Here is a 72,089-nt window from a genome sequence, read left to right as displayed (position 1 = left end):
AAGAGAGAAGAGACCTGAGCTCTGGAACCCCATGTATGTCACACTGCCTCTTATCAATAGAGTGGGTGTCAAAAACATAGGTTAGAGGGGGATGTTGGCCATAAAGAGAGTGTGAGTGATTTGATACTGTTCTTCTCAGGAAATAGCCTTGTGGTCGCTCTGATTGTTCCTTTAAGACACCAAAAACATGGCATCACACTTCACTCTCTTGACCCCATTCCCAAGGTGCTGAGGCCATCACTTTTCACAATCGGCTGCACATAGTTCTTTGAACAACACTTCTCTCACACAGCTTCATTCCCAGAGGCACCACTTCAAAGGTAATGCAAATTAGCCATGGTGAGGATAAGTTATTTCATAATCACCTTCTTTTCCAAAATTATAGTTCACCACCTCCAACATCTATTTCTCTCTTACCCTTCTTCCTTACCCATGCCAGTGGAGATTTACACGCCTGGTAACACTGATGAATGGTATCTCATTCCCATCAACCAGTGTTTCCTCACAACAACAAAAGTCAGGTGGTTAGTTAAATGGCATCTGAGCTCTTAACCTAGAGTGTAGCACCCAAACCCCTCTCTTTACAGGCAGTTACCCTAAAATTCACCTTATTGTTACATCCAGGCACAACCAGAAACAGACTCTTCCTTCACTCACTCTTCTGTCAATGTCAGGGTGCTGTGGCCATGAATTCACATTCCCTCTCCAAGCGCACATCACTCTTTCTACCACACCTCTCTCACACCTGCACTTCCACAGCCCCGCCCACATACTCATCTCCTGGCCTTTTACTTATTACTCAGCATGTGTGGTCCAGAGGATGGTTGCCAAATGGAATCAGGATCGAGCACTGCCCAGACTCTGACAGTCCACACTCATAGAGGCAGCCTTGAGTCCTGCTATGTAGGCCTCTCTCCAAGGCTGTTTTTTTTCCTTCAACCTCAACTATTAACAACAACAATCAGATCCCAGATATCCATAGGCCACCTCCTGTGGTACTGCACTTGATGTCCCTTCACCAGTCACAGCCAACATCTCTCAGTTAACCGTCACTCAAGTCCCAGCCCCGATGGCCCTCTGCACCATGCCCAGTGAGTCTCACAGATGACCACTTAAGCCTCTTAGCTAATCCACAAACTGACTGGAACTCCCCACAGCCAGGCCACACCCAGGGTCACAACAAAATCCTGGTGAGAGTTTAGAAAAGTTGATATGTACCAGCCCTAGCTCATCTTGTTTGAATTACTCTTCGGCCTCCAATTAATCTCAGGTCCACTCATCTTTTAAAGGCCTTTGTCACTGCAAATCCATTACCTCTTCCCCACACTATACATGACAACTTCTGTCCCTAAGCTGTGTTGTGACACCCACCTCCCACAAACAATGGCCTCAGCAAGAAAGCCAGTCCTCAGATCACACTGTCCCTTCTGACCTCCTACTAACATTACCAACCTGACCATGATTCCCTGTAGGTAAGTGATCTACAGTCCTGGCTGATGTGTCTCAGCTGGTTGAGCATAGACTCATGCACTGGTCAGGTCACATGCCTGGGTTGTGGGCTGGATCCACAGCAGGGTTTGTTCACCTGGTAACCAATCTTTGTTTCTTGCTCATCCCTGTTGCTCTGCCTCTTCCCCTCTCCCTTCCTTTCTACATCTAAAATCAATAAAAATATGTATGTATTTTAAAAAACAGACCTGCAGGTTCCTGACTCAGCTCACTCCTCACTCCAAGCCTTGGCACATTCTGGACCCTATGTCTGGAGGACCTCGCACTCATTACACTGGTGGCCAAAAACAAGGTCCATATCCTGAAGCCCTACTCCTGGCCTTAGGATCTGGGCTTAGTGTCTGTTCAAAGTGCCCAGGTCCAAGGGATACGAGCAACTGACAGTCCCAGGACTCTCCTATCTCAGAGGCCACAAGTGTGTGAGGCCCTGAAATAAGCTCCACAAACGCGTACACCTAACGGTTCTGCATTTGCAGGAATTTGTGGAAAGAAAAGGGTCTGTTGGGAGCCTGGCAGCCACCAGGCTCTATGGCTCAGGCTGCTCAGTACCTTGCCCAGCCCCGAGGCCAGGTGCCCTCCAGATCCTGTATGATCTCAGGGCTCAGTCCTCAGTGCTCACTCTTGCCAGTTCCCTTACCATTTACAGGACTTCCCCTTCCTGTCCACAGCTGCTGTCCTCTGTCTTCTAGTCTGTTCTTCCTCTGAGCAATGGTAGGAACAGTTAGACCCTTACCCCAGAGAATGTCCCTCTTTTTTTTCACAACCATCTATGGCCCCAGCGTTCTGAGAGTGAAAGTAAAACTCACACAAAACCACACCTCATCTTTGTTGTCTTTAGACCCAAACAGGCCCCGATTTCCGAATCCTCCCAGCTCAGTGTCACCATCACGTCCTCACAAGGTGGCACTGCAGCCTTTCACCCTCTTCCCCCATCACCCATGTGTCACCACGAGGGACTCACCATTCTGAACGCTAGGACCTGGGCGGCAGGACCTGAGAGGCGCGGGTCCCCAGGCTGGAGGGTGAAGTGGGGTCAGGCTGCGGGAACGCTGTGAGCAGAGAGGAGTCCGGGGGGCACGGAGACCCGATCTCGGTCTGTTGGGGCTCAAGGAGCCTCAGACACACCCCGCACCGCAGGCAGCTGCCCCCCAGGCCTCCTCCTGCTCCCCACCAGCGCCCTGAAGCCTGTGACTCTGTGAACAGACCTAAGAGGTTAAAATGTCCACCGCGAGGAGGAAGCAGGAAGTCCCGCCCTAACCGGATGCGCAGACACCAAAATGCCCTTTAGCTCCGCCCATGTGAGTGCAGTTCCTTCTGGGTAATGTAGTTTTCTCACCGCCCAGGACAGTACCAGCCTCCCAGTCCATGGGAATGAAGGTGTGTGGCAGAGAGTGAGGCCTGGGGCGGGACTAGATGGGACCAGAGGCCTGGCTAACAGGAGCCGATGAACAGATCTCTGAGGGGAAGGAGGTGGGAGGAATGCAAGAGATCCACCCAAGAATATATACAGAGGGGGACATGGGAGACATAGATAAAACTATCAACAATAAAAATTACATGTATTTTTGTAAATTTTAAAATAATGAGCCCACCTGGTGTAGCTCAGTCGTTGAGCCTTGACCTAAAAACCAGGAGGTCATGGTTCTTTTTATTTTATTCTTATTTTTAAATTATTTATTGTTCAAAGCATTACATATAATATTACATATAACACCTTTTTCCCCCATTGAGCTCTGACCAGCCACCCCCACACTTCAGCATATGCCCTTACCCCCCATTGTGTCTGTGTGCATTGGTTATGCTTATATGAGTGCATCTAAGTCCTTTGGTTGAACACTTGCCTCCACTCCCTCCCTTAAATTCCCTCTAAAGTTTGACAGTGTGTTCGATGCTTCTGTGTCTCTGAATCTACATTTGTTCATCAATTAATGCTGTTCATTATATTCCACAAATGATGAGGTCATGTGATACTGGTTCTTTTCCTGCTCAGGGCACATACATGGCATGCAGGCTCAATTTCTAGTGTGTGGGTGGAGTCATGCATGAGGCAATCAATCAGCAATTCTCTCTCATCATTGATTTTTGTTATCTCTCCCTCATCCTTCCACTCTCTAAAAACAACAAAAAATTTTTAAGCAAAGTATACACATATATGCATAGGCCTTGGACTAAGACAATGTAGTGAGGGACTAGAAGCAGTGGGGCAGGGTAGGGGGATGAAAGGGTGGAAATTGGGAACATTATAATAGAGTCACCAATAAAAAGTAATAGTGTGTACAACGGTGGGGCTCAGTGTTTGGGCGTGTACCCATCAACCAACATATCGCTGGTTCGATTCCAGATCAAGGCACATGCCCAGGTTGGGGGCTCCATCCCAGTGGGGGGAATGCTGGAAGCAGCTGGTCAATGATCATCTCCCATCATTGATGTTTCTTCCTCTCCCTTTTCCTCTAAAAAGTCATAAAGACATTTAGAAAATGAACAGTGTTAGGACTGATTTGACTCAACAACAACGAAGTGATTGTGGGCCATCACGTTTTCCTCCAAGTCTTGTAAACAGAGTCATGCCTTGTTCTGTCTTTACACAGGATGTCCCAGGCATAGCTCTAGGGAACAGGAGCGTGCCTGGAGCCGGTCTGCCTCAGCTTGGCCTATAGTGTTTGAGTTCTTGACTTCATGCAGAAAAGATTTCACAGCAGGAGTTCAGAGATTTTGAGGGAACATTTATTAAAGATGGGGATAATGAAAAACATCGAGGGCTTAGCATAGAACAAGGAACAGCAGAGAGACTGGGTGGGCCTCCTTGGGCTCTCTAGAAACACTACTGTGAGCTCACTGGAGAATCAGAGAAAAGGAGGCCTTGAGCTCAGGTTCAGGGGGTTAGCCCGGGATGAGCTGTCACTGCTCACTGCTGCCTCGGTTGCAGGTCGAGCGGGATCCCTTAAAAGCTTAGGAGAGCCTGACTGTTGTGGTTCAAAGGTTGAGCATTGACTTATGAACCTGGAGGTCACAGTTGCATTCCCAAACAGGACATGGTCAGGTGGTGGGCTGGATCCCCATTATGAGGCATGCAGGAGGCAGCCTATCAGTGATTCTCATCATTGATGTTTCTATCCCTCACTTCTCCCTTCCTCTCAGAAATCAATAAAAATACACACTGAGTGGCCAGATGATGATGATCTCTGAACGCATAATAATCTGGCCACTCAGTGTATAGCCTATATAATAAAAGGCTAATATGCAAATTGTCCCCTCAAACAGGAGTTCGACCAGCAGGCATGCTGGCCAACCGCCCATGTCCCCGCGCCCTGGCCAGGCTGGCTGGACACCACCCATACATGAACCAGGCCTCTAATACATACACACACACACACACACACACACACACACAGACACACACACACACACTCTGAGTGGCCAGATTATTATGCGTTCAGAGATCATAATAATCTGGCCACTCAGTGTATTTTTGAATGTATGTTCTAAATCAATTATACTTACATCTAAGTTTAAAAAATGATTAAAACTTGACACGTCCCAATTATTTTACTATTTTATTATGGAAGTTATTGAGCATGTTTGTACCTACTTATTAATAAGTTGGAAATAAAATATAATGGTGTTACTGCAATATCTTATCATGTCCATGTTAACCTGGCTGGTCAGCAGCACCTTATTCACACACTCAAAACGAAGAAGCCTCATGCCAATGAGTGGTGCTTGAGCTGAATTAACACAAACAGGTCAGATAAGGGTGCTCTGTACAGGGCTAATGCTGAGTGATTGTGCCCGCACATACATAGGGCATAAGAGGACTTACCATTGTAATACTGCTGTGTCCTTTCCTGTATGCATGGACATGGCAAGTTGGCCTTGAACCTCCAGCGTACTCTGCACAGGGCCCCTACAGCAGACTATCTATCCTATATAATAAAGAGGGAATATGCAAATTGACTCTGCCACAAAGATGGTGGCGCCCACAGCGGAGGCAGGGGTTTCTGTAACAAACATGGCTGCACCCACAACAGAGGCCAAGTTCCCGTAATGAGTCTTAATGAGCAATCAGCAGGGACCCGAGGCTGCCCCCCACTACACTCATGGGGCTTGACTGGGGACTTCACCTGTGCACCCCACCCAGCAGGGCTTTCCAGGGGACCTGAGGCCATGCCCCTAACACGGTACCAGGCCGGGGGACCTCAGGCTGCATCCCCCGCCTTGGTGCCAGCCTGGGGTACCTTAGGCCGTGCCCCCCATCCAGCAGGGCTTGACGGGGGACCTCAGACCACACGCCCTGCCCAATGGGGCTTCACGGGGGGCCTCAGGCTGGAACCCCCTGCCATGGCACTGGGCCAGGGGATCTGAGGCCATGCCTCCCACCTGGCGCGGCTTGACAGGGGACCTCAGGACATACCCCCCGCCCTGGTGCCAGGCCAGGGGACCTGAGGCTGTGCCCCCTGCCTGGCAGGGCTTGACAAGGTTGGGACCGGCCAGGTCTGGATCTAGCCCAAAGTGGGTGGGGGTGGCTGTGTCTGGGTCTCATGGGACTTTGAGGTGCACGTGGGTGGGTGGAGACTTGACTCTGGGTCCCATGGTGCGCCCCAGACTTTGACAGGAGAAAGATTTTCATACACATTTTACTAATTTTTTTCATATCTGACACATTTATTACAGAGGAAAGGCAAATAGTAGTATTAAAATATTTCCTCTAATTAATCCCCTTTTAATGGGCACAATTTTTGTGCACCAGGCCACTAATATATATATTCCTAAGGGACCAAACAACTGAATGACCTTTTGACCCTTTGCTATGATGTGCACTGACCACCAGTGGGGAGATGCTCAACACAGGAGCTGCCCCCTGGTGGTCAGTGCGTGCACACAGCAGGATCATCACTCAGCTGACTGACTGAGGAGCTCCAGATGCTGGGCTCACAGCTGGCGAGCCCAGCTGGAGCAGTGCCAGCCTCTCCCGCCTCCACAGCAGCATTCTACCTCGCAGCTGCAGATGCAGGCGCAGCGGGGCAGGGATGAGCAGGTGCGGTGCCCGGCCCGGGTACAGATTTATTTATAATACCCAAAACCTGGAAATAAGCAATTTTATAGAAGATCAATAGATAAAGTTGTTATCCATAGAATACACTACTACTCAGCAATAAAACAAATTCGATATTCACGTAAGCATTTGTATTGGATCTCAAAATATCTGTAGCATAAAGGAAACCAGTATTTGTTAAAAAGTACACACCTTATAGTGCCTATAAAATTATGAAATATATGAACTAACCTAATGTAAAGGATGAGAAATGAATGATTGCATGGAAGACTGGGAAAGTCAGAAAGAGAGATTATAAAAGGCCAGGAGGAAACTGTAGAGTGTAGGAAATGTAGGAGTACATTTGTTGGTATGAAAAATAATTAATACGTAAAAATATCAGAATAAACTCTGCTTTCACCCGTTACCTCAGCTGGGTGGGTGTCATCCAGGGCACTGAAATATCCTGGTTCAATTCCAGGTCAGTACACAGTTCCTCCTGGGTCACCAGTAAGTGTAGTGCAGAAGGGAGCTCATGTATGTATCTCTCTCTCTCTCTCTCTCTCTCTCTCTCCACCTTCCCTCCTCTTTCCCAATAAATAAATAAGTAAATAAATAAATATAATAAAGGCATTTTTAATAATATTTTTAAAGCATAAGCGGTGCGGTTTGTGTAGTCACAACTGAAAGTCTACTTTTGCCACTCCTTCAATACAGTGACAGATAAGATTTCACCTGTGGTGGTTTCACAGCTTTATCTCTAGGTCAAGGCTGACAAAATAACACACATTAGAAAAGTGCGCTTTCTTGCATGTCAGTGCTCCTTTCCTGAGAGGAACAGCTTTGCCTCAATGTCAAAAAATAGTGGCAAGCAGGGAAGACTACTGCCATGGAATCAACAGGAATGGTTACCGGTTACAAAAGACACATCCTAGGACTGATTACAGGATTATCCTTCCTCCAGCATTGAGCTCTTACATTTTGAGAAATGACCTTGCGGGGAACACCTTATAGAAACCAGGGGAATCCTCAAAACAATTAAATTATTTTCTCAGCCAATGACTTCAGCTACAGGAAAAGTTTTGGAGGTGCTGAGAATGTCTGTAAACAAAGGACACAACCCATAGGCCCAGGAATATTTTTGGATTTACGTTCAAAGCAGACATTTTCAATCTAATTTACTTCAGTTTTTCCCATCGCTCTGAATATAGTGTTTCTGTCTCAATAGTAGTTTAACCTCAGTCTTAAAACAAGTGTCACAAGACTATGAAATTTCATACTTCATGACACATGTCTCCTTTGCAGTCCGTGGGGAGGAGTTCCCCTAAACATTGCTGATACATATGTAACACATACTGTGAACAGAACATAATTCCTATTGTGAACAGAAGGACAGCAAAATCCTCCTCTTCTGGGTGACCACTGACCTCACCAATAACCAAGGTACTGGGGTGTAAATTAAAACTACAAAGTCATGCAGTCTTTCTTACAAGGCCTTGGGCAGCAATGCAAAATAAGCAGGTTGTGGACAAAGACTGATTTTCTGCCATCATTCTCTCCCTTCCGAAGCACTGAAGGTTTGACGTCCCCACAATATCTGTTCACATTTACATACTGACAGATCACAATAGTGCTTTCAAATCATGGCAGGCAGTGAATAGAACCAACACAATTAAAGGTACAACAGAAAAACCACCTTTACTGAAATATCATAAACCAGAGCCAGTGGGGTTCAGATTGGTGAACTAGAACATAAGCCAATCATCACAGCATAATGTGAGAACCACCTTAAGAGGGACTACTTCTTTGCTGTTGATGGGTAATCTGGACAAACCCTGAGTCAGGCCCATTCCCTAGTCAGAGAGGAAGGAATGAAGACACTGCCAAGAGTTCAGAGTATTTATTTATGTGTTTATTTATTTAGCAATCTGTAACTTTATTTAAATTTCGCCAGTGGTTCCTTTATAAAAAAAAATTTCATGAGAGGCAATCATTGATCAGCTACCTCCTGCATGCACCCCACTGGGGATCAAGCCTACAATCCCAGCATGTGCCCTTGACTGGAATCAAAACCAGGACCCTTCTGTCTGCAGACCAACACTTTATCCACTGTGCCAAATTTCCTAGGATGTGTTCAGAGTATTGAGAATTTATTCAAGCACAAAAGAGCATGCAGGTTTGTAATTGATTCACACTGTTCATGTGAGCCAGGTGGTAGAGGAGAAATCACTGCAGCCATAAACCTTCACAATGACATCAATCACATAGTAGACCTGGGCAGGATAGCCATTGTAGGCAGCTCAGTAAAGCCTCACTTGTACCAGAAACTTGAGGAATCTAGCAGAGTATATTTCCTGATAAAAAGGGATCATATTGAGATAAAAGTGCATCACAGATTCTCCTTCAGTATTGTTATTCTGGGTAAGAAAAAGGAAACATTACCTACACATTTAAGGCCTATCTCCACTGTGACGTCTCCGGTGTCTTATGAGGCTACAATTTTTGGTAAAAGAATTCCACAATCTGTACACTCAAGGCTTTTAACCAGTGTGAACTGACTGATATTTATTAACATTAGAGTTACTTCACAAGGACTTCCCACATTCACTACACTTATAAAGCTTTTCTCCAGTGTGAATTCTCTGATGTTGAATGAGTTTAGAATTCTCACTCAAGGTCTTCCCAACTGTACATTCATATGGCTTTTATGCAGTGTGAACTCGCTGGTGTGTGTTGAAATAATACTTATATCTGAAGGACTTCTCACATTCACTACACTTATAAGGCTTTTCCGCAGTGTGAATTCTCTGATGTCGAATGAGTTTAGAACTCTGACTGAAGGACTTGCCACAATCTGTACACTCACATGGCTTTTCTCCAGTGTGAACTCGTTGGTGTTTCTTGACATTAGACTTACATCTGAAGGACTTCCCACATTCACTACATTTATAAGGCTTTTCCGCACTGTGAATTCTCTGATGCTGAATGAGTTTATACCTCTCACTGAAGGACTTCCCACAATCTGTACACTCATATGGCTTTTCTCCAGTGTGAACTCGTTGGTGTTTATTGACATTAGACTTACATCTGAAGGACTTCCCACATTCACTACATTTATAAGGCTTTTCCAGTGTGAATTCTCTGATGTTGAATGACTAAACAACTATAACTGAAGGACTTCCCACAATCTGTACACTCAAATGGCTTTTCTCCAGTGTGAACTCGTTGGTGTTTCTTGATATTAGACTTATATCTGAAGGACTTCCCACAATCTGTACACTCAAATGGCTTTTCTCGAGCGTGAACTTGCTGGTGTCTATTGACATCAGACTTACGTCTGAAGGCCTTCCCACATTCACTACACTTATAAGGCTTTTCTCCAGTGTGAATACTCTGATGTTGAATGAGTTTAGAACTCTCACGGAAGGACTTCCCACAATCTGTATACTCATATGGCTTTTCTCCAGTGTGAACTCGCTGGTGTCTATTGACATCAGACTTACTGCTGAAGGACTTCTCACAATTACTACACTTATAAGGCTTTTCTCCAGTGTGAATTCTCTGATGTTTAATGAGGGTAGAAATCGCACGGAAAAACTTTCCACAAACTGTACACTCAAATGGCTTTTCTCCAGTGTGAATTCTCTGATGTTGAATGAGTTTAGAACTCTTACTGAAGTACTTCTGACTACCTGTACACTCATATGGCTTTTCTCCAGTGTGAACTCGCTGGTGTCTATTGAAATAAGACTTATATCTGAAGGACTTGCCACATTCACTACATTTATAAGGCTTTTCCGCAGTGTGAATTCTCTGATGTTGAATGACTTCACAACTCTGACTGAAGGACTTCCCACAATCTGTACACTCAAATGGCTTTTCTCCAGTGTGAACTCGTTGGTGTTTCTTGACATTAGACTTATGTCTGAAGGACTTCCCACAATCTGTACATTCATATGGCTTTTCTCCAGTGTGAACTCGCTGGTGTTTATCCAAAGAAGACTTATATCTGAAGGACTTCCCACATTCACTACATTTATAAGGCATTTCTCCAGTGTGAATTCTCTGATGTTGAATGAGTTTATACCTCTCACTGAAGGACTTCCCACAATCTGTACACTCATATGGCTTTTCTCCAGTGTGAATTCGTTGGTGTTTCTTGACATTAGACTTAAATCTGAAGGACTTCCCACAATCTGTACACTCATATGGCTTTTCTCCAGTGTGAACTCGCTGGTGTTTATCCAAAGAAGACTTATATCTGAAGGACTTCCCACATTCACTACACTTATAAGGCTTTTCCGCAGTGAGGATTCTATGATGTTGAATGAGTTTAGAACTCTGACAGAAGGACTTCCCACAATCTGTACACTCATATGGTTTTTCTCCACTTTGAACTCTCTTATGTTGAATGAGGTTAAAGATGCTTCTGAAAACATTCCTACATTTGTCACAATCATAAATCAGTTCTCCAGAACAGACACCATGACATTCAACAACTTTCTGTTTCTTGCTGGCAGCTTTTTCACATTCAGCCCATTGGTGATGACTTTTCCCACTGAGATATTCCTGTGAAACCTCACAGCCCCTGTGTGGCTCCTCAGTGTTCTGAGAGGCCGGTGCCTGGAGAAGCTCTGAGGGAGCTAGGACATCTTCCCTAACCTCCCTGTTGTTTGAAGGTACCTCTGATAAATAGAAGCTACACCTGGTAACAAATGAGGGTCTGTCCATAGTTTCTCTCCAGGAGGTCTCTTCACTGACATCCTTCTGTTGCTGGTAAGGGTTTGCACTGAAACAGAAGTCTCTCACACATGAGTCACTGAAGAAGCATTTGTGCTCAAAGTATTCTGCTTGTAACTCAGTCAGGTACAAAATATCTTTTAACACTGTGAAACACCGCTTACAGAAATGTGACTTCTGGATTGCTGGAGCTGTGTTAGAAGCCCTGACATGTGACTCTCCTTGTACAGATACACTCTGATCAGAACAGGCCTCCTCCTCATCCTTTTTATGCCAACCACCTGAAAACAGAAAAAAGGTGAGGAAATGATTGAGGACTGTGGGGACAGGAGGAATTTCCATTACAAAAGTGTGTTGCCAGTAATGACACCTGGGCTCCATGCAATTTTCAGAAAAGAAGAGATGTGATGGAAGCATTAATAAGAGGCTTCTGTGAAGTTCTGGGCCTCTGCAGATCCGAAAGGAAGGAAGACCACACCAGGAATATGACACAAAGATGGGAAGCACCACATGGAAGAGAGGTAAGACTTCCAGCCCTTCCTTAGCTTAACAGTGTTCAGCACGGCTTGTCTGCAGGTGACATAGAAAAACTGCAGAATTTTCCTTATCTCTTATTTGAAAAAAAATTCCATAAACGAGTAGCTGGTGTTTGAAACCTTCTTAAGCATGTAAGTGCACTTCATAACACATGTGTAAGTCAGTGTTAAAGAATACAGCAGAGGCAGCAATGCAGAGGAGCAGATGACGTAAAAATGCCATAAAGGTAAACATAGCCGAAAGCCAGGAAGTCACAGGTGAAATGACATGTCAGAAGGAGGAAAGTAGGTAAAAGATAAGGTAGAAATGTGGTGTAGCGAGTGGCACCTCCATCTGAACACTGATGGAAAAGAGCTGGTTCCTGCTTTGAAAGAGGGTCTTACAGGAACAGTACATGGTTCATGCAAGTAAAGACCATAACCTGGCACAGATAGTCACCCAGGAATTTAGCTATAGGAAAGGGGTAGAAATGGAAGCCATGGATCTGAATATAGTCACCCTCCCAGGAAGAAACAGCAGGTGGGATCAATTAAGCTGTCTGTAAGACCCCTTACTCCCAGAAACTTCCTGCACTTGCTGAGGCAAACGCTGTAAGAGAAGTTTGTGGAGTCTATTGCTCAGGGCTTTCCACAGTGCTCAGCACTGGCAGCCATAGTACATTTGAAAAGACAGTTAGGAATATTTGCAGAACCTATGGTCCGGCTGTGAGACAGAGAGTGCTATGCCTGGAGAATAAAGTAAGAGAGAACATCACCTCAGGACACTGAGATGTGAAGTTCTTACCTACAGATGCAACAAGTGCAAACACTTCCAGCATCACATCGCAGTACAGACGTCTCTGAGCCTCATCAAGGAGCACCCACTCCTCCTGAGAAAATGCAATGACCACGTCCTCAAAGTGCATATCCTGTCAAAATGGGGACAGTACAGCCATGATCAGATCTCTTCTAATATTCCAATTCTGTCATGTTGTTAACTCACCACATCCATCTGCTCCCTCTACTCCCCACATCAGAGAAGATACCAGGCCTCGGTCCCATAAAATCCAATCTATCCTTATATTCCTACTGATGCTGTGTCTTCCACAACAATAAAGGGAGTTGAGCAAATAGAAGATACCTGTGCTCTGGGGCTCAATGTGAGTCACACTGCCCCTTCTCAATAACAGTGGGTGTCAGAACCTTAGGGTTATGAGAGCTGTTGGACATAAAGGGAGTGTGAGTGATTTGGCACTGGTCTTGTCAGGTAATATGCTTGTTTTCTCTGAATTTTCCCTCCAAGACTCCAAAAAACATGGCATCACACTTCACCATTCTGACTCCAAACGCAGATTGTTGAGGCCATTACATTTCAGTACATCATGTTTCATCACATAATTCTTTGAACCACACTCCTCCCATGCAGCTTCATTCCAAGAGGAACAACCTCACTGGCAATACGAAAATGCTGTGACAAGGACAGGTTGTTACCTAGTTAGCTTCTTCTTTCAAAATTCTAATTTATCACCTCTATAATGTATTTCCCTCTTATCGTCTCCCTTGCTCATGTCAGTGGAGGTTTTCAAGCACAGGTGACACTGATGTATGCTATCTCATTCCTATTGATCACTGGGGCAGCCCTCAACAAAAAATGGCAGTTGAATGTGTGTGTGTGTGTGTGTGTGTGTGTGTGTGTGTGTATAGTAAGCTCTTCATCTGGCATGCAGAACTACAACAACTTCTCTTTTCAGGAATTACCCTAAAATTCCCCATGTCATACCATCCAGTCCCCACCAGAAATGGACTCACCCTTCTTTCATTATTATGTTAATGTCAGGGCCCTGCAGCCATAAATTTACATACCTTCTCCAAGTGCATGACATTTTTTCCTACCACACCTGTCCCACACCTGCACTCCCATATCCTAAGCACCCATACTCAACTCATTGGCCTCATACTCACTATTGAGCAGGTATGACCCAGAGAATGCCTAGAAAATTTAAACTGGGTGATGTACTACCCATAATCTCATAGTTCACAACCAGAGAGGAAGTGTTGTGTCCTGCTCTGAAGGTTTCCATCCCTGATTGTTTTTTTCCCTCCCACCTCACCTAATGTGAACCACATCGGATCTCAGATATTCAGAGCCCACCACCACTGGTGCTGCACTTGATGTCTCTTCACCAGTCTCAGCCTTTCGTCACTTAAATCCCATCACTTGTGGCCTCTACCCCATGCCCAGTGAACTCAGAGATGACCACTCATGCCCCTAAGCAATTCCGCTAAACTGACTGCAACAACCCAGCCACAGCGATGGTAATAAAAAAACAAAAAACAAAAAACAAAAAAACAAAAAACAAAACCTGGTAAGTGTTTAGAGAAGAAAATAAGCACCAACCACAGTCTCGTCTTGTTTGAAATACTCTTTGGCATCCAATTCTAAACACACACACACACACACACACACACACACACACACACACACAAAGGTGATCTACAACTCCTATGTGGTCTATACATTTTCCACTACATTTAAGGAAGTCTTCCTATTGAACTCTCATCAGAATTCTAGACGCTCTTGAACTGATCTCTGAAATACCCTAACAGGCCAGAAAATAAAAGTTTTTGTATCTCCTATGAACATAACACTTCCTACTATGAATTTCTCCGTCTAAGTTGATGGTGTTTCCATACATTCGGGTGCTAAATCCAAGCCTTAATTTCAATTGATACTATTACTTCTCTGTCTCTCTCAACCCCAACATTAGAAAATCCAGGTGGCCACACCTAAATCACCGATCCAGAATGCAACTGCTACTTCCATCTCCACAGCCACCATCGTGAGCCAGTTACCATCATCCCCAACCAATCTATCACAGCTGCTTCCTTCCTAGTCTTTCTGCCTCCTCCCTCACAGGCATATTGTTCATCATGCTGCAGCCACCAGGAGTCTAATGAGATCTGGTTCCGATCACGTGTCACCACTCCTGCAAATCTGCCATACTCCCATCACCTGCAGAACAGACTCTAAAATTGTCACAAAGCTCCTCTAGATCTGATTTTCTCCCATTTTTAATACGTCCCTCTTTTTATTTATTTTATTTTATTTTTAAAGACTTTTTTTTATATTTTATTGATTTTTTACCGAAAGGAAGGGAGAGGGATAGAGAGTTAGAAACATCGATGAGAGCAACATCGATCAACTGCCTCCTGCACAGTCCCTACTGGGGATGTGCCCGCAACCAAGGTACATGCCCTTGACCAGAATCGAACCTGGGACCCTTCAGTCCGCAGGCCGACGCTCTATCCACTGAGCCAACCCGGTAGGGCTACCTCCCTATTTTTAAAAAGAGGATGCCTGCAATTCTCTGAACAGGTTTGGTCTTTACTCCATGTGTTTACACATCCTGGGAGGACCTCCCACATCTCATTCCTCTAATTGCCAAAATGAGGGAGTACTTCATACAACTCTAGACCTGAACTTAGGATCTGGGCTTAGTGTTTGTTCGAGCTTCCCAGGCCCAAAGGCTGGAAGAGTGGCAGGAGAGTCCCAGGACTCCACTATCTCAGAGGCCACAAGAGTGTGAGGCCCTGAAATAAGCTCCACAAACCAGTACCCCTAAGCGATGTTGCATTTGCAGGAATTTGTGGAAAGCAAAGGTCTGTTGAGAGCCTTGCAGACACTGCCAGGATCCATGGGCTCTGGCCACTCAGTACCTTTCCCTAGGCCCAGGGCCAGATGACCTGGAGATGACCACATTACATCAGGGCCTCAGTCCTAAAGGCACACTCTTGCCTAGTTTGCTATCTTTCAAAGGATTTCTCATTCCTGCCCCCTGCTGGTATCCTCTCCCTTCTAGGTTCTTCTTCCTCTGAGCAGTTGGGAAGTTAAGAACCCTACTTCAGATAACGTCCCTCATTTATTCTCCACCATCGATGGCCCTAGGTTCCTGAGAATGAAACTGAAACTTCTCACGCAATATTTCGCCTTGTTTGGTTTTTTGCCTTTGGATACAAAACAAGCCCAGGATTCCTGAATTCTTTCAGCTCAGCCGCACCAACCGAAACCTTACAAGGTGGCATTGCAGCCTGTCACCCTCTCTCATCCCTCACACCATCTATCACCCACATCACTGTTCTGGATGTTGTGACCTGGGCTTCAGGACCTGACAGGCACCCAAGGATGCAGGGTAAATGGAATGAGGAGGAATAGAACTCTGCAAGAAAAACGGAGTCAGGGAGGCACATAGGCCTCAATACTGGCTGTTGCTGCTCAACAAGCTTCAGACAAACCACTGCACAAGGGGGGCTCTGCCTCTGATGCCTCATCCTCTTGTGATCCAGCACTGGAGCCTATGAATATGTTAACACAACAAAGAGCTCAAAATGCCCACCTTGAGAAAGAAGCTGAAAGTAATACCCAGCCAATCACCAGAGGTAAATACACCTGTCCTGGGCTTTCATTGGCTAAACACAGCCATCATTGGGCGCCTTGCCCTTTGGGTAACTTACGTTTTTTTGGCCCAGCAGGTGGCATTAGGATCCCAGTCACTGACTGATCATTGCAAACATTGGTATTGGAGCGCCCCAGGGGCACTGGGAACTGGTAATTTTCGGATTTGGTGGCTGGTTCCAGGCTTCTGGGAAGTGCAACTGATCTCTTATTTGGAGATATTATTTCAGATTCTATGAGCATTTCAGAATGCTCACTGGAGTGGAAAACATTATTTCAATTATTCCTGAAGACCACAAATCTGAATGGATGTATTGTTTTTATCCTTTTTATTTGATTTTTAGTATAGAGAGTAGAAGGGAAAGGTAAAGAGAGAAACACTGACTTGTGCCTCCTGCATGGCCCCTCCCACCGACTGGGAATCCACCAAGAAAGCCTGGCTTGTGCCTCACCAGAAATCAAACTGGTACCCTTTCTGTTCATGGGACTACGCTCAACCAGAGACCCACTCCAGTCGTCACATTTTTTAGTTTTAACAAAAAATATCACATTATTAAGATAAAATATACATAATCCTATCCTATTTGTTTAAAAACAAAATTTGAAAACATACATAGATGAACAAGTTGACATTTCCTACATTGTCTACATGTTTGTAGTCAGTACACATTGTGAAGCTATGGGGTTAAGAGTTACTGAATGTTTACTACATGTGCAAGGCCCGGGATTCAATGCTTCACATGCATTACTATTTCAAGGTAAATCGACTGCTTGTGAAGTTTAATAAAAGGCAGGACTAGAAGTCAAACCCGTGTGTCTCTAACAACAGAGCTCTGGCTCCTATGTTAGGCTCTACTGCATCCTAGAGAGTAGAGTTGGTAATGTATAACCATTAGGATGGGCTAGATATTATTGTGGATAACAAACTAAAGAAGGTCCCTTTCTTGGTTATGCTACATGTCCTCCCTGGTTCTCCTGGGACTGGTACAAAAGGAACCCACCATGTAGATACCTCCTTCATACTCAGAGATGGACAGCGACAGTGGCCACTCTCAGTGCTTCCAGATTTTTCTGTTAGAAGTGACAGCTTCACTCCCAGCATATTTCATTGATCAAAGCACAATTCAGGGGGTCAGGATGAGAACTTGACCTTCTTGATGGGCCTCATTTCTGTGATCACACGTGACCACCTCTTTTGGGGCTGTGCAGAGGCAAAGGAGATGGGTGGGTTTTGGTAGGCAATGACAGTGGGAAAAGCCAGTATGGTTCTCTCTTTCTTCATCCACGTGGACTTTGTCCCAGAGCTGCCCAAAACCATCACGGTCAAGATTCAAAGGAGTGAACTTCAACAAAAGGAGACTGGTTAGATATCATTGGCAGCAAACTCAGAACCCATTTCTGAGCGTGACCTTTGATAAATTCCTGGCTGTCTCACTTCCCCCATTATTGCTGCAGTGAAGACCCACATGTTAAGAATGTGATTGGGAAGGATACAGGACTTGAAGCATTCCAGCATCCATGTTCTTTGAAATCAGCATCAATCACTACTCTACCTCCAAGTCTCTATCTTTTGCATTGGCCAGGTGAGTGCTCCTTCAGGTGGGGCTAATTGTCAAAATGCTGACATTAACACCAATGTTGCTACTAGGTATCCATTCATTCTGTGCCTGAACTTGTGCTAAATGTGGCCGCTCCATAGTTCTCTCCATCCTCATTGGAGAGAGCACTAGGCCTAATTTTCCCTCCTCATCCCAATGTTCCTGGGTGTCCAAGCTCACCTAGTAAATTATGAGAGCCCAGATGTCAAAAACTGATGCTCTGAGCAGCCCCAGGCACATTCCCTATGAAGTATCAGCCTAGCTTACACATGGGCAAGAAATTGACCTGCTCATCAGGGACCAGGAAGACCACTAAACTCTCCTAGCCCTCTCCAGTTATTCATTCCTACGGGGGAATCAGGAACCTAGAATTCTTCCCCCCATATACACACATCCACTGATTCCTTTCCAAGGATCCAAGATCTCCCCGATCCTCCCCGAAGGCTTAGAGTACTTCCAAAACAGCACCTCCATATTCTATACCTTCTTTCTGCCATCAGAGTCTCCCCCAATTCCCCACCTTTGCTCAGACTGGGGTTCTATGACCCTTCATTTCATCCACCCATAAGGTGACATGGGACCAAAAGGGGTAAAACAGAGGCTTGGAAGAGCAGGTGAAAAAGGGGCTCAGCTTGGGAAGCAAGGAAGGTGAACATACTATCCTCTAAATCAACCCTCTGGAGATTGCCTATGCATTTGCCTGTTGTTGGGGTGCACACATACACAATCTCACAGGGAACATACAGAAACCATAAGCAGAGAAACGCACAGGCACAGAACACCCCCAGGCAAAGACGGGTTCTCAGGAACAGAGCTTGTGCCCAGGCTCACACAGACCAAGACTACAGACTCGGACATCACTTTGAGGGGAACACACACAAACACACAGATAAGATCACATGGGGACACCAAGACAATGTCAGAAGGCACACCAACACACACAGTGGACACACACCGGCACACAAAAGAAGAGACATACATGGAGACAGAAGAGTGACACAAAGGGAATAAAAACACACACAGATACAATCAGGCACACACAAAGTAGCAGCAAATTCACACATACAACCAATACTCACACATGCAACAGAAACACTCTCTCAAATGCTGAGTCCTACTAATACACGGTTTGAAGGAAACATTAAGAATTATAGTGTTTCCTGGCCACGTGGCTCAGTTGGTTGGAGCATCATCTCATAACACCCTAACCCCCCAAAAAGATTGTGGATTTGATCCCTAGTTAGAGCATGTACAGGAAGCAAGTGATCCATGTTCCTCTCACACCGTTGTTTCCTTTCTCTCTCTCTCTTCCTCTTTCTCAAAAATCAATAAACATATCCTTGGCTGAAGATTAAAAAAGAAAAAAATAATTAAGGTATTGAATTTTGAAGAACATAGAGTTAAATATAGAGCCATCCTCTAAAACAGTTGTCTTCTTCATTTGAACTCAGTTGATGCCTGTCTTCTTTTACTTAAGAAGCTAATAGAATCAATTTGTAAAACAGTATCTGGCGGGCCGAAACCGGTTTGGCTCAGTGGATAGAGCGTCGGCCTGAGGACTGAAAGGTCCCAGGTTCGATTCCGGTCAAGGGCATGTACCTTGGTTGCGGGCAAATCCCCAGTGGGGGTTGTGCAGGAGGCAGCTGATCGATGTTTCTCTCTCATCGATGTTTCTAGCTCTCTCTCCCTCTCCCTTCCTCTCTGTGAAATATCAATAAAATATATTTAAAAAAAAAACACAAAAAAACAAAACAGTATCTGGCGGGAAGAACACCGGCGGCACAGAAACCATGCCATCTTGAAAACCAGAACTGCTTGAGACTAGGATCCTAGCCTCGCCACCACCCAGTCTGGTCTCGGTAGCAAACCGGTACCATACAGCTGTTCTGGTAGAAGACCTGCGACCACAGGTGCAGACACCAAGACTCCAGGCACCCCAGCTGCAGATTTCTGTGAGTCACAAATCCAGTCCCCCTCCCCCACCATCTCAGTGGGACCGGATCGGAACTGCCAGACCCAGGACTAACAACAGGGCTTTCTGAAAACACACAGCAGTGGCAGCTCTCCCTGACTTTAAGTCTTGGTGTCGGACACAGAAAGTTTGTTTCCTGCGAGCAGGCTCCGCACCAAGGCAGGGAGACTGCTGAATTTGACCCTAAGTGACATCTTTGAGGAGACTGTTTGCAGAGACCAGATTCCACGCCCACGCAGGGCAGGGAGACAGCGCTGAATCTGAGCCTGGACTTGTGAACTAGGGGAAGTTTGTTTCCCGTGAGCAGGCTCTGTGCCAAGGCAGGGAGACTGCTGAATTTGACCCTAAGTGCGCATCCTTGGGGAGACTGTTTTCTGCAATCAGATCCCGCACCCATGCAGGGTAGGGACACAGCGCTGAATCTGAGCCTGGATGCTTTAAATCAAGGTATTTGTCTCCTGCAACTAGGCTCCACGCCTAGGCAGGGAGACTGTGCTGAATTTGATCTTAGGCATGCATCCTTGGGGAGACTGTTTTCTGCGACAAGATCCCACGCCCACACAGGGCATGGAGACAGCGCTGAATTTGAACCTGGATGTGCAAACTAGGGGAATTTGTTTCCCACAAATAGGCTCCACGCCCAGGCAGGGAGGCTGTGCTGAATTTGAGCATAGGTGTGCGACCTTGGGGAGATTATTTTCTGCGACCAGATCCTGCACCCATGCAGGGAGACAGTGCTGAATTTCAGCCTGGGGGTGCAAACCCGAGGAGATTGTTTCCCACGACCAGACCCTACACCAGGGGTCCTCAAACTTTTTAAACAGGGGGCCAGTTCACTGTCCCTCAGACTGTTGGCGGGCCGGACTATAGTTTAAAAAAAAAAAACTATCAACAAATTCCTATGCGCACTGCGGGCCCAGGACAAGTCGGCTGCTAAGCAGGACAGGCAGCGGCACCAGGCGAGACGGATAAATCTCCTCGGCGGGCCGCATGTGGCCCACGGGCCATAGCTTGAGGACGCCTGCCCTACACCCTGGCAGAAAGGCTGTGCTGAATTTGAACCTGGACGTGCAAACCCAGAGAGTTTGTTTCCCTCACCCAGGCTCCACGCCCAGGCAGGATGTGCTGAATTTGAGCAGAGGTACACAACCTTGGGGAGATTGTTTTCTGCGACCAAATCCCATACCCATGTGGGGAGACAGTGTTGAATTTGAGCCTGGGGGCACAAACTCAGGAAGTTTGTTTCCCAAGACCAGACCCTGCACCCAAGCAGGGAGGCTGCGCTGAATTTGAACCTGGACGTCAGAACTTGGGGAGTTTGTTCCCCAAGACCAGAACCCGTGAACACACAAGGGGGCAGCACTGAATTTCAACCTAGGTGCATGGATACGGGGAGATTGTTTCCCGCAGTGCACACCCGCGGGACCAGACCCCACACCCACACTGAGCAGCAGTGCCACCTGACTTTGATTCAGGGCAAGCGCACACAGAGGCTGTTTTCCGCAGGGCAAGAGTGGACCTCCTGCCAACACAGTGCGACTGTGCAACCCAGTCTCCCAAGCAGATCGGGGACCCTGAATCTCCACGCAAGGGGCAGCAATGAGCACCAGGGACTAGACTCTGTTTCTCACTGCATGCGCCTGGGATCCCTGATTCCCAGTACATTCACACTAAGAGCAAGTGACTCTAATTCTTAGCGCATGCGCACACAGGGACCGTAATTTTCGGTGCGAGGTAGCACCAAGCAACAGAGACTCTGATACTCGATTCTCAGCGCGGACACAGGAAGCATCTGACTCCTGACACGCATTAGGGGACTTTGATTGTTGGCACACCTAAGCAGGTTCTCTGTTTCAACGTGACACAGGCAGGGCCCCAGATTCTAGGTGCACACACGAGGCCACACTAAGCGCCTGTGACTGACGCGGGGCGAGCGTGGCTCCCACCATCCCATAGCAGCTGCACATCATGGTGTCAGAGCTCTTCAGTGACACTTGGGGGTGCAAAACTCCTACTGCACATGGCCCAGGCCCCCGCGACTCTGGTGATAGTCAAAATGAGGAGACAACAAAACAATCCCCAGAGGAAAGAAAAGGAGGAATCGCCAAGAAAGGAAATAAGTGAAACGGAAGCATGCAACATGACAGAAAAAGAATGCAGAGTAATGGTCATACAGTTCATACACGGGATGGATGAGAAAATCAACAACCTATGCAAAAATCAGGAAGAAATGAAAAATGATATAGCTACAATCAAAAACACCATGGAAGGCTTCAACAGTAGACTGGAAGAAGCAGAAGACTGAATTAGTGAATTAGAAGATAAAGTACAAAAACAAGCCCAATATGAACAGCAAATAGAGCAAAAAATGAAAAAGCAGGAGGAGAGCCTAAGGGAGCTTTGGGACAATGCAAAACGAAATAACATACGTATAATAGGGCTGCCAGAAGGACATGAAGAGCAGCAAGGATTAGAAAATCTATTTGAAGAAATAATGACAGAAAACTTCCCTGATATGGAGAAGAAAAAAGTTACACAAGTACAGAGTCCCAAGCAAGATGAACCCCAAAAGACCCACACCAAGACACGCCATAATTACAATGGCAAATGTTAATGACAAAGAGAGAATCTTAAAGGGTGCAAGAGAGAGACAGAGAGTTACCTATAAAGGATCCCCCATCAGATTATCAAATGATTTCTCAATAGAAACATCAAGCTAGAAAGGAATGGAAGGAGATATACAAAGTGATGCAAAACAAGCATCTAAATCCAATAATACTCTATCCTGCAAGACTATCAATAAAAATTGAAGGGGAAATCAGGAGCTTCGCAGACAAAAAAAGGCTAAGCGGTTTATCACTACCAAGCCAGCAATGCAGGAAATGCTAAAGGGAATGCTGTAAAAAGAAGAAATAAAAAGGTAAGAAGGAACACAGGCTCAAAAAAATAAAAATGGCACCAAACAAGTACTTTTCAATAATAACTTTAAACGTAAAAAGATTAAATGCTTTAATCAAAAGACATCGAGTGGCTGAATGAATAAAAAAATGACCCATATATATGCTGTCTACAGGAGACCCACCTCAAAACAAGGGACTCACACAGACTGAAAATGAAGGGATGGACAAATATCTTCCAGGCAAATGGAAATGAAAAAAAAAACAAAAAAAGCTGGGGTAGCAATACTTATATTAGACAAAATAGACCTCAAAGTGAAGGCCATAACAAGAGATAAGGAAGGCAACTTCATAATACTAAAGGGATCAATACTACAAGAGGATATAACCCTGGTAAACATATATGCACCCAAATTAGGAGCACCCAAATACATAAAAAATCTCCTGGAAGATATCAAGGGAGAGATCGACAATAATACAATCATATTAGGGAACTTTAATACACCACTGACTTCACTGGATATCCTCTGGACAGAAAATCAGCAAAGATACAGCAATCCTAAATGACTCACTTGATTAGATAGACTTAAGTGACTGCTTCAGAACATTTCACCCCACAGCCACAGAATATACATTCTTCTCAAGTGCACATGGAACATTTTCAAAAATAGACCACATATTGGGTCACAAGCAAAGTCTCCCCAAATTCAAGAAGATTGAAATCATACCAAGCATCTTCTCAGACCACAATGGCATAATATAAGAAATAAACTACAATAAAAGCAATCCAAAATACTCAAACACTTGGAAGCTGAATAACATGTTATTAAATATCGATTGGGCTACCAATGAGATCAAAGAAGAAATTAAAAACATCCTGGAGAGTAATGACAATTAAAACACAAAAATGCAAATGCTATGGGACACAACGAAAGCAGTCCTGAGAGGGAAGTTTATAGCTCTACAGGCCTACATAAAAAAAGAAAAAAAAAAGAAAAAAATGGTAATAAATCATCTAACTCTACAACTCAAAGAATTAGAAAGAGAACAACAAGAAAAGCCCAGAGTGAGTAGAAGGAAAAAGATAATAAAGATTAGAGCAGAAATAAATGACACGGAGACCAAAAAAAAAAAAAAAAAAACAAAAAAACAAAATATCAATGAATCCAAGAGCTGGTTCTTTGAAAGGATAAACAAGATTGATGAACCTCTAGCCAGGCTTACCAGGAAGCAAAGAGATAGGACCCAAATAAACAAAATCAGAAATTATAGAGTCAAAATAACAACAGACTCCACAGAAATACAAAGGATTGTTAAAAAATACTATGAACAACTCTATTCCAAAAAACTAGACAACCTGGAGGAAATGGACATATTCCTAGAAAAATACAACCTTCCAAAACTCAATCAGGAAGAATCTAAAAATCTCAATAGGCTGATAACTATGGAAGAAATGGAAGCAGTCATCAAAAAGCTTCCAGCAAACAAGAGCCCAGGGCCAGACGGCTTCACAGGAGAGTTTTACCAAACATTCAAGGAAGAACTAAAATCTATCCCCTTCAGATTATTCCAAAAATTCAAGAGGAAGGAACATTTCCAAGCTCATTCTATGAAGCCAGCATCACCCTAATACCAAAACCAGATAAAGACAACACAATGAAAGAGAATTACAGGCCAACATCCCTCATAAACATAGATGCCTAAATCCTCAACAAAATTCTAACAAATCTGATCCAGCAGTACATCAGAAAGATCATACACCATGACTAAGCAGGATTTTATCCCAGGGATGCAAGGATGGTACAATACCTGCAAATCAATAAACGTGATACATCACATAAGCAAATAGAGGGAGAAAAATCACATAGTCAAATATATTGACACAGAAAATGCATTTGACAAAATCCAACACCCATTTTTGACAAAAACTATCAGGAAGGTGGGGATTGAAGGATCATACCTCAACATCATAAAAGCCATATAGGACAAACCCACAGCCAACATCACACTCAATGGGCAAAAAATAAAACCATTTCCCCTAATAACAGGAACAAGACAGGGATGCCCACTCTCACCACTCCTGTTCAACACATTACTGGAAATACTAGCCATTGTTATCAGACAAGAAGAAGAAATAAAAGGCATCCAAATCAGAGAAGAAGAAGTAAAACTGTCCTTATTCGCAGATGACATGATACTGTACATAGAAAACCCTAAAGCCTCCATCATAAAATTATTAGACTCAATAAATGAATTCGGCAATGTAGCAGGATACAAAATTAATGCCAAGAAATCTATGGCATTTCTATACACCAATAATGAACTTACAGAAAGAGATACTGAAAAAGCAATCCCATCTGCCACTGCACGAAAAAAATTAAGATACCTCGGAATAAACTTAACTAAGGAGGTAAAAGACCTATATGCAAAAAACTACAGGACACTGAAAAAAGAGATAGAGGAAGACATAAACAGATCGAAGAACATATCCTGTTCATGGATTGGTAGAATCAACATCATCAAAATATCCGTACTACCCAAAGCAATCTATAGGTTCAATGCAATCCCCATTAAAATACCAACGGCATATTTCACAGACCTAGAAAGAACTCTTTAAATATTCATCTGGAATAAAAAAAGACCCCGAATAGCTGCAGCAATCCTGAGAAAAAAGAACAAAGTAGGTGGGATCTCAATACCAGATATCAAGCTGTATTACAAAGCCACTGTTGTCAAAACAGTCTGGGACTGGCACAAGAACAGACATATGGACTAATTGAATAGAATAGAGAACCCAGAAATCGACCCAAACCACTATGCCCAATTAATATTCGACAAAGGAGGCATGAACATACAATGGAGTGAAGGGAGTCTCTTCAATAAATGGTGTTGGGAAAATTGGACAGATACATGCAAAAAAAAAATGAAACTAGACCACCAACTTACACCATACACAAAAATAAAGTCAAAATGGATAAAGGACTTAAACATAAGACGGGAAATCATAAAAATACTGCAGGAATCCAAAGGCAGAGAAATCTCAGACATATGCTGAAGCAATTTCTTCACTGATACTGCTCCTAGGGCAATGGACAATAAAGAGAAAATAAACAAATGGGACCACATCAAAATAAAAAGCTTTTGCACAGCAAAAGAAACCATCAGCAAAACAAGAAAGCCCACATATTTGCCAATGATATCACCGATAAGGGTTTAATCTCCAACAATTATAGGGAACTCATACAGCTTAACAAAAGGAATATAAACAACCCAATTAAAAAATGGGAAACGGACCTAAATAGAATCTTTTCGAAAAAATACAGAAGGGAGGCCAAGAAACCCATGAAAACATGCTCAAAGTCACTAATTATCCGAGAGATGCAAATCAAAACGACAATGCGATGCCATCTCACACCTGTCAGAATGGCTATCATCAACAAATCAACAAACGACAAGTGCTGGCGAGGATGCAGAGAAAAAGGAACCCTCGTGCACTGCTGGTGGGAATGCAGACTGGTGCAGCCACTGTGGAGAATAGTATGGAGTTTCCTAAAAAACTAAAAATGGAACTCCCATTTAACCCAGTGATCCCACTTCTAGGAATATATCCCAAGAAGCTAGAAACACGAATCAGAAAGGATATATGCACCCCTATGTTCATAGCAGCACAGTTCACCATAGCTAAGATCTAGAAACAGCCTAAGTGCCCATCAGCAGAGGAGTGGATTAAAAAACTGTGGTACATTTACACAATGGAATACTATGCTGCGCTAAAAAAGAAGGAATTCCTACCATTTGCAACAACATGGATGGAAATGGAGAGCATTTTGCTAAGTGAAATAAGCCAGGCAATGAAAGATAAATATCACATGATCTCATCATCTAGGGGAAATAATGAACAACAGAAACTGATGAACAAAAACAGACCCGGAGATAGGGAAGCATCCATCAGACTGTCAAACTTCAGAGGGAAGATAGGGGAGGGTGGGGGTAAGGGGGAGAGATCAACCAAAGGACTTGTATGCATGCATATAAGCCTAACCAGTTGTCACAGACAACGGGGAGGGGTGGGGATGAATGGAGGGGGGTTTGGGAAGGTAATGGGGGGATGAGGACAAATATGTAATACCTTAATCAATAAAGAAATTAAAAATCAAAACAACAACAAAAAAAAAACTTGTATTTGTAGAAAAAAACAGCACAATAATGCCAGCAGATTTATTTATAAAACCCCCAAACGTGAAAATAAACGAAACCATACACAGATCAAAGGATAAGTGGATAATCCAAATAATACAATATTTCTTAGAAACAAAAAATTAACTATTTACATAAATGTCATTGGTGAATCTCAAAATAACTGTGTAGCATGAAGGATGTCAGTGTTTCTTAAAGATTATACACCTTATAATGCCTACAAATAATGAAAAATATGAACTAATCTATTTCAAAGAAGTTATATCAATGCCAGCATGGAGGGCTTGGGAAGCAGAAAGAGGATAAAAGGGGAGGAGGGCCCTAGGTTGTTTGGCTCAGTGGATAGATCGTTGGCCTGAGGGCTGAAAGGTCCCAGGTTCGATTCCAGGCAAGGGCACATGCCAGGGTTGCGGGCTCGATCCCCGGTGGGGGAATGCAGGAGGCAACCAATCAATGACTCTCTCTCATGGTTGATGTTTCTATCTCTCTCTCCGTCTCCCTTCCTTTCTGAAATCAATAAAAATATATTAAAATAAAAGGGCATGAGGTAAATACAGGGTGTGGCAAAAGTAGATTTACAGTTGTTGGTATTGAAAATAATTAATAAATGATAATACCAGTATAAACACCACCATATCCAGTGTGGTTCAGTTAATTGAGCGTCATTCCATTCATTAAAATGTCACTGGTTCAATTTCAGGTCAGGGCACATGCGTTCCTGGATCCCCAGTAGTGGGCTTACAGGAGCCGGAAGATTGATGTTTCTCTCCTGCTCCCTTCCTCTCTAAAAATCAATAAAAATATCGTTTAAAATATATAACGTAGTTATTTAAGAACAGAGAATAAACTGTGTTTTGCATACTCACAACTGTAAGCCTACTTTTGCCTCACCATGGATATGTGTAACAGAGAAGCGTATTTCACCTGTGAACGTTTCAGAGCGTGATCCGTATGTTCAAACTCACCAAAGAGTACACATCAGAAAAGTACATTTCATTGTTTGCCAGTGATACATATGCCTAAGTAAAGCCTTAAAAAGCAGATCCAAATAAAACCTATGTATGCCTCTGTTGTTAGAAAATTAAGGTGAGAAGATAGAAGATAACTGAGCTCTGGACCCCCCATATATGCCACAATGTCTCTTATCAATAGAGTGGGTGTCAAAAACATAGGTTAGAGGTGGATGTTGGCCATAAAGAGAGTGTGAGTGATTTGATACTGTTCTTCTCAGGAAATAGCCTGTAGACCCTCGGGTTGTTCCTCTAAGACACCAAAAACATGGCATCTCACTTCACCCTCTTGACCCCATTCCCAAGGTGCTGAGGCCAACACTTTTCACAATCGGCTGCACATAGTTCTTTGAACAACACTTCTCTCACACAGCTTCATTCCCAGAGGCACCCCTTCAAAGGTAATGCAAATTAGCCATGGTGAGGATAAGTTATTTCATAATCACCTTCTTTTCCAAAATTATAGTTCACCACCTCCAACATCTATTTCTCTCTTACCCTTCTTCCTTACCCATGCCAGTGGAGATTTACACGCCTGGTAACACTGATGTATGCTATCTCATTCCCATCAACCAGTGTTTCCTCACAACAACAAAAGTCAGGTGGTTAGTTAAATGGCATCTGAGCTCTTAACCTAGAGTGTAGCACCCAAACCCCTCTCTTTACAGGCAGTTACCCTAAAATTCACCTTATTGTTACATCCAGGCACCACCAGAAACAGACTCTTCCTTCACTCACTCTTCTGTCAATGTCAGGGTGCTGTGGCCATGAATTCACATTCCCTCTCCAAGTGCACATGACTCTTTCCACCACACCTCTCTCACACCTGCACTTCCACAGCCCCGCCCCCATACTCACCTCCTGGCCTTTTACTTATTACTCAGCATGTGTGGTCCAGAGGATGGTTGCCAAATGGAATCAGGATCGAGCACTGCCCAGACTCTGACAGTCCACACTCATAGAGGCAGCCTTGAGTCCTGCTATGTAGGCCTCTCTCCATGGCTGTTTTTTTTCCTTCAACCTCAACTATTAACAACAACAATCAGATCTCAGAGATCCATAGGCCACCTCCTGTGATGCTGCCCTTGATGTCCCTTCACTAGTCACAGCCAACATCTCTCAGTTAACCGTCACTCAAGTCCCAGCCCCGATGGCCCTCTGCACCATGCCCAGTGAGTCTCACAGATGACCACTTAAGCCTCTTAGCTAATCCACAAACTGACTGGAACTCCCCACAGCCAGGCCACACCCAGGGTCACAACAAAATCCTGGTGAGAGTTTAGAAAAGGTGATAAGTACCAGCCCTAGCTCATCTTGTTTGAATTACTCTTCGGCCTCCAATTAATCTCAGGTCCACTCATCTTTTAAAGGCCTTTGCCACTGCAAATCCATTACCTCTTCCCCACACTATACATGACAACGTCTGTCCCTATGCTGTGTTGTGACACCCACCTCCCACAAACAATGGCCTCAGCAAGAAAGCCAGTCCTCAGATCACACTGTCCCTTCTGACCTCCTACTAACATTACCAACCTGACCATGATTCCCTGTAGGTAAGTGATCTACAGTCCCGGCTGATGTGTCTCAGCTGGTTGAGCATAGACTCATTCACTGGTCAGGTCACATGCCTGGGTTGTGGGCTGGATCCACAGCAGGGTTTGTTCACCTGGTAACCAATCTTTGTTTCTTGCTCATCCCTGTTGCTCTGCCTCTTTCCCTCTCCCTTCCTTTCTACATCTAAAATCAATAAAAATATAGATGTATTTTAAAAAACAGACCTGCAGGTTCCTGACTCAGCTCACTCCTCACTCCAAGCCTTGGCACATTCTGGACCCTATGTCTGGAGGACCTCGCACTCATCACACTGGTGGCCAAAAACAAGGTCCATATCCTGAAGCCCTACTCCTGGCCTTAGGACTCTGGGCTTAGTGTCTGTTCAAAGTGCCCAGGTCCAAGGGATACGAGCAACTGACAGTCCCAGGACTCTCCTATCTCAGAGGCCACAAGTGTGTGAGGCCCTGAAATAAGCTCCACAAACCCGTACACCTAACGATTCTGCATTTGCAGGAATTTGTGCAAAGAAAAGGGTCTGTTGGGAGCCTGGCAGCCACCAGGCTCTATGGCTCAGGCTGCTCAGTACCTTGCCCAGCCCAGAGGCCAGGTGCCCTCCAGATCCTGTATGATCTCAGGGCTCAGTCCTCAGTGCTCACTCTTGCCAGTTCCCTTACCATTTACAGGACTTCCCCTTCCCGTCCACAGCTGCTGTCCTCTGTCTTCTAGTCTGTTCTTCCTCTGAGCAATGGTAGGAACAGTTAGACCCTTACCCCAGAGAATGTCCCTCTTTCTTTCACAACCCACTGCCCTGAGAATGAATGAAAGGAAAACTCCTCGTGCAAAACCACACCTCATCGTTGTTGCCTTTAGACCCAAACAGGCCCGGGTTTCCGAATCCTCCCAGCTCAGTCGCACCATCACGTCCTCACAAGGTGGCACTGCAGCCTTCCACCCTCTGCCCCCATCACCCATGTGTCACCCACGAGGGACTCACCATCCTGAACGCTGGGACCTGGGCGGCAGGACCTGAGAGGCGCGGGTCCCCCAGGCTGGAGGGTGAAGTGGGGTCAGGCTGCGGGAACGCTGTGAGCAGAGAGGAGTCCGGGAGGCACGGAGACCCGATCTCGGTCTGTTGGGGCTCAAGGAGCCTCAGACACACCCCGCACCGCAGGCAGCTGCCCCCCAGGCCTCCTCCTGCTCCCGACCAGCGCCCTGAAGCCTGTGACTCTGTGAACAGACCTAAGAGGTTAAAATGTCCACCGCGAGGAGGAAGCAGGAAGTCCCGCCCTAACCGGATGCGCAGACAGCAAATTGCCCTTTAGCTCCGCCCACGTGAGTGCAGTTCCTTCTGGGTAATGTAGTTTTCTCACCGCCCAGGACAGTACTAGCCTCCCAGTCCATGGGAATGAAGGTGTGTGGCACAGAGAGTGAGGCCTGGGGCGGGACTAGATGGGACCAGAGGCCTGGCTAACAGGAGCTGATGAACAGATCTCCAAGGGGAAGGAGGTGGGAGGAATGCAAGAGATCCACCCAAGAATATATACAGAGGGGGACATGGGAGACATCGATAAAACTATCAATAAAAAATATATGTATTTTTGTAAATTTTAAAATAATGAGCCCACCTGGTGTAGCTCAGTGGTTGAGCCTCGACCTAAAAACCAGGTCATGGCTCTTTTTATTTTATTCTTATTATTTTTAAATTATTGTTTAAAGCATTACATATAGTATTACATATAACTCCTTTTTCCCACATTGAGCTCTGACCAGCCACCCCCACACTTCAGCATATGCCCTTACCCCCCATTGTGTCTGTGTGCATTGGTTATGCTTATATGAGTGCATGTAAGTCCTTTGGTTGAACACTTGCCTCCACTCCCTCCCTTAAATTCCCTCTAAAGTTTGACAGTGTGTTCGATGCTTCTGTGTCTCTGAATCTACATTTGTTCATCAATTAATGCTGTTCATTATATTCCACAAATGATGAGGTCATGTGATACTGGTTCTTTTCCTCCTCAGGGCACATACATGGCATGCAGGCTCAATTTCTAGTGTGTGGGTGGAGTCATGCATGAGGCAATCAATCAGCAATTCTCTCTCATCATTGATTTTTGTTATCTCTCCCTCATCCTTCCACTCTCTAAAAACAACAAAAAATTTTTAAGCAAAGTATACACATATATGCATAGGCCTTGGACTAAGACAATGTAGTGAGGGACTAGAAGCAGTGGGGCAGGGTAGGGGGATGGAAGGGTGGAAATTGGGAACATTATAATAGAGTCACCAATAAAAAGTAATAGTGTGTACAACGGTGGGGCTCAGTGTTTGGGCGTGTACCCATCAACCAACATATCGCTGGTTCGATTCCAGATCAAGGCACATGCCCAGGTTGGGGGCTCCATCCCAGTGGGGGGAATGCTGGAAGCAGCTGGTCAATGATTATCTCCCATCATTGATGTTTCTTCCTCTCCCTTTTCCTCTAAAAAGTCAATAAAGACATTTAGAAAATGAACAGTGTTAGGACTGATTTGACTCAACAACAACGAAGTGATTGTGGGCCATCACGTTTTCCTCCAAGTCTTGTAAACAGAGTCATGCCTTGTTCTGTCTTTACACAGGATGTCCCAGGCATAGCTCTAGGGAACAGGAGCGTGCCTGGAGCCGGTCTGCCTCAGCTTGGCCTATAGTGTTTGAGTTCTTGACTTCACGCAGAAGATTTCACAACAGGAGTTCAGAGATTTTGAGGGAACATTTATTAAAGATGGGGATAATGAAAAACATCGAGGGCTTAGGATAGAACAAGGAACAGCAGAGAGACTGGGTGGGGCTCCTTGGGCTCTCTAGAAACACTGCTCTGAGCTCACTGGAGAATCAGCGAAAAGGAGGGCTTGAGCTCAGGTTCAAGGGGTTAGCCCGGGATCACCTGTCACTACTCACTGCTGCCTCGGTTGCAGGTCGTTCGGGATCTCTTAAAAGCTTAGGAGAGCCTGGCTGGTGTGATTCAGTGGTTGAACATTGACCAGTGAACCTGGAGGTCACAGTTGCATTCCCAAACAGGACATGGTCAGGTGGTGGGCTGGATCCCCATTATGAGGCATGCAGGTGGCAGCCTATCAGTGATTCTCTCTCATCATTGATCTTTCTATCCCTCACTTCTCCCTTCCACTCAGAAATCATTAAAAATACACACTGAGTGGCCAGATGATGATGATCTCTGAACGCATAATAATCTGGCCACTCAGTGTATAGCCTATATAATAAAAGGCTAATATGCAAATTGTCCCCTCAAACAGGAGTTCGACCAGCAGGCATGCTGGCCAACCGCCTATGTCCCCTCCCCCTGGCCAGGCTGGCTGGACCCCACCCATACATGAACCAGGCCTCCAATACACACACACACACACACACACACACACACACACACACACACACTGAGTGGCCAGATTATTATGCATTCAGAGATCATAATAATCTGGCCACTCAGTATATTTTTGAATGTATGTTCTAAATCAATTATACTTACATCCAAGTTTAAAAAATGATTAAAACTTGACACGTCCCAATTATTTTACTATTTTATTATGAAAGTTCTTGAGCATGTTTGTACCTACTTATTAATAAGTTGGAAATAAAATATAAGGTGTTACTGCAATATCTTATCATGTCCATGTTAACCTGGCTGGTCAGCGGCACCTTATTCACACACTCAAACAGAAGAAGCCTCATGCCAATGAGTGGTGCTTGAGCTGAATTAACACAAACAGGTCAGAGCTCTGTACAGTGCTAATGCTGAGTGATTGTGCCCGCACATACATAGGGCATAAGAGGACTTACCATTGTAATACTGCTGTGTCCTTTCCTGTATGCATGGGCATGGCAAGTTGGCCTTGAACCTCCAGCGTACTCTGCACAGGGCCCCTACAGCAGACTATCTATCCTATATAATAAAGAGGGAATATGCAAATTGACTCTGCCACAAAGATGGTGGCGCCCACAGCGGAGGCAGGGGTTTCTGTAACAAAGATGGCTGCACCCACAACAGAGGCCAAGTTCCCGTAATGAGTCTTAATGAGCAATCAGCAGGGACCTGAGGCTGCCCCCCCACTACCCTTATGGGGCTTGACTGGGGACTTCACCTGTGCCCCACACCCAGCAGGGCTTTCCAGCGGACCTGAGGCCATGCCCCTTGCCTGGCAGGGCTTGACAAGGTTGGGACCGGCCAGGTCTGGATCTAGCCCAAAGGGGGTGGGGATGGTTGTGTCTGGGTCTCATGGGATTTTGAGGTGCATGTGGGTGGGCGGGGACTTGACTCTGGGTCCCATGGTGCGCCCCAGACTTTGAGAGGAGGAAGATTTTCATACACATTTTACTAATTTTTTTCATATCTGACACATCTATTACAGAGGAAAGGCAAATAGTAATATTAAAATATTTCCTCTAATTAATCCCCTTTTAATGGGCACAATTTTTGTGCACCAGGCCACTAATATATATATTCCTAAGGGACCAAACAACTGAATGACCTTTTGACCCTTTGCTATGATGTGCACTGACCACCAGGGGGGAGATTCTCAACACAGGAGCTGCCCCCTGGTGGTCAGTGCGCACACAGCAGGATCATCACTCAGCTGACTGACTGAGGAGCTCCAGATGCTGGGCTCACAGCTGGCGAGCCCAGCTGCAGCAGTGCCAGCCTCTCCCGCCTCCACAGCAGCATTCTACCTCGCAGCTGCAGATGCAGGCGCAGCGGGGCAGGGATGAGCAGGTGTGGTGCCCGGCCCGGGTACAGATTTATTTATAATACCTGAAACCTGGAAATAAGCAATTTTATAGAAGATCAATAGATAAAGTTGTTATCCATAGAGTACAATACTACTCAGCAATAAAACAAATTCGATATTCACATAAGCATTTGTATTGGATCTCAAAATATCTGTAGCATAAAGGAAACCAGTATTTATTAAAAAGTACACACCTTATAGTGCCTATAAAGTTATGAAATATATGAACTAACCTAATGTAAAGGATGAAAAATGAATGATTGCATGGAAGACTGGGAAAGTCAGAAAGAGAGATTATAAAAGGCCAGGAGGAAACTGTAGAGTGTAGGAAATATAGGAGTACAGTTGTTGGTATGAAAAATAATACGTAAAAATATCAGAATAAACTCTGCTTTCACCGGTTACCTCAGCTGGGTGAGTGTCATCCAGTGCACTGAAATATCCTGGTTCAATTCCAGGTCAGTACACAGTTCCTACTGGGTCACCAGTATGTGTAGTGCAGAAAGGAGCTTATGTATGTATCTCTCTCTCTCTCTCTCTCTCTCCCCTTTCCCTCTTCTTTTCCAATATATAAACAATTAAGTAAATAAATATAATAAAGGCATTTTTAATAATATTTTTTAAAAGCAGAAGCAGGGCGGTTTGTGTAGTCACAACTGAAAGTCTACTTTTGCCACTCCTTCAATACAGTGACAGATAAGATTTCACCTGTGGTGGTTTCACAGCTTTATCTCTAGGTCAAGGCTGACAAAATAACACACATTAGAAAAGTGCGCTTTCTTGCATGTCAGTGCTCCTTTCCTGAGAGGAACAGCTTTGCCTCAATGTCAAAAAATAGTGGCAAGCAGGGAAGACTACTGCCATGGAATCAACAGGAATGGTTACCGGTTACAAAAGACACATCCTAGGACTGATTACAGGATTATCCTTCCTCCAGCATTGAGCTCTTACATTTTGAGAAATGACCTTGCGGGGAACACCTTATAGAAACCAGGGGAATCCTCAAAACAATTAAATTATTTTCTCAGCCAATGACTTCAGCTACAGGAAAAGTTTTGGAGGTGCTGAGAATGTCTGTAAACAAAGGACACAACCCATAGGCCCAGGAATATTTTTGGATTTACGTTCAAAGCAGACATTTTCAATCTAATTTACTTCAGTTTTTCCCATCGCTCTGAATATAGTGTTTCTGTCTCAATAGTAGTTTAACCTCAGTCTTAAAACAAGTGTCACAAGACTATGAAATTTCATACTTCATGACACATGTCTCCTTTGCAGTCCGTGGGGAGGAGTTCCCCTAAACATTGCTGATACATATGTAACACATACTGTGAACAGAACATAATTCCTATTGTGAACAGAAGGACAGCAAAATCCTCCTCTTCTGGGTGACCACTGACCTCACCAATAACCAAGGTACTGGGGTGTAAATTAAAACTACAAAGTCATGCAGTCTTTCTTACAAGGCCTTGGGCAGCAATGCAAAATAAGCAGGTTGTGGACAAAGACTGATTTTCTGCCATCATTCTCTCCCTTCCGAAGCACTGAAGGTTTGACGTCCCCACAATATCTGTTCACATTTACATACTGACAGATCACAATAGTGCTTTCAAATCATGGCAGGCAGTGAATAGAACCAACACAATTAAAGGTACAACAGAAAAAACACCTTTACTGAAATATCATAAACCAGAGCCAGTGGGGTTCAGATTGGTGAACTAGAACATAAGCCAATCATCACAGCATAATGTGAGAACCACCTTAAGAGAGACTACTTCTTTGCTGTTGATGGGTATTCTGGACAAACCCTGAGTCAGGCCCATTCCCTAGTCAGAGAGGAAGGAATGAAGACACTGCCAAGAGTTCAGAGTATTTATTTATGTATTTACTTATTTACAAATCTGTAACTTTATTTAAATTTCACCAGTTGTTTCTTTATAAAAAAGAATTTCATGAGAGGCAATCATTGATCAGCTGCCTCCTGCATGCACCCCACTGGGGATCAAGCCTACAACCCCAGCATGTGCCCTTGACTGGAATCAAAACCAGCACCCATCTGTCTACAGACAAACACTTTATCCACTGTGCAAAATTTCCTAGGGTGTGTTCAGAGTATTGAGAATTTACTCAAGCACAAAAGAGCATGCAGGTTTGTAACTGATTCACACTGTACATGTGAGCCAGGTGGTAGAGGAGAAATCACTGCAGCATAAACCTTCACAGTGACATCAATCACATAGTAGACCTGGGCAGGATAGCCATTGTAGGCAGCTCCTTAAAGCCTCACTTGTACCAGAAACTTGAGGAATCTAGCAGAGTGTATCTCCTGATAAAAAGGGATCATATTGAGATAAAAGTGCATCACAGATTCTCCTTCAGTGTTGGTATTCTGGGTAAGAAAAAGGAAACATTACCTACACATTTAAGGCCTATCTCCACTGTGACGTCTCCGGTGTCTTATGAGGCTACAATTTTTGGTAAAAGATTTCAAAAATCTGTACACTCATAAGGCTTTTAACCAGTGTGAACTCACTGATATTTATTAACATTAGAGTTACTTCTGAAGGTCTTCCCACATTCACTACACTTATAAGGCTTTTCTCCAGTGTGAATTCTCTGATGTTGAATGAGTTTAGAATTCTCACTCCAGGTCTTCCCAACTGTACATTCATATGGCTTTTATCCAGTGTGAACTCGCTGGTGTCTGTTGAAATAATACTTATATCTGAAGGACTTCTCACATTCACTACACTTATAAGGCTTTTCCGCAGTGTGAATTCTCTGATGTCGAATGAGTTTAGAACTCTGACTGAAGGACTTGCCACAATCTGTACACTCACATGGCTTTTCTCCAGTGTGAACTCGTTGGTGTTTCTTGACATTAGACTTACATCTGAAGGACTTCCCACATTCACTACATTTATAAGGCTTTTCTGCAGTGTGAATTCTCTGATGCTGAATGAGTTTATACCTCTCACTGAAGGACTTCCCACAATCTGTACACTCATATGGCTTTTCTCCAGTGTGAACTCGTTGGTGTTTATTGACATTAGACTTATATCTGAAGGACTTCCCACATTCACTACATGTATATGGCTTTTCCGCAGTGTGAATTCTCTGATGTTGAATGACTATACAACTCTGACTGAAGGACTTCCCACAATCTGTACACTCAAATGGCTTTTCTCCAGTGTGAACTCGTTGGTGTTTCTTGACATTAGACTTACGTCTGAAGGACTTCCCACAATCTGTACACTCAAATGGCTTTTCTCCAGTGTGAACTCGCTGGTGTCTATTGACATCAGACTTACGTCCGAAGGCCTTCCCACATTCACTACACTTATAAGGCTTTTCTCCAGTGTGAATACTCTGATGTTGAATGAGTTTAGAACTCTCACGGAAGGACTTCCCACAATTTGTACACTCATATGGCTTTTCTCCTGTGTGAATTTGCTGGTGTCTATTGACATCAGACTTACTACTGAAGGACTTCTCACAATTACTACACTTATAAGGCTTTTCTCCAGTGTGAATTCTCTGATGTTTAATGAGGGTAGAAATCGCATGGAAAAACTTTCCACAACCTGTACACTCAAATGGCTTTTCTCCAGTGTGAATTCTCTGATGTTGAATGAGTTTAGAACTCTTACTGAAGTACTTCTGACTACCTGTACACTCATATGGCTTTTCTCCAGTGTGAACTTGCTGGTGTCTATTGAAATAAGACTTATATCTGAAGGACTTCTCACATTCACTACACTTATAAGGCTTTTCTGCAGTGTGAATTCTCTGATGTTGAATGAGTTTAGAACTCTGACTGAAGGACTTCCCACAATCTGTACACTCATACGGCTTTTCTCCAGTGTGAACTCGTTGGTGTTTCTTGACATTAGACTTACATCTGAAGGACTTCCCACAATCACTACACTTATAAGGCATTTCTCCAGTGTGAATTCTCTGATGTTGAATGAGTTTATACCTCTCACTAAAGGACTTCCCACAATCTGTACACTCATATGGCTTTTCTCCAGTGTGAACTCGTTGGTGTTTCTTGACATTAGACTTACATCTGAAGGACTTCCCACAATCTGTACAATCATATGGCTTTTCTCCAGTGTGAACTCGCTGGTGTTTATCCAAAGAAGACTTATATCTGAAGGACTTCCCACATTCACTACACTTATAAGGCTTTTCCGCAGTGAGGATTCTATGATGTTGAATGAGTTTAGAACTCTGACAGAAGGACTTCCCACAATCTGTACACTCATATGGTTTTTCTCCACTTTGAACTCTCTTATGTTGAATGAGGTTAAAGATGCCTCTGAAAACATTCCTACATTTGTCACAATCATAAATCAGTTCTCCAGAACAGACACCATGACATTCAACAACTTTCTGTTTCTTGCTGGCAGCTTTTTCACATTCAGCCCATTGGTGATGACTTTTCCCACTGAGATATTCCTGTGAAACCTCACAGCCCCTGTGTGGCTCCTCAGTGTTCTGAGAGGCCGGTGCCTGGAGAAGCTCTGAGGGAGCTAGGACATCTTCCCTAACCTCCCTGTTGTTTGAAGGTACCTCTGATAAATAGAAGCTACACCTGGTAACAAATGAGGGTCTGTCCATAGTTTCTCTCCAGGAGGTCTCTTCACTGACATCCTTCTGTTGCTGGTAAGGGTTTGCACTGAAACAGAAGTCTCTCACACATGAGTCACTGAAGAAGCATTTGTGCTCAAAGTATTCTGCTTGTAACTCAGTCAGGTACAAAATATCTTTTAACACTGTGAAACACCGCTTACAGAAATGTGACTTCTGGATTGCTGGAGCTGTGTTAGAAGCCCTGACATGTGACTCTCCTTGTACAGATACACTCTGATCAGAACAGGCCTCCTCCTCATCCTTTTTATGCCAACCACCTGAAAACAGAAAAAAGGTGAGGAAATGATTGAGGACTGTGGGGACAGGAGGAATTTCCATTACAAAAGTGTGTTGCCAGTAATGACACCTGGGCTCCATGCAATTTTCAGAAAAGAAGAGATGTGATGGAAGCATTAATAAGAGGCTTCTGTGAAGTTCTGGGCCTCTGCAGATCCGAAAGGAAGGAAGACCACACCAGGAATATGACACAAAGATGGGAAGCACCACATGGAAGAGAGGTAAGACTTCCAGCCCTTCCTTAGCTTAACAGTGTTCAGCACGGCTTGTCTGCAGGTGACATAGAAAAACTGCAGAATTTTCCTTATCTCTTATTTGAAAAAAAATTCCATAAACGAGTAGCTGGTGTTTGAAACCTTCTTAAGCATGTAAGTGCACTTCATAACACATGTGTAAGTCAGTGTTAAAGAATACAGCAGAGGCAGCAATGCAGAGGAGCAGATGACGTAAAAATGCCATAAAGGTAAACATAGCCGAAAGCCAGGAAGTCACAGGTGAAATGACATGTCAGAAGGAGGAAAGTAGGTAAAAGATAAGGTAGAAATGTGGTGTAGCGAGTGGCACCTCCATCTGAACACTGATGGAAAAGAGCTGGTTCCTGCTTTGAAAGAGGGTCTTACAGGAACAGTACATGGTTCATGCAAGTAAAGACCATAACCTGGCACAGATAGTCACCCAGGAATTTAGCTATAGGAAAGGGGTAGAAATGGAAGCCATGGATCTGAATATAGTCACCCTCCCAGGAAGAAACAGCAGGTGGGATCAATTAAGCTGTCTGTAAGACCCCTTACTCCCAGAAACTTCCTGCACTTGCTGAGGCAAACGCTGTAAGAGAAGTTTGTGGAGTCTATTGCTCAGGGCTTTCCACAGTGCTCAGCACTGGCAGCCATAGTACATTTGAAAAGACAGTTAGGAATATTTGCAGAACCTATGGTCCGGCTGTGAGACAGAGAGTGCTATGCCTGGAGAATAAAGTAAGAGAGAACATCACCTCAGGACACTGAGATTTGAAGTTCTTACCTACAGATGCAACAAGTGCAAACACTTCCAGCATCACATCGCAGTACAGACGTCTCTGAGCCTCATCAAGGAGCACCCACTCCTCCTGAGAAAAGGCAATGACCACGTCCTCAAAGTGCATATCCTGTCAAAATGGGGACAGTACAGCCATGATCAGATCTCTTCTAATATTCCAATTCTGTCATGTTGTTAACTCACCACATCCATCTGCTCCCTCTACTCCCCACATCAGAGAAGATACCAGGCCTCGGTCCCATAAAATCCAATCTATCCTTATATTCCTACTGATGCTGTGTCTTCCACAACAATAAAGGGAGTTGAGCAAATAGAAGATACCTGTGCTCTGGGGCTCAATGTGAGTCACACTGCCCCTTCTCAATAACAGTGGGTGTCAGGACCTTAGGGTTATGAGAGCTGTTGGACATAAAGGGAGTGTGAGTGATTTGGCACTGGTCTTGTCAGGTAATATGCTTGTTTTCTCTGAATTTTCCCTCCAAGACTCCAAAAAACATGGCATCACACTTCACCATTCTGACTCCAAACGCAGATTGTTGAGGCCATTACATTTCAGTACATCATGTTTCATCACATAATTCTTTGAACCACACTCCTCCCATGCAGCTTCATTCCAAGAGGAACAACCTCACTGGCAATACGAAAATGCTGTGACAAGGACAGGTTGTTACCTAGTTAGCTTCTTCTTTCAAAATTCTAATTTATCACCTCTGTAATGTATTTCCCTCTTATCATCTCCCTTGCTCATGTCAGTGGAGGTTTTCAAGCACAGGTGACACTGATGTATGCTATCTCATTCCTATTGATCACTGGGGCAGCCCTCAACAAAAAATGGCAGTTGAATGTGTGTGTGTGTGTGTGTGTGTGTGTGTGTGTGTATAGTAAGCTCTTCATCTGGCATGCAGAACTACAACAACTTCTCTTTTCAGGAATTACCCTAAAATTCCCCATGTCATACCATCCAGTCCCCACCAGAAATGGACTCACCCTTCTTTCATTATTATGTTAATGTCAGGGCCCTGCAGCCATAAATTTACATACCCTCTCCAAGTGCATGACATTTTTTCCTACCACACCTGTCCCACACCTGCACTCCCATATCCTAAGCACCCATACTCAACTCATTGGCCTCATACTCACTATTGAGCAGGTATGACCCAGAGAATGCCTAGAAAATTTAAACTGGGTGATGTACTACCCATAATCTCATAGTTCACAACCAGAGAGGAAGTGTTGTGTCCTGCTCTGAAGGTTTCCATCCCTGATTGTTTTTTTCCCTCCCACCTCACCTAATGTGAACCACATCGGATCTCAGATATTCAGAGCCCACCACCACTGGTGCTGCACTTGATGTCTCTTCACCAGTCTCAGCCTTTCGTCACTTAAATCCCATCACTGTGGCCTCTACCCCATGCCCAGTAAACTCAGAGATGACCACTCATGCCCCTAAGCAATTCTGCTAAACTGACTGCAACAACCCAGCCACAGCTATGGTAATAAAAAAACAAAAAACAAAAAACAAAAAACAAAAAACAAAGAAAAACAAAACCTGGTAAGTGTTTAGAGAAGAAAATAAGCACCAACCACAGTCTCGTCTTGTTTGAAATACTCTTTGGCATCCAATTCTAAACACACACACACACACAAACAAAGGTGATCTACAACTCCTATGTGGTCTATACATTTTCCACTACATTTAAGGAAGTCTTCCTATTGAACTCTCATCAGAATTCTAGACGCTCTTGAACTGCTCTCTGAAATACCCTAACAGGCCAGAAAATAAAAGTTTTTGTATCTCCTATGAACATAACACTTCCTACTATGAATTTCTCCGTCTAAGTTGATGGTGTTTCCATACATTCGGGTGCTAAATCCAAGCCTTAATTTCAATTGATACTATTACTTCTCTGTCTCTCTCAACCCCAACATTAGAAAATCCAGGTGGCCACACCTAAATCACCGATCCAGAATGCAACTGCTACTTCCATCTCCACAGCCACCATCGTGAGCCAGTTACCATCATCCCCAACCAATCTATCACAGCTGCTTCCTTCCTAGTCTTTCTGCCTCCTCCCTCACAGGCATATTGTTCATCATGCTGCAGCCACCAGGAGTCTAATGAGATCTGGTTCCGATCACCTGTCACCACTTCTGCAAATCTGCCATACTCCCATCACCTGCAGAACAGACTATAAAGTTGTCACAAAGCTCCTCTAGATCTGATTTTCTCCCATTTTTAATACGTCCCTCTTTTTATTTATTTTATTTTATTTTTAAAGACTTTTTTTTATATTTTATTGATTTTTTACCGAAAGGAAGGGAGAGGGATAGAGAGTTAGAAACATCGATGAGAGCAACATCGATCAACTGCCTCCTGCACAGTCCCTACTGGGGATGTGCCCGCAACCAAGGTACATGCCCTTGACCAGAATCGAACCTGGGACCCTTCAGTCCGTAGGCCGACGCTCTATCCACTGAGCCAACCCGGTAGGGCTACCTCCCTATTTTTAAAAAGAGGATGCCTGCAATTCTCTGAACAGGTTTGGTCTTTACTCCATGTGTTTACACATCCTGGGAGGACCTCCCACATCTCATTCCTCTAATTGACAAAATGAGGGAGTACTTCATACAACTCTAGACCTGAACTTAGGATCTGGGCTTAGTGTTTGTTCGAGCTTCCCAGGCCCAAAGGCTGGAAGAGTGGCAGGAGAGTCCCAGGACTCCACTATCTCAGAGGCCACAAGAGTGTGAGGCCCTGAAATAAGCTCCACAAACCAGTACCCCTAAGCGATGTTGCATTTGCAGGAATTTGTGGAAAGCAAAGGTCTGTTGAGAGCCTTGCAGACACTGCCAGGATCCATGGGCTCTGGCCACTCAGTACCTTTCCCTAGGCCCAGGGCCAGATGACCTGGAGATGACCACATTACATCAGGGCCTCAGTCCTAAAGGCACACTCTTGCCTAGTTTGCTATCTTTCAAAGGATTTCTCATTCCTGCCCCCTGCTGGTATCCTCTCCCTTCTAGGTTCTTCTTCCTCTGAGCAGTTGGGAAGTTAAGAACCCTACTTCAGATAACGTCCCTCATTTATTCTCCACCATCGATGGCCCTAGGTTCCTGAGAATGAAACTGAAACTTCTCACACAATATTTCGCCTTGTTTGCTTTTTTGCCTTTGGATACAAAACAAGCCCAGGATTCCTGAATTCTTTCAGCTCAGCCGCACCAACCGAAACCTTACAAGGTGGCATTGCAGCCTGTCACCCTCTTTCATCCCTCACACCATCTATCACTCACATCACTGTTCTGGATGTTGTGACCTGGGCTTCAGGACCTGACAGGCACCCAAGGATGCAGGGTAAATGGAATGAGGAGGAATAGAACTCTGCAAGAAAAACGGAGTCAGGGAGGCACATAGGCCTCAATACTGGCTGTTGCTGCTCAACAAGCTTCAGACAAACCACTGCACAAGGGGGGCTCTGCCTCTGATGCCTCATCCTCTTGTGATCCAGCACTGGAGCCTATGAATATGTTAACACAACAAAGAGCTCAAAATGCCCACCTTGAGAAAGAAGCTGAAAGTAATACCCAGCCAATCACCGCAGGTAAATACACCTGTTCTGGGCTTTCATTGGCTAAACACAGCCATCATTGGGCGCCTTGCCCTTTGGGTAACTTACGTTTTTTTGGCCCAGCAGGTGGCATTAGGATCCCAGTCACTGACTGATCATTGCAAACATTGGTATTGGAGCGCCCCAGGGGCACTGGGAACTGGTAATTTTCGGATTTGGTGGCTGGTTCCAGGCTTCTGGGAAGTGCAACTGATCTCTTATTTGGAGATATTATTTCAGATTCTATGAGCATTTCAGAATGCTCACTGGGGTGGAAAACATTATTTCAATTATTCCTGAAGACCACAAATCTGAATGGATGTATTGTTTTTATCCTTTTTATTTGATTTTTAGTATAGAGAGTAGAAGGGAAAGGTAAAGAGAGAAACACTGACTTGTGCCTCCTGCATGGCCCCTCCCACCGACTGGGAATCCACCAAGAAAGCCTGGCTTGTGCCTCACCAGAAATCAAACTGGTACCCTTTCTGTTCATGGGACTACGCTCAACCAGAGACCCACTCCAGTTTTCACATTTTTTAGTTTTAACAAAAAATATCACATTATTAAGATAAAATATACATAATCCTATCCTATTTGTTTAAAAACAAAATTTGAAAACATACATAGATGAACAAGTTGACATTTCCTACATTGTCTACATGTTTGTAGTCAGTACACATTGTGAAGCTATGGGGTTAAGAGTTACTGAATGTTTACTACATGTGCAAGGCCCGGGATTCAATGCTTCACATGCATTACTATTTCAAGGTAAATCGACTGCTTGTGAAGTTTAATAAAAGGCAGGACTAGAAGTCAAACCCGTGTGTCTCTAACAACAGAGCTCTGGCTCCTATGTTAGGCTCTACTGCATCCTAGAGAGTAGAGTTGGTAATGTATAACCATTAGGATGGGCTAGATATTATTGTGGATAACAAACTAAAGAAGGTCCCTTTCTTGGTTATGCTACATGTCCTCCCTGGTTCTCCTGGGACTGGTACAAAAGGAACCCACCATGTAGATACCTCCTTCATACTCAGAGATGGACAGCGACAGTGGCCACTCTCAGTGCTTCCAGATTTTTCTGTTAGAAGTGACAGCTTCACTCCCAGCATATTTCATTGATCAAAGCACAATTCAGGGGGTCAGGATGAGAACTTGACCTTCTTGATGGGCCTCATTTCTGTGATCACACGTGGCCACCTCTTTTGGGGCTGTGCAGAGGCAAAGGAGATGGGTGGGTTTTGGTAGGCAATGACAGTGGAAAAAGCCAGTATGGTTCTCTCTTTCTTCATCCACGTGGACTTTGTCCCAGAGCTGCCCAAAACCATCACGGTCAAGATTCAAAGGAGTGAACTTCAACAAAAGGAGACTGGTTAGATATCATTGGCAGCAAACTTAGAACCCATTTCTGAGCGTGACCTTTGATAAATTCCTGGCTGTCTCGCTTCCCCCATTATTGCTGAAGTGAAGACCCACATGTTAAGAATGTGATTGGGAAGGATACAGGACTTGAAGCATTCCAGCATCCATGTTCTTTGAAATCAGCATCAATCACTACTCTACCTCCAAGTCTCTATCTTTTGCATTGGCCAGGTGAGTGCTCCTTCAGGTGGGGCTAATTGTCAAAATGCTGACATTAACACCAATGTTGCTACTAGGTATCCATTCATTCTGTGCCTGAACTTGTGCTAAATGTGGCCGCTCCATAGTTCTCTCCATCCTCATTGGAGAGAGCACTAGGCCTAATTTTCCCTCCTCATCCCAATGTTCCTGGGTGTCCAAGCTCACCTAGTAAATTATGAGAGCCCAGATGTCAAAAACTGATGCTCTGAGCAGCCCCAGGCACATTCCCTATGAAGTATCAGCCTAGCTTACACATGGGCAAGAAATTGACCTGCTCATCAGGGACCAGGAAGACCACTAAACTCTCCTAGCCCTCTCCAGTTATTCATTCCTACGGGGGAATCAGGAACCTAGAATTCTTCCCCCCATATACACACATCCACTGATTCCTTTCAAGGATCCAAGATCTCCCCGATCCTCCCCGAAGGCTTAGAGTACTTCCAAAACAGCACCTCCATATTCTATACCTTCTTTCTGCCATCAGAGTCTCCCCCAATTCCCCACCTTTGCTCAGACTGGGGTTCTATGACCCTTCACTTCATCCACCCATAAGCCTGACATGGGAACCAAAGGGGTAAAACAGAGGCTTGGAAGAGCAGGTGAAAAAGGGGCTCAGCTTGGGAAGCAAGGAAGGTGAACATACTATCCTCTAAATCAACCCTCTGGAGATTGCCTATGCATTTGCCTGTTGTTGGGGTGCACACATACACAATCTCACAGGGAACATACAGACACCATAAGCAGAGAAACACACAGGTACAGAACACTCCCAGGCAAAGACGGGTTCTCAGGAACAGAGCTTGTGCCCAGGCTCACACAGACCCAGACTACAGACTCGGACATCACTTTGAGGGAAACACACACAAACACACAGATAAGAACACATGGGGACACCAAGACAATGTCAGAAGGCACACCAACACACACAGTGGACACACACCGGCACACAAAAGAAGAGACATACATGGAGACAGAAGAGTGACACAAAGGGAATAAAAACACACACAGATACAATCAGGCACACACAAAGTAGCAGCAAATTCACACATACAACCAATACTCACACATGCAACAGAAACACTCTCTCAAATGCTGAGTCCTACTAATACACGGTTTGAAGGAAACATTAAGAATTATAGTGTTTCCTGGCCACGTGGCTCAGTTGGTTGGAGCATCATCTCATAACTCCCTAACCCCCCAAAAAGATTGTGGATTTGATCCCTAGTTAGAGCATGTACAGGAAGCAAGTGATCCATGTTCCTCTCACACCGTTGTTTCCTTTCTCTCTCTCTCTTCCTCTTTCTCAAAAATCAATAAACATATCCTTGGCTGAAGATTAAAAGAGAAAAAAATAATTAAGGTATTGAATTTTGAAGAACATAGAATTAAATACAGAACCATCCTCTAAAACAGTTGTCTTCTTCATTTGAACTCAGTTGATGCCTGTCTTCTTTTACTTAAGAAGCTAATAGAATCAATTTGTAAAACACGTATCTGGCGGGGAGAACACCGGCGGCACAGAAACCATGCCATCTTGAAAACCAGAACTGCTTGAGACTAGGATCCTAGCCTCGCCACCACCCAGTCTGGTCTCGGTAGCAAACCGGTACCATACAGCTGTTCTGGTAGAAGACCTGCGACCACAGGTGCAGACACCAAGACTCCAGGCACCCCAGCTGCAGATTTCTGTGAGTCACAAAGCCAATCCCCCTCCCCCACCATCTCAGTGGGACCGGATCGGAACTGCCAGACCCAGGACTAACAACAGGGCTTTCTGAAAACACACAGCAGTGGCAGCTCTCCCTGACTTTAAGTCTTGGTGTCGGACACAGAAAGTTTGTTTCCTGCGAGCAGGCTCCGCACCAAGGCAGGGAGACTGCTGAATTTGACCCTAAGTGACATCTTTGAGGAGATTGTTTTCTGTGACAAGATCCTGCGCCCACGCAGGGCAGGGAGACAGCACTGAATCTGAGCCTGGACTTGTGCACTAGGGGAAGTTTGTTTCCCGTGAGCAGGCTCTGTGCCAAGGCAGGGAGACTGCTGAATTTGACCCTAAGTGCGCATCCTTGGGGAGACTGTTTTCTGCAATCAGATCCCGCACCCATGCAGGGTAGGGACACAGCGCTGAATCTGAGCCTGGATGCTTTAAATCAAGGTATTTGTCTCCTGCAACTAGGCTCCACGCCTAGGCAGGGAGACTGTGCTGAATTTGATCTTAGGCATGCATCCTTGGGGAGACTGTTTTCTGCAATCAGATCCCACGCCCACACAGGGCACGGAGACAATGCTGAATTTGAACCTGGATGTGCAAACTAGGGGAATTTGTTTCCCACAAATAGGCTCCACGCCCAGGCAGGGAGGCTGTGCTGAATTTGAGCATAGGTGTGCGACCTTGGGGAGATTATTTTCTGCGACCAGATCCTGCACCCATGCAGGGAGACAGAGCTGAATTTCAGCCTGGGGGTGCAAACCCGAGGAGATTGTTTCCCACGACCAGACCCTACACCAGGGGTCCTCAAACTTTTTAAACGGGGCCAGTTCACTGTCTCTCAGACTGTTGGCGGGCCGGACTATAGTTTAAAAAAAAACAACTATCAACAAATTCCTATGCGCACTGCGGGCCCAGGACAAGTCGGCTGCTAAGCAGGACAGGCAGCGGCACCAGGCGAGCCGGATAAATGTCCTCGGCGGGCCGCATGTGGCCCGCGGGCCATAGCTTGAGGACGCCTGCCCTACACCCTGGCAGAAAGGCTGTGCTGAATTTGAACCTGGACGTGCAAACCCAGAGAGTTTGTTTCCCTCACCCAGGCTCCACGCCCAGGCAGGATGTGCTGAATTTGAGCCGAGGTACACAACCTTGGGGAGATTGTTTTCTGCGACCAAATCCCATACCCATGTGGGGAGACAGTGTTGAATTTGAGCCTGGGGGCACAAACTCAGGAAGTTTGTTTCCCAAGACCAGACCCTGCACCCAAGCAGGGAGGCTGCGCTGAATTTGAACCTGGACGTCAGAACTTGGGGAGTTTGTTCCCCAAGACCAGAACCCGTGAACACACAAGGGGGCAGCACTGAATTTCAACCTAAGTGCATGGATACGGGGAGATTGTTTCCCGCAGTGCACACCCGCGGGACCAGACCCCACACCCACACTGAGCAGCAGTGCCACCTGACTTTGATTCAGGGCAAGCACACACAGAGGCTGTTTTCCGCAGGGCAAGAGTGGACCTCCTGCCAACACAGTGCGACTGTGCAACCCAGTCTCCCAAGCAGATCGGGGACCCTGAATCTCCATGCAAGGGGCAGCAATGAGCACCAGGGACTAGACTCTGTTTCTCACTGCATGCGCCTGGGATCCCTGATTCCCAGTGCATTCATACTAAGTGCAAGTGACTCTAATTCTTAGCGCATGCACACACAGGGACCCTAATTTTCGGTGCGAGGTAGCACCAAGCAACAGAGACTCTGATACTCGATTCTCAGCGCGGACACAGGAAGCATCTGACTCCTGACACGCATTAGGGGACTTTGATTGTTGGCACACCTAAGCAGGTTCTCTGTTTCAACGTGACACAGGCAGTGCCCCAGATTCCAGGTGCACACAGGAGGCCACACTAAGCGCCTGTGACTGACGCGTAAGCGCCTGTGACTGACGTGGGGCGAGCGTGGCTCCCACCATCCCATAGCAGCTGCACGTCATGGTGTCAGAGCTCTTCAGTGACACTTGGGGGTGCAAAACTCCCACTGCACATGGCCCAGGCCCCCGCGACTCTGGTGATAGTCAGAATGAGGAGACAACAAAACAATCCCCAGAGGAAAGAAAAGGAGGAATCGCCAAGAAAGGAAATAAGTGAAACGGAAGCATGCAACATGACAGAAAAAGAATGCAGAGTAATGGTCATACAGTTCATACACTGGATGGATGAGAAAATCAACAACCTATGCAAAAATCAAGAAGAAATGAAAAATGATATAGCTACAATCAAAAACACCATGGAAGGCTTCAACAGTAGACTGGAAGAAGCAGAAGACTGAATTAGTGAATTAGAAGATAAAGTACAAAAACAAGCCCAATATGAACAGCAAATAGAGAAAAAAATGAAAAAGCAGGAGGAGAGCCTAAGAGAGCTTTGGGACAATGCAAAACGAAATAACATACGTATAATAGGGCTGCCAGAAGGGCATGAAGAGCAGCAAGGATTAGAAAATCTATTTGAAGAAATAATGAAAGAAAACTTCCATGATATGGAGAAGAAAAAAGTTACACAAGTACAGAGAGTCCCAAGCAAGATGAATCCCAAAAGACCCACACCAAGACAAGCCATAATTACAATGGCAAATGTTAATGACAAAGAGAGAATCTTAAAGGCTACAAGAAAGAGACAGAGACTTACCTATAAAGGATCCCCCATCAGATTATCAAATGATTTCTCAATAGAAACATCAAGCTAGAAGGAAATGGAAGGAGATATACAAAGTGATGCAAAACAAGCATCTAAATCCAATAATACTCTATCCTGCAAGACTATCAATAAAAATTGAAGGGGAAATCAGGAGCTTCGCAGACAAAAAAAGGCTAAGCGGTTTATCACTACCAAGCCAGCAATGCAGGAAATGCTAAAGGGAATGCTGTAAAAAGAAGAAATAAAAAGGTAAGAAGGAACACAGGCTCAAAAAAATAAAAATGGCTCCAAACAAGTACTTTTCAATAACTTTAAACGTAAATGGATTAAATGCTCTAATCAAAAGACATCGAGTGGCTGAATGAATAAAAAAATGACCCACATATATGCTGTCTACAGGAGACCCACCTCAAAACAAGGGACTCACACAGACTGAAAATGAAGGGATGGACAAATATCTTCCAGGCAAATGGAAATGAAAAAAAAAAAAAAAGCTGGGGTAGCAATACTTATATTAGACAAAATAGACCTCAAAGTGAAGGCCATAACAAGAGATAAGGAAGGCAACTTCATAATACTAAAGGGATCAATACTACAAGAGGATATAACCCTGGTAAACATATATGCACCCAAATTAGGAGCACCCAAATACATAAAAAATCTCCTGGAAGATATCAAGGGAGAGATCGACAATAATACAATCATACTAGGGAACTTTAATACACCACTGACTTCACTGGATAAATCCTCTGGACAGAAAATCAACAAAGATACAGCAATCCTAAATGACTCACTTGATCAGATGGACTTAAGTGACAGCTTCAGAACATTTCACCCCACAGCCACGGAATATAAATTCTTCTCAAGTGCACATGGAACATTTTCAAAAATAGACCACATATTGGGTCACAAGCAAAGTCTCCCCAAATTCAAGAAGATTGAAATCATACCAAGCATCTTCTCAGACCACAATGGCATAATATAAGAAATAAACTACAATAAAAGCAATCCAAAATACTCAAACACTTGGAAGCTGAATAACATGTTATTAAATATCAATTGGGCTACCAATGAGATCAAAGAAGAAATTAAAAACATCCTGGAGACTAATGACAATTAAAACACAAAAATGCAAATGCTATGGGACACAACGAAAGCAGTCCTGAAAGGGAAGTTTATAGCTCTACAGGCCTACATAAAAAAAGAAAAAAGAAAAAAATGGTAATAAATCATCTAACTCTACAACTCAAAGAATTAGAAAGAGAACAACAAGAAAAGCCCAGAGTGAGCAGAAGGAAAAAGATAATAAAGATTAGAGCAGAAATAAATAACAAGGAGACCAAAAAAAAAAAAAAAATACAAAATATCAATGAATCCAAGAGCTGGTTCTTTGAAAGGATAAACAAGATTGATGAACCTCTAGCCAGGCTTACCAGGAAGCAAAGAGATAGGACCCAAATAAACAAAATCAGAAATTATAGAGTCAAAATAACAACAGACTCCACAGAAATACAAAGGATTGTTAAAAAATACTATGAACATCTCTATTGTCTATTGTCTATTCCAAAAAACTAGACAACCTGGAGGAAATGGACATATTCCTAGAAAAATACAACCTTCCAAAACTCAATCAGGAAGAATCTAAAAATCTCAATAGGCCGATAACTATGGAAGAAATGGAAGCAGTCATCAAAAAGCTTCCAGCAAACAAGAGCCCGGGGCCAGACGGCTTCACAGGAGACTTTTACCAAACATTCAAGGAAGAACTAAAATCTATCCCCTTCAGATTATTCCAAAAATTCAAGAGGAAGGAACACTTCCAAGCTCATTCTATGAAGCCAGCATCACCCTAATACCAAAACCAGATAAAGACAACACAATGAAAGAGAATTACAGGCCAACATCCCTCATGAACATAGATGCCTAAATCCTCAACAAAATTCTATCAAATCTGATCCAGCAGTACATCAGAAAGATCATACACCAGGACCAAGCAGGATTTTATCCCAGGGATGCAAGGATGGTACAATACCTGCAAATCAATAAACGTGATACATCACATAAGCAAATAGAGGGAGAAAAATCACATAGTCATATATATTGACACAGAAAATGCATTTGACAAAATCCAACACCCATTTTTGACAAAAACTCTCAGGAAGGTGGGGATAGAAGGATCATACCTCAACATCATAAAAGCCATATAGGACAAACCCACAGCCAACATCACACTCAATGGGCAAAAAATAAAACCATTTCCCCTAACAACAGGAACAAGACAGGGATGTCCACTCTCACCACTCCTGTTCAACACATTACTGGAAATACTAGCCATTGTTATCAGACAAGAAGAAGAAATAAAAGGCATCCAAATCAGAGAAGAAGAAGTAAAACTGTCTTTATTCGCAGATGACATGATACTGTACATAGAAAACCCCAAAGCCTCCATCAAAAAATTATTAGACTCAATAAATGAATTCGGCAATGTAGCAGGATACAAAATTAATGCCAAGAAATCTATGGCATTTCTATACACCAATAATGAACTTACAGAAAGAGAGACTGAAAAAGCAATCCCATCTGACACTGCACGAAAAAAATTAAGATACCTAGGAATAAACCTAACTAAGAAGGTAAAAGACCTATATGCAAAAAACTACAGGACACTGAAAAAAGAGATAGAGGAAGACATAAACAGATCGAAGAACATATCCTGTTCATGGATTGGTAGAATCAACATCATCAAAATATCCGTACTACCCAAAGCAATCTATAGGTTCAATGCAATCCCCATTAAAATACCAACGGCATATTTCACAGACCTAGAAAGAACTCTTTAAATATTCATCTGGAATAAAAAAAGACCCCGAATAGCTGCAGCAATCCTGAGAAAAAAGAACAAAGTAGGTGGGATCTCAATACCAGATATCAAGCTGTATTACAAAGCCACTGTTGTCAAAACAGTCTGGGACTGGCACAAGAACAGACATATGGACTAATTGAATAGAATAGAGAACCCAGAAATCGACCCAAACCACTATGCCCAATTAATATTCGACAAAGGAGGCATGAACATACAATGGAGTCAAGAGAGTCTCTTCAATAAATGGTGTTGGGAAATTGGACAGATACATGCAAAAAAAAAATGAAACTAGGCCACCAACTTACACCATACACAAAAATAAACTCAAAATGGATAAAGGACTTAAACATAAGACGGGAAATCATAAAAATACTACAGGAATCCAAAGGCAGAGAAATCTCAGACATATGCTGAAGCAATTTCTTCACTGATACTGCTCCTAGGGCAATGGACAATAAAGAGAAAATAAACAAATGGAACCACATCAAAATAAAAAGCTTTTGCACAGCAAAAGAAACCATCAGCAAAACAACAAGAAAGCCCACATATTTGCCAATGATATCACCGATAAGGGTTTAATCTCCAACAATTATAGGGAACTCATACAGCTTAACAAAAGGAAGACAAACAACCCAATCAAAAAATGGGAAACGGACCTAAATAGAATCTTTTCGAAAAAATACAGAAGGGAGGCCAAGAAACCTATGAAAACATGCTCAAAGTCACTAATTATCCGAGAGATGCAAATCAAAACGACAATGCGGTACCATCTCACACCTGTCAGAATGGCTATCATCAACAAATGACAAGTGCTGGCGAGGATGCGGAGAAAAAGGAACCCTCGTGCACTGCTGGTGGGAATGCAGACTGGTGCAGCCACTGTGGAGAATAGTATGGAGTTTCCTAAAAAACTAAAAATGGAACTCCCATTTAACCCAGTGATCCCACTTCTAGGAATATATCCCAAGAAGCTAGAAACACCAATCAGAAAGGATATATGCACCCCTATGTTCATAGCAGCACAATTCACCATAGCTAAGATCTGGAAACAGCCTAAGTGCCCATCAGCAGATGAGTGGATTAAAAAACTGTGGTACATTTACACAATGGAATACTATGCTGCGCTAAAAAAGAAGGAATTCCTACCATTTGCAACAACATGGATGGAAATGGAGAGCATTTTGCTAAGTGAAATAAGCCAGGCAATGAAAGATAAATATCACACGATCTCATCATCTAGGGGAAATAATGAACAACAGAAACTGATGAACAGAAACAGACCCGGAGACAGGGAAGCATCGATCAGACTGTCAAACCTCAGTGGGAAAGTGGGGGAGGGTGGGGGTAAGGGGGAGAGATCAACCAAAGGACTTGTATGCATGCATATAAGCCTAACCAGTTGTCACAGACAACGGGGAGGGGGGGGATGAGTGGGGGGGGGGGTTGGGAAGGTAATGGGGGGATGAGGACAAATATGTAATACCTTAATCAATAAAGAAATTAAAAATCAAAACAACAACAAAAAAACTTGTATCTGTAGAAAAAAACAGCACAATAATGCCAGCAGATTTACTTATAAAACCCCCAAACGTGAAAATAAACAAAACCATAGACAGATCAAAGGATAAGTGGCTAATCCAAATAATACAATATTTCTTAGAAACAAAAAATTAACTATTTACATAAATGTCATTGGTGAATCTCAAAATAACTGTGTAGCATGAAGGATGTCAGTGTTTCTTAAAGATTATACACCTTATAATGCCTACAAATAATGAAAAATGTGAACTAATCTATTTCAAAAGAAGTTCTATCAATGCCAGCATGGAGGGCTTGGGAAGCAGAAAGAGGATAAAAGGGGAGGAGAGCCCTAGCTTGTTTGACTCAGTGGATAGATCGTTGGCCTATGGACTGAAAGGTCCCAGGTTCGATTCCAGTCAAGGGCACATGCCAGGGTTGCGGGCTCGATCCCCAGTGGGGCATGCAGGAGGCAACCAATCAATGACTCTCTCTCATGGTTGATGTTTCTATCTCTCTCTCCCTCTCCCTTCCTTTCTGAAATCAATAAAAATATATTAAAATAAAAGGGCATGAGGTAAATACAGGGTGTGGTAAAAGTAGATTTAGAGGTGTTGGTATTGAAAATAATTAATAAATGATAATACCAGTATAAACACCACCATATCCAGTGTGGTTCAGTTAATTGAGCGTCATTCCATTCATTAAAATGTAACTGGTTCAATTTCAGGTCAGGGCACATGCGTTCCTGGATCCCCAGTAGTGGGCTTACAGGAGCCGGAAGATTGATGTTTCTCTCTTCCTCCCTTCCTCTCTAAAAATCAATAAAAATATCATTTAAAATATAAAACATAGTTATTTAAGAACACAGAATAAACTGTGTTTTGCATACTCACAACTGTAAGCCTACTTTTGCCTCACCATGGATATGTGTAACAGAGAAGCTTATTTCACCTGTGAACGTTTCAGAGCGTGATCCGTATGTTCAAACTCACCAAAGAGTACACATCAGAAAAGTACATTTCATTGTTTGCCAGTGATACATATGCTTAAGTAAAGCCTTAAAAAGCAGATCCAAATAAAACCTAGGTATGTCTCCGTTAGAAAATTAAGTTGAGCAGATAGAAGTTACCTGTGCTCTGGACCCCCATGTATGCTACACTGCCTCTTATCAATAGAGTGGGTGTCAAAAACATAGGTTAGAGGTGGATGTTGGCCATAAAGAGAGTGTGAGTGATTTGATACTGTTCTTCTCAGGAAATAGCCTGTAGACCCTCGGGTTGTTCCTCTAAGACACCAAAAACATGGCATCTCACTTCACCCTCTTGACCCCATTCCCAAGGTGCTGAGGCCAACACTTTTCACAATCGGCTGCACATAGTTCTTTGAACAACACTTCTCTCACACAGCTTCATTCCCAGAGGCACCACTTCAAAGGTAATGCAAATTAGCCATGGTGAGGATAAGTTATTTCATAATCACCTTCTTTTCCAAAATTATAGTTCACCACCTCCAACATCTATTTCTCTCTTACCCTTCTTCCTTACCCATGCCAGTGGAGATTTACACGCCTGGGTAACACTGATGAATGATATCTCATTCCCATCAACCAGTGTGTCCTCCCAACAACAAAAGTCAGGTGGTTAGTTAAATGGCATCTGAGCTCTTAACCTAGAGTGTAGCACCCAAACCCCTCTCTTTACAGGCAGTTACCCTAAAATTCACCTTATTGTTACATCCAGGCACCACCAGAAACAGACTCTTCCTTCACTCACTCTTCTGTCAATGTCATGGTGCTGTGGCCATGAATTCACATTCCCTCTCCAAGTGCACATGACTCTTTCCACCACACCTCTCTCACACCTGCACTATCACAGCCCCGGCCCCCATACTCATCTCCTGGCCTTTTACTTATTACTCAGCATGTGTGGTCCAGAGGATGGTTGCCAAATGGAATCAGGATCAAGCACTGCCCAGACTCTGACAGTCCACACTCATAGAGGCAGCCTTGAGTCCTGCTATGTAGGCCTCTCTCCATGGCTGTTTTTTTCCTCCAACCTCAACTATTAACAACAACAATCAGATCTCAGAGATCCATAGGCCACCTCCTGTGATGCTGCCCTTGATGTCCCTTCACTAGTCACAGCCAACATCTCTCAGTTAACCGTCACTGAAGCCCCAGCCCAGATGGCCCTCTGCACCATGCCCTGTGAGTCTCACAGATGACCACTCAAGCCTCTTAGCTAATCCACAAGACGGACTGCAACTCTCCACAGCCAGGCCACACCCAGGGTCACAACAAAATCCTGGTGAGAGTTTAGAAAAGTTGATATGTCCCAGCCCTAGTCTCACCTTGTTTTAATTAGTTTTCGGCCTCGGCCACCGAAAAACCATTATCTGTCCCCCACGCTCTACATAACAACGTCTGTCCCTATGCTGTGTTATGACACCAACCTCCAACCAACAGTGGCCCCAGCAGAAAGCCAGTCCTCTGGCTCACACATCCCTTCTGGGCGACCACTACCATTACCAACCTGACCATGATTCCCTGTATGTAAGTGATCTACAGTCCCGGCTGATGTGTCTCAGTTGGTTGAGCATAGACCCCTTCACTGGTAAAGTCACATGCTTGGGTTGTGAGCTGGATCCACCGTAGGGGTTGTGCAGGAGGCAACCAACCCTTGTTTCTTGCTCATCCCTGTTTCTCCATCTCTCTCTCACTTCATTTGTACATATAAAATCAATGAAAATGTGTATGTATTTTAAAAAACATACCTGCAGGTTACTAATTCAGCTCACTGTTTACTCCAAGCCTTGGCACATTCTGGAACCTATGTCCTGGAAGAACTGCCACTCATCACACTGGTGGACAAGAACAAGGTGTACACCATGAAGGCCTAGTCGTGGCCTTAGGAGTCTGGGCTCAGTGTCTGTTCAAAGTCCCCAGGTCCAAGGGCTACAGGAGGGGCTGACAGTCCAAGCGCATCACTATCTCTGAGTCCACAAGTGTGTGAGGCCCTGAAATAAGCTCCACAAACCCGTACACCTAACGTTTCTGCATTTGCAGGAATTTTTGGAAAGAAAACGGTCCATTGGGAGCCTGGCAGCCACCAGGCTCTATGGCTCAGGCTGCTCAGTACCTTGCCCAGCCCCGAGGCCAGGTGCCCTCCTGATCCTGTATGATCTCAGGGCTCAGTCCTCAGTGCTCACTCTTGCCAGTTCCCTTACCATTTACAGGACTTCCCCTTCCTGTCCACAGCTGCTGTCCTCTGTCTTCTAGTCTGTTCTTCCTCTGAGCAATGGTAGGAAAAGTTAGACCCTTACCCCAGAGAATGTCCCTCTTTCTTTCACAACCCACTGTCCTGAGAATGAAAGTAAAACTCCTCGTGCAAAACCACACCTCATCTTTGTTGCCTTTAGACCCAAACAGGCCCGGGTTTCCGAATCCTCCCAGCTCAGTCGCACCATCACGTCCTCACAAGGTGGCACTGCAGCCTTCCACCCTCTTCCCCCATCACCCATGTGTCACCCACGAGGGACTCACCATTCTGAACGCTGGGACCTGGGCGGCAGGACCTGAGAGGCGCGGGTCCCCAGGCTGGAGGGTGAAGTGGGGTCAGGCTGCGGGAACGCTGTGAGCAGAGAGGAGTCCGGGAGGCACGGAGACCCGATCTCGGTCTGTTGGGGCTCAAGGAGCCTCAGACACACCCCGCACCGCAGGCAGCTGCCCCCCAGGCCTCCTCCTGCTCCCGACCAGCGCCCTGAAGCCTGTGACTCTGTGAACAGACCTAAGAGGTTAAAATGTCCACCGCGAGGAGGAAGCAGGAAGTCCCGCCCTAACCGGATGCGCAGACACCAAAATGCCCTTTAGCTCCGCCCGTGTGAGTGCAGTTCCTTCTGGGTAATGTAGTTTTCTCACCGCCCAGGACAGTACTAGCCTCCCAGTCCATGGGAATGAAGGTGTGTGGCAGAGAGTGAGGCCTGGGGCGGGACTAGATGGGACCAGAGGCCTGGCTGACTGGGGCAGACTCACAGATCTCTGAGGGGAAGGAGGTGGGAGGAATGCAAGAGATCCACCCAAGAATATATACAGAGGGGGACATGGGAGACATCGATAATGCTATCAACAATAAAAAATATATGTATTTTTGTAAATTTTAAAATAATGAGCCCAGCTGGTGTTGCTCAGTGGTTGAGCCTTGACCTAAAAACCAGGAGGTCACAGTTCTTTTTATTTTATTCTTATTCTTATTTTAAATTATTTATTGTTTAAAGCATTACATATAGTATTACATATAACTCCTTTTTCCTCCATTGAGCTCTGACCAGCCACCCCCATGCCTCAGCACATGCCCATACCCCCCATAGTGTCTGTTTCCACTGGTTATGCTTATATGAATGCATTTAAGTCCTTTGGTTGATCCCTTAACCCCTCCCTTCCCGGACTTCCCTCTGAAGTTTGACTGTCTGTTCAATGCTTCTATGTCTCTGAATTTATTTCTGTTCATCAATTTATGCTGTTCATGATATTCCACAAATGATGAGGGCATGTGATACTGGGTCTTTTCCTGGTCAGGGCACATACATGGTTTGCAGGCTCAATTCCCAGTGTGGGGGTGGAGTCATGCACGAGGCAACCCATCAGCAATTCTCTCTCATCATTGATGTTTTTCTCTCTTTCTCCCCATTGCACCCTAAAATCAACAAAAATATTTTAAACAAAGTATGTACATATATGCATAGGCCATGGACATAGACAATAATGTGGTGAGAGACTAGGAGCAGGGGAGGAGGGTAGAGGGAGAGAAGGGTAGAGGAGGATGGCAGAAATTGGGAACATCTGTAATACAGTCAGCAATCCTATATAATAAAGAGCTACTACACAAGTGGTCGTCGCGCCTTCGCCCTCGCCCTGTGCCCTCACGCTGGTGTAGGGGGACCTGAGGCCAAGTGGGGGGACCTGAGGCTGCGCCCCCACTCAGAGAGTGTTGACGTGGGACCTGAGGCTGTGCCCTCCACCCTGGCACTGGGGCCGTATGACATGAGGCCTGGCCAGGGGACCTGATGCCGAGTCCCCCACCCCAGTGCTGGGGCTGAGGGACCTGAGGCCATACCCCTGCCCTATGGTGCTTAATGGGGGTTGGCCGGCTGGGTCTTGGTCTCATGCAATTTTGAGGTGCACACGGGTTAGCGGGCACTTGACTCTGGCTGGCCAGCCAATCTCCTGCAAGCCCTATCCCCACCTGGCCCCATCCTAGATCTGCCCCCCCCACCCACCCACCCACCCCATTCAGGGCAGGGCTGGCCTACCCACAACCCACAGCCCTTCCCTAGGCCTGCCCCACGCTCAATCAGCACCCCAACCCCAATCGGGGGCAGGGCCCATTAGCAAATTACCCATGGCCCCTTTCCCCAGCCGGCCGGCCCTGATCAGGCCCTGATCAGGCCCTGATCTGGCCCTGATCTGGACTTGAGCCAACCAACCTCCTGCCATCTCTTCCTTCTGACAGGCCCAGCCCTGATCTACCCTGATTGGGGCTGGACCGGTGGGACCCCACCATTGGACGAATTCGTGCACTGGGTCTCCAGTAAAAAATAATAGTGTGCACAGCCGGTGGTTCTCAGTGGCTGGGCGTGTACCCATCAACCAACATATCGCTGGTTCGATTCCAGGTCAAGGCACATACCCAGGTTGTGGGCTCCATCCCAGTAAGGGGAATGCTGGAGGCAGCCTATCAATGATTCTCTCTCATTATTGATGTTTCTTCCTCTCCCTTTCTCTCTCAAAAATCAATAAAGACATTTGAAAAATGAATAGTATTAAGATTGATTTGACTGAACAACAACAAAGAGATTGTGGGCCATCACGTTTTCTTCAAAGTCTTGTAAGCAAAATCATGCCATGTTCTGTCTTTACACAGGATGTCCCAGGCATAACTTTTAGGGAACAGGAGCCTGCCTGGAGCCGGTCTGCCTCAGCTTGGCCTATAGTGTTTGAGTTCTTGACTTCGTTCAGAAAAGATTTCACAACAGGAGTTCAGAGATTTTGAGGGAACATTTATGAAAGATGGGGATAATGAAAAACATCTAGGGCTTAGGATAGAACAAGGAACAGCAGAGAGACTGGGTGGGGCTCCTTGGGCTCTCTAGAAACACTGCTGTGAGCTCACTGGAGAAGCAGAGAAAAGAAGGACTTGAGCTCAGGTTCAGGGGGTTAGCCCAGGATGAGCTGTCGCTGCTCATTGCTGCCTCGGTTGCAGGTCGAGCAGGATCCCTTAAAAGCTTAGGAGAGCCTGACTGTTGTGGTTCAAAGGTTGAGCATTGACCTATGAACCTGGAGGTCACGGTTGCATTCCCAGTCAGGAATCATGCTCAGGTGGTGGGCTGGATCCCCTCTGTGAGGCATGCAGGAGGCAGCCTTTCAGTGATCCTCTCTCATCATTGATGTTTCTATCACTCACTCCTCCCTTCCTCTCTGAAATCAATAAAAGGTTTTTGAATGTATGTTTTAAATCAATTATACTTACATCAAAGTTTAAAAAATGATTAAAACTTGCCACTTCCCAATTATTGTACTATTTTATTATAAAAGTTCTTGAACATATTTATACCTACTATATCAATAAGGTGGAAATACAATATAATGATTTACTACTGAAATACCTCATCAGCCCATATTCAGTGCTGTCACTTTGGAAGTTTGAAAGTGACGATGATGAGAGTATTTACACCAGAAAATTGACAAATACTACAGACTTTGACTTCACTTAATATACTGTTGATGCTTCAACTTAAACTGAATGGTGGAGAATGTTAGCAACGTAGGCTAATCTTATAAGTGTATCATGCAAGTGGGCTTTAAATTGTACATAGGATACAATTTTAGAGAAACAACTTTCCTTACAGTGTTCAAAACATAAAGTTCCAAAGGGCAAAGAGAGAAGTTGAGTCCTTGAGGAACGAATGAGGTGAAAACAGATGTGTTAGGTGGTGAAATGACTTCCTATTGATTAAATCATGAATTCATTTTAAAAATTGGCAAAAGTTTCTGACCAGACTTTTCAACAAAGGAGATAAAGACAGTGTAAATAAATGCATAAAGAAATGCCCACAATAAAAATTTCTTAGGGAAATGGAATTAAAACAAAACAAGTTAACAATACTTATTTTCAGGCCTACAATTAATATTACACATCGCATGTGCTCACAGGGATAATAAAAACTAGAATTTTCATTATTGTGGATGTCTGGGAAGGCAAAGAAAGGACCATGTTAGATCACAGTTCTGCATATCTTAAAAAGTAAAACACTCACCTATATGGCAATAGTTAGATAAGGAAAACATACATTTGTACAAAGAACTGAACCCAATATTCCCAGAAAATTTATTGATAATAACTCAAACCTGGAAATAACAACAACAAAAAAACCCAGACAGATCAATAGATTAAGTGGTTATTTACAGAACACAATACTAAACAGAAAAACAAAAAATTAACATTTCACATAAACATTAGTGTTGAACCTCAAATTAACTGTGTAGCATGAAAGAGTCCCATACTTGTTAAAGAATACACACATTATAGTGTTTATAATATTATAAAAAATATGAACTAACCTTGTAAAGGAAGGAAAATCAATGATTGCATTTAGAGCTAGGGAAGGCAGAAAGAGATTATAAAAGGGCAGGAGGTAAATATAGGGTGTGATAAAGTACGTGTAGAGTTGTTGGTAAGAAAATTAATACAATAGTTAGTAAATAATAACACAAGAATAATCTCTTCCCTGGCCATTGTACTTCAGTTGGTTGGGCACCATCCCTTGCCCTGAAAGTTCACTGGTTCCAGTCCAGGTCAGGCCACATGCCCACCTGGATGCCCTGTAGGTGGCAGACAGGAGGCAGCAGTTCAATATTTCACATATCTCCATGTCTCACTCTCTCCCTTTCTTTCTAAAAGGTCAATAACTTTATTTTTAAAAAGAAAAAAGACTTATATAAAACTAGTGGCCCGGTGCACGAAATTCATGCATGGGGGTGGGGGGTGTCCCTCAGCCCGGCCTCCATCCTCTCCAATCTGGGACCCCTGTGGGATCGGGCCTAAACCGGCAGTCGGACAACCCCCTCACAATCCGGGACTGCTGGCTCCTAACCGCTCACCTGCCTGCCTGCTTGATCGCCCCTAACCACTCTGCCTGATGGCCTGCTTCCCCCAACTGCACCACTCTGTTGGCCTGCTCACCCCCAACTGGTCCCATCTGCCTGCCTGCTCGCCCCCAACTGCCCCCCTGCCAGCCCTCCCATCCCCTCACCCCCAGCTGCCCTCCCCTCCTGGCCTGCTCACCCCTAACCACCTCTGCCTCGGCCCCGCCACCATGGCTTTGTCCGGAAGGACGTCTGGAAGGTCTCATGGTCTAATTAGCCCATTACCCTTTTATTAATGTAGATAGGATAGGACATACTGCCATAACTATAACATATCTACCAATATTACTCTATGAGAATAAGTACTTCATGCGATAGAAAGGCATCTAATACATTACATTGTATATGTTGTAAGTAGTAGGAAATACTGTATTCATAGCAATAATATACACCCCGTGACTTCCCTTCCTGAATTGGGAATGCTTCCCCAGTTCTTTGAACATTTCCTGGCCCCTAATATATATATTTTTGGTCATTCAGTGTAACTTTATTTACTGTTTATTGCACATGACTTGAGGTCTTTAATTTCTAACCACCAAAGATTCAAAGGACTATTTTTGCCATAAAGTTTAACATTAACATCAGTGAATTCATGTACTCATGTGTTTTTGTTGTAAACATCTGAATTATTCACATTGTCATAGATCCTGAACTCATAAGCGTGGACCATGCATAGGCTAGCAGCAAGCCAGGAAGCCACTCTGCAAGCAGATACTCTGCATGAGAAGAAAAGTCATAGCACAACATTGAATGTCCAACCTGAGTCACCTCACAATGTTATATATATTGACTTCTTAATTCATATAGTATCTGGAACTCAACTGCTTGGTTGGTGATGGGGTTGACCTGGTTTCAGGAGGACTATTCCTGAAATAATTAAGGAAGGGGGGGCTCAATCTTTCTTCTTGGTTGAACGTGCTTGATACTCCCCAGCACCTTTATCTTTCCTCTCGTCCTCAGCTTCTTGGGCATCTTCTTTTTCACCTTCACCTCCTTCTTCCTCCTTTGCATCCTCAAATTCTTCCTTGGCACCTTCCTCCTCTTCCTCTTTCCTCTTTCCTCTTTCCTCTTCCTCAGCCTCCTCCTTCTCCTTCTCCTTCTCCTTCTCCTTCTCCTTCTCCTTCTCCTTCTCCTCCTCTTCAGCTTCTCCGTCAGAGGGGGGGGAGGGGTTCATCCTTAGCTTCCTCGGCTTTTGCAGCCTCAATGGTCTCCTCCAATTCGATCTGCTCCTCCTGGACGTGGCTGGTGTATTAAGAAGGGAAGGAGCGAGTGGACATCACATAGGAGCTGGTCTGTAAACCACCATAGGCAGATCGACCAAAGACCTGGGAACTCTGGGAGTAGCCGCTGGCTATGCTTCCCACGCTGGTGAAACTGAGCCGGGTCTCCTCACCTTCCAAGAGTTTCCTGTAAGCTGCAAGGTCAGTGTCCAAAGCCATCTTCACGTTGAAGAGGTCCTGGTATTCTTTTAAATGTCGTGCCATTTCACTCTTTGTAGTTCTCATTTTCTGATTTGTTGATTGTGTCCTGCATAGCACTAACTTCGGTGTTCTGTTTATCCTCCAGCTCTCGCAGCTGCTTTCCCAGCGCTTCGTTCATGCCCCAGCCTGCTTTGATCTCCAGGGTCTTGGCCTTGAGCAGGCAGCAGCTTTTGAACACCTTGTCCTTGGTGGAGTGCACCCCGTAGGTGTTCTTGGCATTGCTCTCGGTCAGCATGGTGAAGCGGCTCTTGTACCATTCTTCGGCATTCTGCATGTTCTTGGCAGCCAGCTTCTCGTACTGGGCGCAGATGTCCTTGAGTGTGGCAGAGAGGTGGGACTTGGAGAACATGTCCATCTCCACGGAGATCTGAGCGTACTGGATCTGCGCCTGCAGCTCGGTGGTCTTCTCTACGTGCACCTTCTTCAGAAAGGCGATTTTGTCCATCAGACTGTCAATGCGCTTTCGAGCTCAGCGCCTGTGAGAGCCGCCTCGTCTGCACCTTTGCGCGCCTCCATCAGCCAGCCCTCCGCGTCCTCATGGTTCAGCACCTCTTCCTGGTAGCACGCCTGCAGGTTGCTCCCAGTCCCTTCCAAGCCCCGGTGCCTGCTAACTTCCCACTGCCCTCTCCTTGCCAGGGATGGGGCTCGGTGGGCAGGGGCACAGGCATCCCATTTTCATTAAAATGTTCAACCTGGGCCTGCTCCACCAGTGTCCGCAGGAGGCCCGGAGGCAGACACTGATCCGGGAGACGCTGGCCAGCCACGCCTGCCCCAGTCCCCGATCACAGCCTGGACCCTGCAGGTGGCATCTGGCACTGCCCACCCTGCCTGCGAATGCAAATTTACCCATCTTTCTAGGGTTAATTTGCATATCACTACTGATTGGCTGGTGGGCATCAAGGAGGTATGATCAATTAGCATATTTCTCTTTTATTAGTGTAGATAAGAGAATAAACTCTGTGATTTGCATACCCAATTCTGTAAACCTACGTTTGCTCCAGCCTGCACATGGGTGAGATATATGATTATTTCACATGTGAAATTTTTAAAAATTCCTTTATTGATTAAGGTATTACATATGTGTCTTATCCCCCAGTATCCCCAAACCTCCATTCATGCCCTTACCCCCTGTTGTCTGTGTCCACTGATTAGGCTTATATGCCTGCATTTAAGTCCTTTGGTTGATCTCTCTCCCTTACCCACACCCTCCCCTACCTTCCCTGAGGTTTGACGTTCTGATCGATGTTTCTCTGTCTCTGGATCTGTTTTGTTCATCAGTTTATGTTGTTCATTATATTCCACAAATGAGTGCGATCACGTGATATTTATCTTTCTCTGCCTGGCTTATTTCACTTAGCATAATGCTGTCCAGCTCCATCCATGTTGTTGCAAATGGTAAGAACTCCTTCCTTTTTACCGCAGCATAGTATTGCATTGTGTAGATGGACCACAGTTTTTTAATCCACTCATCTGCTGATGGGCATTTAGTTCATTTCCAAATCTTATCTATGGTGAATTGTGCTGCTATGAACATAGGGGTGCATATATCCTTTCTGATTGGTGTTTCTGGTTTCTTAGGATATATTCCTAGAAGTTGGATCACTGGGTAAATGGGAGTTCCATTTTCAGTTTTTTGAGGAAACTCCATACTGTTCTCCACAGTGGCTGCACCAGTCTGCATTCCCACCAGCAGTGCACCAGGGTTCCTTTTCCTCCACTTCCTCGTCAGCACTTGTCGTTTGTTAATTTGTTGATGACAGCCATTCTGACAGGTGTGAGATGGTACCTCATTGTTGTTTTGATTTGCATCTCTCGGATGATTAGTGACTTTGAGCAGGTTTTCATATCACACGTGACATTTTTACAGCTTTATCCATATGTCCAAGCTCACCACAGAGTACACATTAGAAGAGTGCATTTTATTGCATGTCGGTTATAAATAGATTTAATAAAACCTTAAAAAGAACTTCCAACTAAAGAACTAGAGATCCCTGTCTTGTTAGGAAATTAAAATCGCAACCATATATAGGTTCTACCATCTCTCTCCTAATTTCCTGGGAGGACCAGCCTTGCCACAGGAGCAGCAAATATCGGCAAGCAGTGAAGACTTTTGCCATCAGAATCCATAGGAATGCTGACTGGTTACAAAAAATACATCCTGGGACTGATTATAGGATCATCCTTCCTCAGCTCTGATGTCTAGCCAGTTGAGGAAACCTTGAGGTGAGGCCAGGGACTCCAATGAACTCTTGATTTTTTCTGTCAATGACTTCAGCCACAGAAAACAGACATGGAGGTCCTGACAATGTCTGTTAGCAAACATCACATAAGCCACAGACCTTTGATCATTTTTGGGAAATGTTCAGAAGGGCACTTTTCCTCCAGTTTACTACAGTCTTTCCCACTCATTGTGAATACAGTGTTTCTGTCCTAATGGTGGTTCCATTTAAAACTCAGAGTCTTACAACAAATGACACCAGTGTATGAAATTTCATACTACCTGGCACATGGCTCTTTTGAAGTCTGTGGGGAGGAGTTTCTCAAAACATTGCTGAGAATTATGGAATACTTACTGTGAACAAAGAATCTATCATATATAATAAAAGGGTAATATGCAAGTGACCCTAACTGTGGAACAACCAGGAACGACTGGTTGCTATGATGCACACTGACCACCGGGGGGTAGACACGCAGACAAGTAGGTTAGCTTGCTGCTGGGGTCCGGCCGATTTGGACTGGACAAGATGGTGCAGATTTGCCCCAATCTCCATCTAGGTTGAGAGACCCCACCTGTGCACAAATTCATGCACTGGGCCTCTAGTATAATTCATATTGTTCACACAAACTCAATAAAGGACTCCTATTCTTTTTCACCATTGATCTCACCAATCACAGAGGCACCAGGCTACAAATTAGAACCACAAAGTCATGCAGACTTTCTTTCAAGGCCTTGTTCAGCAATGCAAAATAAGCCAATATTGGACAAAGAGTGATTTTCTGCCATTATTATGTGCCTTCTAAATCACAGAAAGTTTGGGACCCCACAAATGCTGAGTCATATTCATTTACTCTCTTAAAGGAAGCATTAAGAATTAAGGTGCTGCCCTGCTCAGGGGGCTCGGTGCTTTGGAGCATCCTCCAGTTAAGCTCACCCCCAAAAATTGATGGCCTGTTTGATTCATGGTAAGGGCACTTAACTAACAGGTTTCAAATTTGATCCTTTTCAGAAAGCAAAGAGGAGGCAATTGAACCATGTTTCATGTTTTATGGATGCTTCTTCTTCCCCCCACCCCCACCTCTCTTTCTCTCCCTTCCTCTCTCTCTCTAAAATTAATAAACAATTCCCTCGGACAGAATTAAAAAAATTAAGGTGTTGATGTTTCAAGTACATATGGTTAAATAAAAGCTATCTCTCTAGAACAGTTATCAGAGTCATCTGAGCTCTGTGGAAGTCTGTCCCCTTTCATGTAAGAGGCTAGAAGAATCAATATGGATTTCAGAAAAACCCCACACTATTAGTGTCATAGTCATGATCCCCACCTTGTTTTTAATTAAGCCCTTAAATCTGATGGTTTCTGATTAAAGTCATGTCTTTGTGTTTTTAAATTAGGTTAGTCCTTGAGTGATAAAAATTAACTTTCCCACTGGAGAAGCTGTTTCTGAGAGATTCTTACAAAATTTTAGACACTGAAGTGAGCAGAGCCCATGGTGAGCTGGAAACTGCTTTCCCCAGTGAAACCCATGTGTTAATGTCTATAAATACAGCCAGTGACACAGGAGGCATGAGTCAGCCAACTTGCAGTCTTTCTTAAAGCAGAGAATCCTCTGGAGATCAAATGGTGGATGGTGTTGGGATTCCAAAGATGATTTCCTGAGACAGACATATTGTAAATGTCTAAGGCTCCTCAGGATCTCACATATTATTTCATCTATTGCATATCCTGCCCCATTACTATGTCCTCAGCCAGTTTTTTTAACTTCTATGGAAGCTTACCATCATCACTGTCTCCTTGTACATTTCTGTGTTTGTCATTTTCCTCTGGAGAACTATGCTTGTGGTGAGTAAACTAAAGCACCTTATAGATGCACTTTTACTCATAAATAAGCAAACATGTTTAAGCCCCTGAATTCTTTATGTGCATTCAGGACTGTAAATTTCCCGATGGCCATGATTTTTCTGAAGGCGATGCCCATCAGCCCTTCTGAAGGCAGCCTGGGGCTGGAGGCAAACTGTGAGGCCTCCTGAGGAAAAGGTCAGATACTGCCACAGCACTCACATGCCAGCCAGGACCCCCTTTCTAATTGTAGTTGTCCAAAGCAGCCACACTGACCTCCCCTCACCTCCCAAATGGGGGAGGGGAGGCATGCTCACAGCAGGCCTTCCAACTGGACTCTGCCACACCTTTCCAGATTGTCTCAGGGAGGCCCCCCTGACCACCATTGGCTTCACCTTCTGGCGTCATTATCTGGGGGCTCTGATAAGGGCCGGCGGAACTTGGTTTCAGGCATGTATGAAAACATAAACAGGGTATACTGTGTTTATTAAATGTCCATTTTATATCAATTCTACTTGAATCAAACGTTAAGAAAGCTTTAAACTTGATGCATCCCAATAATTTTACTGTTTTATTATGAAAGTTCTTGAGCATATTTGGTACTGCTGTATTGGATGTTGGAAATAAAATATAATGATGTGCTACTGAAATATCATGTCCATGTTCAGTGCCATCATTTTTCCAGTTTGAATGTCACGACAATGGGAGTATTTACCCCAGGGATATTAACAAGGATTACAAATGTAGACTTCACTTGCTTAGACTTAATAAGTTTGGTGGAGAATGTTAACAGTGCAGATTAAATCTGTAAGTGTATGGTACAAATGTGTTTAAATTCTCCATGGGTTAAAAACTGAGAAAAATAATTTCCATTGCAATATTTAAAACCTCTGGTTCCATATAGCAAAGAAATCATTGCAGTCACTGAGAAATGAGTGAACTTCAGACATGTCTTACATTGTACACTGTCCTCCTATTGGTTAAATTAATAAATGCATTTTATTTGTTAAAATTCTTTATTGTTGAAAGCATTGCATATATCCCCTTTTTTCCTCTCCAGCTCACCTCTAGCTCCAGACCAGGCCTTCACTCCCCTATTGTCTGTGTTCAATAGTTATGCTTATACTAGAGGCCTGGTGCATGAAATTCATGCATTGTGGTGGGGGTGTCCCTCAGCACAGCCTGCACCCTCTCCAATCTGAAATGCCTCTCACTATTCAGGACTGCTGGCTCCCAACTGCTTGCCTGTCAACCTGCCTGATTGCCCCTAACAGCTTCTGCCTGCCAGCCTGATCACCCCCTAACCACTCCCCTGCCAGCCTGATCAACGCCTAACTGCTCCCCTGCTGGCCTGGTTCCCCCCAACTGCCCTCCCCTGCAGGCCTGGTCGCCCCCAACTGCCCTCCACTGCAGGCCTGGTCACCCGTAACTGCCCTCCCCTGCAGGCCTGGTCGCCCCCAACTGCCCTCTACTGCTGGCCTGGTCGCCCCCAACTGCCCTCCCCTGCAGGCCTGGTCGCCTGTAACTGTCCTCCCTTGCTGGCCTAGTCACCCATAACTGCCCTCCCTTGCTGGCCTGGTCACCCCCAAGAGCCCTCTCCCACAGGCCTGGTTGTCCCCAACTCCCTCCCTACTGCCCTCCCATGTTGGTTTGATCACCCACAACTGCCCTCCCCTGCTGGCCCTCTTATGGCAACCATCTTGTGTCCACATGGGGCAGCCATCTTCGCCACATGGGGGTGGCCGTCTTGTGTGTTGGAGTGATGGTCAATTTGCATATTACCTCTTTATTATATAGGATGCCTACAAGTTTGTTGGTTGATCTCTTACCCCTCCAAACCCCAGCCACCCTCTCCTACCTTCACTCTGAGGTTTGAAGGTCTGTTTGATGCTTCTATGTCTCCTGATCTATTTTTATTCATCAGTTTATGTTGTTCATAACATTCCACACCTGAGTGAGATCATGTGATACTTATCTTTCTCTGACTGGCTTATTTTTCCTAGCATAATGCTTTCAAGTTAATACATTCATTTAAAAAATTGGTAAAAGATTCTGAGCAGACATTTTAACAAATGTGATAAAGATAATAAATAAATGTGTGAAAATAATGCTCACCATAAAAAAATCTTAAGTAAATATAATTAAAAAGAAAGGGAGTTAATAGTATACTCATTTATGGTGTTAATATTTAAAAAGATTAACCATTGGATGCGCTGTCAGGTTTGCAGAAAAAGTGGAATTTTATTACTGTGGGTGGGTGGGAGGGCGGAGAGCATGACCATTTTAGATCACAGTCCCACATATCTTACAATGTAACACATTCACCTACACAACATTATGATCAGGAAAACATATATTTATATAGAGAAGTGAACGCAAATATTCCCAGCACATTTATTTATAATATCCCAACCCTGGAAATGACCAAAACCATAGACAGATCAATAGTTAAAGTGGTAATTCACAGGTCATACTACTACTCACCAATAAAAAATTAACTATTCCCATAAGTGTTTGTGTTGAATCTCAAAATAATTGTGCAGCATGACGGAAACCAATATTTGTTAAAGAGCACACACATTAGAGTGCCTATAAAATTATAAAAAAAAATGAATTCATGTGTTGTAATGGAAAGAAAATCAATGCCTGCAAGGAGGATTGGGGAAGGCACAGGGAGAGAGAGGGGGAAGTGGGGGGGGAGAGAGAGAGAGAGAGAGAGAGAGAGAGAGAGAGAGAGAGAGATTATAAAAGGGCAGGAGGTAAATATAGGGTGTGCCAAAAGAAGGTTTAGTGTTTTTGGTATGGAAATTAATACAATAATCAAAAAATAATAATAAAAGAATGTATTCTTCCCTGGTCAGTGTTTCTCAGTCGGTTGGGCATCATCCCCCACACTTAAAGGTCACTAGATCAGGTCAGGGCACATGTTCTCCTCAAACCCCAGTAGGGAAACGCAGGAGGCAGCTGATTAATATATGTGTTTCATATAGATGTTTCTCTCTTATTCACCCTCCCTTCCATTTCCTAGAAGAAACAATGAAAGTAATGTTTAAAATATTTTCAAAAAGAATAAACTCTGTGTTTTGGTTGCTCAAAACTGTAAATCTATTTTTGCTCCACCATGTGTGTTGGAGACAGATAAGTTTGTTTCATGTGTGATGGTTTCACAGATTTATAAAAAGCTCACAGATTTATATGTACATCAAAGCTCACCAAATAGTACACATTAGAAAGTGCAATTTATTGCAAGTCAGTTCTCATTTCCTTGAAGGAACAGCTTGCCTTAAGGAAATATTGGCAAGCAGTGTAGACTATTGCCATCAGAACCAACAGGAGTGCTTACTGGTTACAAAAGACACATCCTGGGAGAGGGTTATCCTTTCTCTACCTTTCAGTTCTTGCCTGTTGAGCATCAGCCTTCAGGTGAGCAACCTAGAGGGACCAGCACAATCCATAAAACCATTAGGTTATATTCTCTGCCAATGTATAGCAGGATGTTCTCGCAACTGAAAACATGGCACCATTTCCTGGAGAATCCATGCTACCTCTGGGACTGTCTTTGTGTGTGTGTGTGTGTGTGTGTGTGTGTGTGTGTGTGTGTGTGTGTGTGAAGCTTTATTTTTAATAAAGTAAAAATGGAAAAATTACCCCCAAAATGCAAAAACAGGGACTCAAACAATACCAACACTTCAGGAGTGTGAGTGTGCTGGCCAGAGGCAGGACTTCGCAAAGGTGAACGGGGTTTGGGCACAAAGCAACATGGGGGTTCCCTTGAATACAGCAGTAGGTGAAGTTGCAGTGAGCCAGGTGCCTGGAGGATGGGAAGAGCAGGCTGGAGAGACCTCTGGATGGAGACAGAAGAGCCCTGGCCAGCTCTTCTCAGAGGGTTCAAAATTACAGAACCCAACTCTTTTCCAGGTACTTGTCTGGGGATTCTCTCTACCAACTCCTGGGAAAGACAGAGCTTGTCCAAGCTGCACTGGGACCATCCCAGGAACAGGCAAGAGAGCATAAGCAGCAGTGGGGTGTGCAGGTAGAGGCTCCTTGTCAGGGTAGCATCACAGGAGGATATTTTCCCATTGATTTTTATTCAGAGTGGAAGAATGGGATGGGG

General features: G+C 44.4%; 2 protein-coding genes across 2 annotated transcripts; both read right to left on the bottom strand.

The window, feature by feature from the left end:
• Window positions 1-8,433: 8,433 nt before the first annotated feature.
• LOC308238982 (uncharacterized protein) lies at window positions 8,434-12,722 on the bottom strand (the record flags this gene model as incomplete). The annotated part of the gene is made up of 2 exons (XM_080651522.1): window positions 8,434-11,562; window positions 12,602-12,722. The coding sequence occupies 2 exons, from the start codon at window positions 12,720-12,722 to the stop codon at window positions 9,656-9,658; spliced, it is 2,028 nt and encodes a 675-aa protein (XP_080507648.1). The 3' UTR covers window positions 8,434-9,655.
• Window positions 12,723-36,121: 23,399 nt separating this feature from the next.
• LOC308238981 (uncharacterized protein) lies at window positions 36,122-57,845 on the bottom strand. The gene is made up of 3 exons (XM_080651521.1): window positions 57,781-57,845; window positions 40,211-40,334; window positions 36,122-39,171 (listed from the first exon to the last, which is right to left on the bottom strand). Exons 1-3 carry the CDS (start codon window positions 57,781-57,783, stop codon window positions 36,938-36,940), a joined length of 2,361 nt encoding a protein of 786 aa, XP_080507647.1. The 5' UTR covers window positions 57,784-57,845; the 3' UTR covers window positions 36,122-36,937.
• Between the last annotated feature and the right edge of the window lie 14,244 nt (window positions 57,846-72,089).

The sequence above is a fragment of the Plecotus auritus genome (assembly GCF_963455305.1).
Source record: "Plecotus auritus genome assembly, chromosome: 15".
Lineage (NCBI taxonomy): Eukaryota > Metazoa > Chordata > Mammalia > Chiroptera > Vespertilionidae > Plecotus > Plecotus auritus.
This window is presented reverse-complemented; position numbering and strand designations above follow the sequence as displayed.

Excerpts from the sequence above, each read along its gene's own strand:
- LOC308238981 (XM_080651521.1), bottom strand. Across the intron at positions 39,172-40,210 it reads TGCACTTGTTGCATCTGTAG|GTGGTTGGCATAAAAAGGAT; the intron begins GTAAGAACTTCA and ends TTCTGTTTTCAG.